This window comes from Meleagris gallopavo, chromosome 6 (assembly GCF_905368555.1).
Source record: "Meleagris gallopavo chromosome 6, MGAL_WU_HG_1.1, whole genome shotgun sequence".
Taxonomy (NCBI): Eukaryota; Metazoa; Chordata; class Aves; order Galliformes; family Phasianidae; genus Meleagris; species Meleagris gallopavo.
Window position 1 is genome coordinate 15718736 of NC_139409.1, and position 50678 is coordinate 15769413.

Here is a 50678-nt window from a genome sequence, read left to right on the forward strand (position 1 = left end):
TTTACTTGGGAACTCTTCATTCACCTTTTGAATTCCCCACAGGAAGAGAACTTCATCGCAATCCTCAACTTCTGCTTTCATCTTATTCCCTGCGTGAACTTCCAAGAGGGATTCCCAGTCTTCATACATAACATATCTGGAATCAGGATGCAAATATTTTCTGAGCTGCTCAGCTATCCCAAATTTGTCAGCAAACACCAGGACTCTAGGCACTGCTTCTACATGACCAATCATCTTTGACGGAGAAACTTCTGACCACTTGTTTTCAAACATGAACTCATTGTCTCTGGAAGACACTGGTTTCATGAAAGTGATGGCAACACGCTTGAGTTCAGCCAAAACGGACCCATGTTTGTCCATGAAGCATCCACAGACCTCAAAGCAGTTCCCAATGGATTTGCTTGTTCTCATATATATCATCATTTCTTCCTCCAGAGGTCGCAGCACCACCAGGCTGCCTATCCCTGAAGGAAAGCCTGCTCTGGACTGCCGCGTGCTCGAGATCATGACAGCAGTCATCTGCATAAAACAGTCCAGCAGCACCGGGTGGATACAGTAGCTGTACATCTCTCTGAGAGTCTCCTTGTTCACTTTGATGCTTGTTATAGCTTCCTTTAGTTCCTGGCAATAATGCACATCCCTGAGCTGCCTGAATATGGAGCCATACTGAAAGCCAATCTGAGACAGTGCTTCATAGACCTTCTCTGTGCTAATCACTGACGTGCATCTGTGATAGACCTCTTGGAAGGAGATGGTGCTTTCTTCCACAACAGCCTCAGGCACCTTTCTAACTTGGCCTGAAGCATAAACTGCGTTGGAGGAAGAGAGTATCTCAAAGGCTGTCGCTGCTTTTTGTGGACTCAGCTTGATATTCAAGACTTGGGAACTCTGTGCGAGAACACACGGCGCTGAAAAACTGATGCTCATCTGGCAAGCACTCAGAGGCATTTTAGGTCCTGAGCTGCTCATCACACAAGCCAGACCAAGCTCCACATAAAAAGCACCAGGAACTAAAGCCACACCATTATTCTTGTGCTCATATAAGTAGGATGTGGTGTCCTGGGAGAGCAGGCAGCCAAACTGCGTGTTGTCACTGTTGATGACATAAATCAAAGGATGACCAGAGCCAACGTCTCTTTGGTTTGCTTGTTGACGGGTATCCAGAGAGGCCACAGCTCTTTGACGATCAAATTGATACCGTGGAATGGTCACTGGAACACTTTGATATCCATCATAAAAGTGCTGCCAGTTGGGATTATAGCCCAATTCAAACAGATTTCCTACCAAACTAAAGAGTGCCTGATACTCTGCATCAGACTGCAAAGAAGGGAAAACCTTAGTGACTTTCCCTAGAGTCTCTTTTATATTTCGCTGCAATGCTCTATGAGGACTTATTTCAACAAACACCACATTTTCCCTGTCTCTAGCTGCAGTTTCTATGGCTTGAGTGAAAGCAACTGGCTCACGAGTATGCTGGGCCCAGAATTTGCCACGAGTGAAGTCATTTGCAGAAGCAGCTGCCCCGGTCAGTGTTGAAATTACTTCAACGTCACCCTTCTGTTTTTCTAAAGGCTCTATGCTCTGCTCCAACTCCCCAAGTATCACATCCATGCTAGGGCTGTGGTAGGCAGCTGGGACATTTAAAACATGAAGAAAGATGTTTCTGTGGCTGAAAGCTTCTGCTAAATCTTTCTGGACCAAGTCCACATCATCTGGATTTCCAGACAAGGTGCAGGAAACTGGGCTGTTGAAAGCTGCAATGCACACCCTTCCCGAGTAGCGATGCAGATGTTCAGCAATCTCTTGAACAGGGATGTTTCCAACCACCAGCATTCCGCCCCTGGCAGTCTTTGCCTGCAGCCTGCTCCGGTGATATATCACTTTGACCGCATCTGCCAGGGAAAGGTACCCAGCAAAATGTGCTGCAGCAATTTCCCCCACGGAATGGCCAACTGCAGCGACCGGCTTAATGCCCCAGTACTTCAGAAGAGAAGCTAAGGCAACCTGCAGGGCAAAAAGCATGGGCTGGGAGAGTTCTGGATTCAGCAACTCCTTTGAGCTGCGACCTCTTGCTGGCAGAAGGCTGATGGGAGCGTGTTTCTGAAAGAGCGCTTCTATTTCCTTACACTTGTCTCTGAACACCGGCTCTGAGCTCAGCAGTGCCTCACTGAACTCCTTCAGTGTTACGCCGTTGCCACAGAACACAAACACCAGCTGAGGCTCCACCTTTGACGTGGCAAAGTCAGTGCTAGCTGCTGACATAACTTCTTGCTGCAAGTGTTGGAGAGAGTTTGCCACAAATGCTTTTCGGTACCTGTGGTTTACATGGCTTCTTCTGCAGGCAGATGTATAGGCCAGGCTTGGGAGAGTTACACGGTTTCTTGTACTCAGATGTGCAGCTGTGTCTGCCATTGTCATCTGAAGGGACTTAGCTGATGCTGCGGACAGCAGGACTAATTCCAGCGGCCTCTTAAAGGCAGGAAGAGGCTCTGGCTGCTTAACCTGCCTGACTACAACATGGGCATTGGTTCCTCCAAATCCAAAGCAGTTGATGCCAGCTACTCTTCCATACTCACCGGAATCTTCCCAGGGTTCCACCACGGTGGGAATGGCAAGGTTTAGCTTCTCTGTATCGATGCTGCTCATCTCCTTTGAGTAATGCAAAGATGGAACAATCTTCCCATGATGCATCATCAGAAGCACTTTGATCAAACCTGCTGCTCCAGCAGCTGACTCAGTGTGGCCAATATTTCCTTTCACCGAACCAATTTTCAGAGCAGGAACTTGTGAAGGTCTGTTTCTACAAATGACATTACCGAGGCTCTCAGCTTCCGTGGGGTCTCCAGCAGCAGTTCCCGTCCCGTGGGCTTCAATGTACTGCACAACTGAGGGATCTACATGATCTTCATAAATGCTGCGCAGTAACTTCTCCTGCTCTATTTGAGACGGCCTTGTGATTGGCGTTATAGACCTACCATTCTGATTGACTGCACTGACGTTTATAACACCCCAGATTTTGCTGTGGTCTTCCATTGCCTGTTTCACAGAAAGAGAAAATCATCTTTAATTATCTCATGCTTCATCTATCTGTGAGAAAAAGAACCGACAGTACCCTTACATTTGTGATATCTTTCCCACTCTAGAAAAAAAGCATAAATGTTTTCTTAATGCTAATAATAAGCTTGAATTAGAAAGGCTTTTTGCTACAGTAATTATGAGAAATGGATATACAAAATTCAAGTAAGAAGCCAGGCTTATTTTAGGCTTCTTCACAAACAATCTTACCTTTTTCAGTGGTTTGAGGAAAACAACACCACAGCCTTCTCCCCTTCCGTAGCCATCTGCCTTTTTGGAAAAGGGTTTACTCATTCCATCTGGAGAGATCATTTTTGCTTTACTGAGAGACACAAAAGTACTGGGAACTATTATGCTGTTCACACCACCGCAAATAGCTGCCTCACAATCTCCTGGAGTAAAACAGAAACGTATTCCAGTTGCAATGTTCAAAGTCACAGAAAAAATACACTAACTATAACTTAGTTGATTGAAAAGACAGATATTACAGAAAGATACACTGATATAAAAGTTAGTTGTGATATTTTAATTGTTAATATTGGAAACGGTCACTGTGATTGTTTGTTGAAAAAGTACCGAATACAGTTATCTAAAATTACATCAGGCTATGTTAGAGAAAGTAACAGAATTCCTCACAGTAAAAGATTACTGCTTCTGCAGGTACAATGCACATTTCTGAGGCACTGGAATCCATTAAGGCAACTACTGGTGAACATGAACGTATAAATCACATATCAGAAAGAAAAAAAAAATGAAATATTATTGTAAGTTAGTTCTTCAAAATAACAATTACACATAACTTCAAAAGTTATGTGATACCAATCCCAGGAAAATATATATATACTTCTCAGCAATTTTATACAGCATTAATTCGAATCTCTTTGCCTACCATCTCTTCAGTCCCATTACCTGATTTAATTGCTCGCAAGGCGTAATGCAGGGCAAAAAGAAATGATGAACAAGCAGTGTCAATTGTCAGCGATGGTCCAGTCAGATTAAACGTGAAGGAGACCCTATTAGCAGCTATGCTCATTGCTGATCCTGTACCAGCATAATGATTTATTTCACTTACTGATTTGCTTCTTAGGATTTCAAAGTCTCGATTCATAAGGCCTGTAACAATACAAATATATGTCATGTTACCCTGAGTGAAGAAAAGGGATGTATAGCACTGAACTTGAAACCATGTTTATGTTCTTCGGTTTCACCATTAACCTACTTAGCAACACGACTTCTATGGTGAAGCTTTTTCTACTCAAGTCAGAAGACAGTCAATTATCGGCTCGTCCTGCTGGCTTAGCTCATTGTATGACACGATTAAGGCATACATAGCCTGTTTAGATCCCTGAATCTCAGCTTAGGAGTAGTTGGCTTGGCTTATCTATGATAATAGATACAAGCAGGTTAGAATGAGGACAGCTGGAATGGAGCATTACCTTCATTTCCTCAGATGCTCCAAGTTAAATATCACAGTGAAAGCCATATCAAGTGTTCTTCATGTATCTTTAGTTTGCTCACTGTGATCCAATCAGTTAAGAAAGAAGTAGAAAAGAACAGGACCTGTATCTGGGGTAGCATTTGAACCCCCTCCCTGGGAACACACATGCCTGCATTATAGGAGGATCCCAAGTCCAAAGGCACATGTGGAAAATGCAGTACATCTATATGGAGAGCAAGGAATAATTCCCTCAGTGTAACAAGAGCATATTCCAGACCAAAGAGCAATATAAATAGCTCATCCCTATCCTTCATCCGTCTAACTGACCTGGACAACTCTAGAAATAGACACACACTACAGCAACCAAAAACAGATTAACTTCTTGGGACAATCAACAGTTGGACAAGTGCACCATGGCAGCCTACTACTAACTACGAGATGATCTTAACTTCAGAAACACCTTAACCACTGGTACAGTGCTAAGTACCAAGGTGTCAGACTGCCTTGAGAGTATCAGTCTTGGAAAGGGCTTGGCAAGGTGAAGACTTTAACTGTTTTCTGTCAACACCAGTGCATGAAGATACTAACGGGGACATCTAAAAGTAGATGTGTTAATTACATAATAAATTTCTAGAGTGACCTAACAGTCTATCTTCACCAAAATTTTCCAGTAGTGTCATAATATAGTAGCCTTAAGGTTATGTATGCAGTTTACAAAGGGGTGTTCCGTTTTTACGAGGGTAAAAGGGACATTCTTCACCATGAAATTATGTCTTACCAACAAAAACACCTGTTTTGGTGCCACTGATGGCTTCTACAGGGACTCCTGCATCCTCTAGCGCTTTATATGTGCATTCTAAAAGTAATTTCTGTTGTGGATCCATGCTTTCAGCTTCCACATTATTAATTCCAAACAGGTGGTTGTCAAAAGCGTTAAATCTAAAATAAACAGAACAAATAAGAGCACAATATGAATAAAATGTTCATTTAAATCTGGACAGATTATTACCCAATATTTATACGTACATAATTCCCCAGCATGATGAAGGACTGACTCGAGTCAAAAGGGAGAATTTTTTATTTTATTTTATTTTTTAATTACATGACAGTACAAGCCCAGGGAAAAACAGGATTGATTATGATCCAGTTCTGGATTCTTATGATACTGGTCATAAGAACAGTGCACCTTCACAAGCAAATCGAGAGCATAAGATTCCCTTCTTGTCCATCTAGCAAATGCAGACTTTCTTACTTTGTATTAAAACTGTCACAGCTTCATTTTAATTAGAGCTACTTGCCCCAGCAAGCACAGGATTAGGGCCTGAGGTCCAGCAGATCTGATCAACCTTCAAACTGAAACTAGGCAAGACTCATAAGGCAGATCGTACCCGGAATCTGCCGCATTCTTCCACCGGCCATAAGTGGGCTTTACAAATCCCTTGGCAGGCTGTAGCCCACCTCAGATCTGAAATACACACCTTCATACGTAACGCATGTGCATGTGTGTATACTCAAAAAGTACACATCCATGGCACGACTGGTTGCATCCCAAGACATGACAAGTATGGTCGTACAAGTTGCATTATGCATTCAAAGATCATGGTCTGCAAAGAAATGTGCTCATAACTGTCATGTTACAGGAATTCCTGCAATTTGAAAACTACAAGTTCATTGTGTGAGATGAAAGAAAATCTGTTTCTACGTCCAATTTATAATACCTCCCTGCAGCTTGCTCTCTCTGAAAGGCTGGACACACCAGACTAGATACAGAAAAAATCTGTGGCACAGCACAGTAACACACTCACTCATTGAGAAGAGCAGCTCGTGTTGTATACATTTTTCCTGGCTTGTTACTGTCTGGATCGTACCACTCTTCGGTATTAAATCTCTCGGGGGGGATTTCTACTGTGCAGTTTTTGCCTTCCTCCAGCACTTTCCAGAAATTGTCAATTCCTTCACCTATTGTACAAATATTGCAAAGAAGATTAAATTATGCATTCCCTTTTGTCATGCTCATTCAGAAAAACACATTCTGTTACCTGAAACTCCTACATATAAATCTAGGTAGCTGAAATGTAATTGCTACTGATAAACAAACCATCATGTTTTGGTGACAGGAATATGGAAAGGAATGACTCACCTTTTCACTACACGCTTAAAAGCAAGTTACCCCACCAAATTAATTCCTTGAAAACTCTGAAGATTGTTTAAGAAAAATAACATACCAGATAGCCAAACAACATGGCATCAATGTTCCAGCACACATTTCATCTCCTCCCAGCTTCAGCTTTCTCCAGTATTCGTATGTCCTCATCTACACACACTCTGGAAGCAGTGCTAACCTGTTACATGACCAAGTACTCACCAGCTCAGCTCTATGTGATGCGGGGCGTCAGGGACTGGAACTGCAGGAATGGTTACTGCAGGACAGCAATCTCACCTGAGGCTAAACACCCCTCAGGACTCAGTCCACCTTCCCACTATCTAAATGTCTCCATCCATCTAATCTAAGAATACGAATGTTCCCCTGGATGGCATAGTCCTACACCTGTGCACGATCATCTGGCCAGTGCACAAGCAATAACCTCAAATCATCCCTGACACGTTTGGTTTGTCTGCGTGAGTTTCATGCATGCAGCTCAAAGCTCTGCCCACAGCGAACACTGCAGCTCTCGCTCTCTGTGGACAAATTCAAACTAACTCATTTTCACCACAATGAGATTGTTCAAAAAGATCCTACAAGTAGCAAAGCCATGAACTCTGCAAAATTAAGGGGGAAACATGCTATTTTACTCCACATCAATACTAACAAGTGACTGTGCTTTTCAATATTCAATCAGCATCCTGCTTTCTATTTACTCAAAACTTACCTCCGGGAAAGTTGCATGCTATTCCCACAATAGCAATTTCATCTCCTGTCTCCATCTTCATCACCTGGGCACCACAACACAGTTAGAAACAAAACTCAGATCAAACAACTTTACATCAACCGTAAGATAAATATTAGTTTAAAAGATGATCTTCACGTAAGTACACATATTTGCTCAAAGGTTGGCTTACTTTGAATGACCTGTTTTTGGCTGCAGTGAGAAAGGTGGCCAGACCTGAGGGGTATTTCTCATCCACTCTCTACATTTAGAGGAAAGTCCCTAACTAATTCCTCAGGCTTCCAAACCCACAGACACTCTTTTTATTGTTTAGCCTCAGATACACCCATCTCCTCCTCATCTGCTCTTCAGCGTAAAACACAGTTACCAAACAGGCTCTGCATGTTAGCAGTTAAAATCAGACCAGCTAAACAGTCAACAGACAATCAAATAAGGGAAGGAACAAAAGTTGCTTCATCCACACTCTGAAAAAGTGCTTGGAAAGAAAATCCTGTTCTGGGCATTGCTTTGATGGATCCCGTGGCTGCCTAGCTTTTCTCTAAATTGCCTTCCGCTGGTGAAGTTCCATAAGAGATCTCCCACAGACTATGCTCAAGGCTACCAACAGCTAGCTATGAGATCTCTGTATTCCTGACAGTGAGCAATCTCCAAATAGCACCACTACAGCCCCTGAATCACTTGCCTTGCATCCCATCTGTAGCTTCAAGGAGAAAGCTTTTGTTGAGGAGAAATTTGAAACAAAACCATGACATTTTTCAACTAACTTAATGGGAAAGAAAAAAATTGTATCAAATGAAATTTCTCGGAGGATTTTGTTTGTTTGTTTTGTTTGTTTAATTCTGGGAATTCAAATAGGGAGACAAAAATGAATTTAATCCAAAGAATGCCTGCCTCAGAGCCCTTGCTGGGCTTCTTTCAGCCTATAAAGCTGAGAATATTGACAGTGAAAGGGATTTTTTTTTTAATGCTTGACAATGATAAGATTATCATCTCAGTGATAGCACAGAAGGTCCCAATGAGCCCTTCAGAGTCACTGAGTGCAATGAAGGAGAAACAAATCTGATTCACTGCCCTACAGATCATATCTAGGAGGTTATCTTTGGAATGATTAATTAAAACAACTACTCATGCATACAGTGATATAGAAATTTAGGGCGCAAACTAGCAAATAAAACCAAGCCAGGATCTAGCTTTCTAGGATTAGATTCTATTTTAACAATCATAATAATTCTAAAATGCCTTAAAAAAAGTTTGCTTCTTGTTCTTTCCAAATCACCTCTGATTTTAGGACTGGAGATCCCTTCCAAAGAGTTGGAAATAAATATAATCATTAACATGTCTGTGATTTGGGATCTTTTCCCCCATGCTGAATTGAGATTCTAGTTTCTATTTCTATTAAGATCTTCAATAATTTATATTTTGAATTTCAGTTTCTATTCATTTCCAATTCATAATTTAGGCATTATTTAATTTCTAGTTAAATTTCCTTTTCATTTCTACTTTTGCTCTATTGATTTCCATGTTATTTCTATTGCATATTTTAATTTCACTGCCAACCTAAAGTTGCAAAGCCCAACACAGATACTCTTACCACAAAGATACTGGAAAGCACTGGTTTTAAGTTAGTACCTAAATAGCAGTTGATAGAAAAAGAAGGGATTTCCCCTTTTAACACTAAATATGACAGTTACAAAACTATCCAATGAGATATGTACCTCTTACCTTATGTGATTCCAGTAGGGGTTACTAACAGGCTGAGTCTTTGGAAGTCCTTTATATAGCATTCTGGGAGGTTTCTTATTCAAATGCATGCCGAAACGTGGCAAAAATGTGAACGCCTTTTAGAAGAAAAAAAGCAAATGAGTCATTACATTACGATTAGTCAGCTGCCCTCTCCACGACTAAAGTTCAAAACTCCCTCCTTGAATGTAGTAAATGCTTAACAAAATCAAGTGTTACATCAGGACAAAAATATAATGTGTCTTATCTAGCTCCCACTCTTATCTAAGATGCACAAGCAAACTCTGAAGGCATCGCATCCACCAGCCTCTGCAAGATGCCTTTTTAACTCTTCCCCAGCTGGTTTCATCCCAACCACCCAGACTCATCTTTCTCCTTCTCTTACTTGCCCATGGAAGCAAGTTATAGCAACAGAAATTATGCCAAGCACACAGCAGGGCCCTGCTATGCCTGCAGTTATACTAGTTCACAGGAAGGAAAACACCTCACCAAAAATGGTTATGTGTGACACCCCTGGTTATTGGTTTCCAATGCTGAGCACTGTGGACCTAGTCACGGGAAATAGAGGAATACCAGTCCAATAGTTTATGTGTCTTAAATTTTCATTTATTTCTTATTTTTAGCAGAAGTCTCAACTGTGATTGGAAAAGTAAGCCTTGTGTATGCTAGTAAGTGATGCAAAGATGTCAACCTGATTTTCCTGAGATCAGGTTGAGGGCCTGAAACAACAACAGAGCAAAAAAAATAAAACAAAAAAAATTGGTCCTTAACAACAGTTTAATGCAGAATGTTCAACTACCCATCAAATAGCAGTTTTTTCCTCTTTTTAGCCAAAGATTTGCCTTTCACTCCATAATCTGTGCATTTATTATTGTTCAGATTTCTGATTCTGTCTCCTTAGTCTGCTGGGGAGCTATAGTCACCTGTAGCTTCTGATTCTGGGTTAAAGTCTGTAAACAAGTTAGGAGAGAGTCCACCACCAGAATGTTCAACTGGATCTACCCATTAAATAGTAGTTTTTCAGTTTTTCCCTCTTTTTAGCCATAGTTGCGCTTACAAATCCACAGACCTCTTCAGCAAGCATTGCCAAAATGTGATGTGCTGTGCAAAAATTGCACTGCTCCTAAATGTACTAATTTGCCTTTGCGTTCTCCCAGAGAGTCATTGGCGACCTACCAACAGAATTTACGCAGATGTGTGGCAATGTGTGAAATTTTATGCTGTGCCGGAAATAATTAAAAAAAAAACAAAAAACATTAGTAAAGGGGGATAGCAATATGCCATGGTTCTAGAAAACTGCGTAATTCCCTTACTGATTCTACACACCAAACTAAGATGGCTGATGGTGCCTCTGAGTCACCTTTTTTTTTCCAGTGGAACTTGCCTGCACCGAAGTGGAAGGCAACATGGTTATGTTTCATGCCTCATACAAAGAGAAACTGTAGGCAAATAGGTAGAGGATGCTGATCGGGTACACTTACGGAGCAGGTCCTCCAAAAATTCTCTCAAGTTTGCTCAAGAGAGAACCCAAGTGCCCATCTCCCTCACACAAATTTTTAAGAAGAGACCAGTAGGAGTAAGTCCAACCATCACCTAACCATACTACCCTAACTAACAACCCTCCACTTATGATAGAAGACAGATAGATAAATAGAAAGTCTTGATGCTCAACATCTAAAACAGAGGCGTAGTTGCAACTGCTTCTGGGTAACAAATCTAAACCACAGCACTATACGGGCTGCTCTGGAAAAAGTTAACTCCATCCCAACCAAACCCAGTACACAGCCACATGCAGAGGAAACTAGCACAGAACAGAGGTCCGCCACACAGCGTAAAGACTTTTTGGACAGAAAAAAAGATGGGCAAGGAAATGCTCCATGCAGCCTCTGGGCATATAGTACAGGTGAAGATGTGGCTGCCTCACTGTTTGTATGGGTAGCTCAGCACTTGCTCTGTTCAAGGAGGTCTCAGGCAAAAGAAGCAGAAGTTCTGCTTTTGCTGCTGTTTTTCACTTTGAATCTTCTCAAGGTTCAGAGCTCAGCTTATAGCACGGTTTATCTGTGAAGTTACTGGATAAATGAAAAGGCCTAGGACTTTCTGCATTCTCCAAATTCACTGGCAATTTTTTCTCCCAGTCTAGGGAATGGTATTTGCTTGACCAAGGCACGGTTCTGCCTGTCACACAGGCTGGATTGAGGATTAAATTCTCTCTGCTGCATTCAGAAGACAATCAGACATCATACTATGCTGCTTTGAAAACCTAAGTCTGCCCTAAGCTAGAAGTCTGTCTTTGATGGTAAAATAATGTCATAAACATAAAATTACCCATGACTCTAATTGATACTGACATTACATGAAATAAATCTGCTTCCCGAAGAGGCAGTTGATTATATCATTACGCAGAAGTATCAAGCAAGTGTAAAGAACTTACGGTTTCTTTTAAAAGCTGTAAAAAAGGTTCAAAGTGTGAAGTGAAGCGGCATTCCTTGACTTTTTACAGCATAAAAAATTAACCTAGAAGGAAAGATATTCTAATATTCAGCACTGTAATATTAAAATGAACATGAATAATCTGGACAGCCTAACTAGTTTTACTCTCAGATCACTCCTTTACAAGAAATATTTCCTGTAAACAGACTTTATGGAAATGGCAGGCATGTGGATCATGAAGTGGGTGGCCAGCAGGGACACTGAGGTGATTGTCCCTCTGTACTCTGCCCTCGTGAGGTCCCATCTGGAGTGCTGCGTCCAGGTCTGGGGCCCCTATACAAGAAAGACAGAGAACTGTTGGAGAGGGTCCAGAGGAGAGCCACAAAGCCTATTAGAGGGACGGAGCACCTCCCCTACAAAGACAGGCTGAGAGACCAGGGCTTGTTCAGTCTGGAGAAGAGAAGGCTGTGGTGTGACCTCATTGCAGCCTTCCAATATCTAAAGGGAGCCTATAAACAGGAGGGGAGTCAAATCCTTGAAAGGATGGATAATGGCAGTACAAGGGAAATGGTTTTAAGTTAAGGGAGGGAAAACTTAGGTTGGATATCAGGGAGAAGTTCTTTATTATGAGAGTGGTGAGGTGCTGGAACATGCTGCCCAGAGAGGTTGTGGATGCCCCGTCCCTGGAGGTGTTCAAGTCCAGATTGGATGGGGCCCTGGGCAGCCTGGTCTAGTTTTAAATGGAGAGGTTGGCAGCCCTGCCTGTGACAGGGGTGTTGGAGATTCATAATCCTTGAGGTCTCTTCTAACCCAAGCCATTCTATGATTCTATGATTCTATGATTCTATGAAGTTGGGTTCAACTGCAGACTTAAATACTAAATGTTGCACACGTAAATTGAAGAGTATTAACATAGAATTGCCCACTGACCAATTGTCACTCTAGATAGTGACAGTATAGTCATCAGGAAGATGAGTGTCAAAGTGTCTTTTTCAGCCTGTGGACAGCCTGTCCACAAAATTAGAGGAGTTTTGCGGAGAGCTGGCCATTTGACCAATGCAGTTTCCAGCCTCCATTCACAACATCTAGACCTCCAAAAACAATGAGAACTTAGCTCATTCAGATAAAGTTAGCTACACTGCAGACATCTAAATGTAGGTGAAATGGATGTCATTAATCCCACTCCAAGAGTAGGCATTGAGCACTTGTGGAATGATCCAGAAAAATGGAGAGAAAGAACTCTCAGTAAGTGGACAATTTGTATCCAAGAAAGATAAATGAGAAGTAGCAGCAATGGGATCACATTTTGCTTTTAAAAAATAGTAGTCTTAGAAGATTCCTAGCCTAGCAAGAAAGATTTCTCTAAATAGTATTCCAGTAGGTGAACAGCAAGGAAAAAGAAAAGAGTGAAGTTACAAATTTTTTAAATCAGAGGATTATTGCTCAGAGAGGAAAATGAGTAATCAATTTAGATGTAATTTTATCCTCTGTGTATAAGGCACTGTCAGTTTCAATACTATGAAATCACAGAATCAAAGGGATTGGAAGACATGTCTAGAAATCATCTAATAGATGAGCATCCAACCTTTTAGCAGCCCCAGCCCTGGGCGCTGGGCACCACCATGGACACTGGGACAGGCTGGGGCCAGGGACAGGTCCAGGCTGAGGCTTGTGGTTGGGGTCTGGGCCCAGGCTGTGGGCCGTAGTCAGGCACAGGCAGTTTCCACAATCCAGGACTGCACCCTGGCTGCAGCCTTCCCACAGCACATCTGGGAGTCTCTGCCCACCTCCCAAAGACTGGGGCTGCTGTCAGCTGTGACTTTGCCCTGCGTGCCCAGGGCCCTGGCAGCCAAACCGTTGGGGCAATGCCCTCAGGATTGACACAGCCTCTTCCTTGTTGTCCCATCTCTCATTCAGAATTGTGTGAGGTCTAAGGCTTGAAATCTGAAGAGGTTTTGGGGAAGTCCCTGGCCTTGCTGTCCCTGAGACTGAATGTTTCAGGCAAGGTACAAATTGCCTGGTCAGCTCTTATTTTGTCATTCACGTGAATTCCAATTGCAATTGATGGTAGAGTAGGTTTCCATATTATGGCTGATTCTGGATGTCATCTTGTCTTTAGTTCTCACCATCAGTACATGTCAAAGTATAGGAACTTTGTCTCACAACAGGAACTTCAAGTAATTTGAAAGTACAAACAGTTTCACTCTTACAGTGCTTCTGTGAGACAGAACAGAAGCCCTATGGAACCTCCCCATTCTCAGTGTATCTTGGCTTTTCTATACACAAAACAAGGCTGTCATTCAGTGACAGTGATATTTCAGATATACCTAAGAAAGCACAAACAACATCAGATAGTAATCCTAGATCTAAAGCATACAACCATCTGTTGCTACTTAATTAATAGGATTTTAGGAGATGTACAACACAGACCATGGAGGGGAAAAGGGAGACAAAATGAAAAACAGACTGTAGTCCAAACAATGGCATTTGTGAAGCGACTTTGTACTAGATGTGGTCATTCTACCTGCTGAGGTACTGAAATAAGCTGAAAATCCTATGCTTGTGCACATCACCTACACATTGTAGCAAACAGCCAACAGCCAGTTAATATGAGAAATTGTGGCAGGAAGCTGAATTGTCCCACAATATTTCCAAGGTATAAATAAAACTGCACATAAACTGGGGCTAAAAAGGAGCTATGGTCACAAGACACCCAGGAAGATCTCATGTTTGAAATCAGATGTCAGCTAGAGATTTTCTTTCACCTAAGCATGAAAATAAATCCTCCAGTGAACAAAGAGAGGTTCAGCTCAGGAGCACTTTCAAGTGCTCTTCAAGTTTATGGGAACTCAACAAGCTCTTTACAAATTCCTAGTATACTGTAAGAAAAGCAGGTTATCCAAGTATGATATTTCTGCATTTACTCTATTTTCCTCCAATGGGTAGTTAAAAATACACAGACACAGATTCACACACATGTAGACTTCACGCACTCTGAATGTGCAACAGCAACAGCAGGATATGTTCCTCAGACAGTACACTGATAACAAAGAAATATATATGCCTGGATAACCTTGACTGATGTGAGAAGAAGGAGATAACTTTGTTAATGTTCTCTTGTTACAGGAAAAATGGCAGTCATTGATTAGCAGAAAGTTCCGATCCTTGTGAAGCATACTGTTATTTTCCTGTAAATGAAATGGGGACAGCTATGAAAGTTTATAGGTTATGCAGATAATATCATAAATGCTGAAGTTATCTCATTTGTTACCCTTATTTGACCCTACCGGGAATTTTACAAGGAAGCTTACAAACGTGCGATAAAACAACAGCCTGCAAAGATAACATCCCCGTCACTGATAAGATAATATTTAAAGAGGTTGACTTCTTACCCTTTCCACAGAAGTTCTGAAATAATTAATATTTATTGAGGAAAAAAAAATTCTATAAATCTTATATAGAGAGTAGAGATACAAAAGTTGATGAGGTTCTTCATTATCCTCAATTACACAGTACTCATGGCACTGCAGGGTTTTAAAAGTGTAATTCAGAGCAGTCTCTGTGATTCTGAAATCACAGTGCAGCCAGGAATTGTTATTTATGTCAGCTCTAAAAGAAATATCCCTGGAGCTTAAATAATATAATCAAACAGCCCACCTTGTCTTTCTGGTAATCAATATTAACAAGCTGAAATTCTGACCATCATTCTCATGTGCAGGGGCTGTTCTGAAAGTAATGGGAATGTTGGCCCAGGACATCAAAGGCAGATGTTGGTGGTATGGTAGGAGAGATGGATCCTTCCCACCAATATTCCTGGCAACATGTTTTTGCCATGTGAGAGATGGCAGCAGAGGGGTAGTCTGACAGAATGGTGTCTGGCATGGAAGTGCGTATGCAACAAAGTTGTGGAACTGAATTCCTCCATGCAGAATCTTGCATCTTATGTCATTCATTGATGCTTGCTGAATGTTTATGGAGACCGTTTTCATGGAAATAAATAGGAGGCATTACTTTTGGGCAACCTACATGCAATAAAAGCAGCTTATCACCTAGCATGGGCATGTCCAGCCTATGGCAAATAATGGCAAATTTTGATATTTTGCCTAAACACAGTCCTGCAAACAGTGGAAAATATGGAGTCTTGTTTTCTGTTTTGATAAAGGGATTTGAGAATAGATTTCAAGATTGCTGAAAAAATCACCAATTCTTGGTATATCTGTGTCTCCGTTTTCCATTGACATGAAAACTTTACCTAAAAGTTTTCAGATGGAACGTACACAGTTGCAATCAGATATTCAATTCAAAAATTTTATCACATCTCTTTACCAGAATTCCATAAGACCTCTTCTAATCAGAGAAAAATATCCCCACAATCACACTTTACTCATGTTGTTGTCCAAAAAGTGGATTTGTCATCACCGTGCAATGAGTCAGTCATCACAAACTGAGAGACACTGCTTATTTATTTCAGCATTGTGCAGGCCAAGGTGCTCAGTGGTTTCTCTCAGATCAAGCACAAAACAAAACTATCTGCACAATATTTATATACAAAAGTCAAAGAGGAAATAATTTTCCAGTCTGTTCTCCTCACAATGCTTTGTTGCTAATTTTCATACAATTATAAGGAGTCATGGACCTTGGGTTTTCTTGCTAAAAGAAGTCAGCAAGTCCCCAGCGTATCATGATTAATTTTCCCTTCAAGGTCTACTGGCTCTGGGAAGTCCCCTACTAAGTATTTATTCTTCTGATACCTAATACAGCCATAAATCAGTTTGCTGAGAATTAGTCTTCAACTATGTCCTCATTTATTGACATTATGTACATTTGTGAACAAATATTTCCAAGGATAAAGCACAGGAAGAGCAAAATTTCATCAAAAAATCTCTGATGAGCACCTTGAGAACTCACTAAGAATTGCAACCACTTCCATTAAATCATTAGTTGCATTAGTTTCACAAAAACAACGTCAAATATCCTACTAGTTTTGTTTTTCTTCCTCTCTTTTTTTTTTAATGTTTTTAAACATATATATATATGAAGACTTTTTTTACTTATAGACTTTAAATACGTTCTATATTTTATATGTGGCCCAAGATAAATTCCTTTTCACACAGTGTAGCCCAGACAAGCCAAAATGTTGGATACCCGTGATTTAATCAGTTAAAAATCTACATGCAACTTCATGCTTCCTAAAAATAAAAACCTCAACTAAACACAGAAATTCCTGAAAGGCCCCACAACATACCTAACACATATCAACAACTCTGACATATCACATAAGACAGTCATAGTTTTTCATACGATTTGACTGTCTGCATTGACACTGTCCCCTCTTGGATGGCCTAAGGTACGTAATCACAGCAAATACCACTCTCATCATTGATCAGAGGAGCAGCAGTCACTCACTCTGTCTCATCCTGATACTGCTTGGTGAATGGCAATTCCACAGAATCACTGTGTGTAACAAAAGCCAGGAAGAGCAGATCTTAAACCTGAGTAAATATCAGCTCGTTCCATGTCCTGGAGCCAGAGTAACTTCAAGGTTCTCTTCAGAATGGTTATTATCTAAGCAGATAAGCTTCACTGGAAGAAATCATGAATTCACTCACCACATAGCTGTGCTCATCACCAGGCTACATCCCCATCATTCCCATCATCTGCACATGTTTAAAGCCACGGATACAGACCGTTGCTGCCAAGCAAAGGAGGCAAAGATCTATCTTTGATGGCAGTCATGCATGCAAACAGAGACAGCAGATAGGCAACCAATAGAGCACATCCGCCCCAACCAGGCAGTCGGAAAGTCTGCATCAGGTGAGGAGGAAGCTTCCCTGTCATTGTGGGGTATAGTAGTGGGCACCGTAAAGAACACGTTAGTCAAATTTCCTTCAGAAATGGTGTGGGCATACCTGACATTGCCTTATGGCAGCAAGAGTAAGATGAAAAAATGTATCAATGTTCTGCTTGTAACTGCTCTTGTGCACACACATCGTGCCTGGGTTGTTTGTCAAGAGGCTCAGGACTCAATGTTTGTCTATAGACATCTGGCAAAGCACTTTCCACAGGTAGCCTGGATAAAGAAAAACACCCCCTCTGTCCAGCAGTTCCAAAGAGAGGCACAGAAATGAGCCTTTATGTCTACAGACAGGAGACATTCAGGCCCTGCTGTTGTACACAAGAGTTGTTACATTTCCAGACTATTCCTATAACCGTGAAAATCAAACCCCGACTTTTTTGCAGAGCTCAGTCATAGCAACCTGGACTCGCAGCCATGAGCTACACAGAAGCTCTGCAGAGCCAACTGCGCCAGCTTAATTTGCTGCTCTTCCCATGTCCTTCGCTCGTTATTCTTCCCCTGTGCATACCCTACACTCCTCAGTTTGTTCGGCTCCTCACACGCGCCGAAAGCCACACACTGCTTTTGGCTGGGAGAAGCGTTACGCTTCCTGCGCCATCGCCACGCGCTACCAGAGGGCACGGGCGGACAGCCGCCCCTCAGTCACGGCCGTGCCCGGCAGCGGGGCACCCGTCCGACATCCGACCCCGGGCGCGGAACGCGCAGCCCCGCGGTCCCACCTGCGTGCCGAAGGGTGCGGCGAAGGGAGCGGTGAGGGAGTGGGAAGGGCTGAGGGCGCGGCCGCCGGCCGGCAAGGGCCGGCAGCGGCGCGGCTGGGGAGTGCTCAGTGCCTGCGCTACGCGGCGGGAAACGGGAGGTGTTCTGCCCGCGGGGCGAAAGGCCGAGCTCTGGTGTGAGGTGCACCCGCGGGCAGGAGCCGCCGCCTCGGCCATGGGGCAGCCGCGGTCCCCCCGGGAGCGCTGCTCCTGCAGCAACACCAACTGCGTGGAGCGGCCCCTGACGCGGCTCTTCGAAGCGCTGGGGCGCGTCGTGGCCGCCTGCCCCTGGCCCTTCGTGCTGCTGCCGCCGCTGCTGTCGGCCGCGCTGGGCGCCGGCTTCGTCTTCCTGCCGGACCTGCAGACGAACGACATCGAGGGCCAGTTCACGCCGACGGGCGGGCCCGCCAAGGCCGAGCGCGACTTCGTGCGGCGGTACTTCCCCACCAACGATTCGGAGCGCTTCTCCGCCGAGCGGCTGCCCACGGAGGGCGCCTACGCGGCGCTCATCGCCGTGGCGGCGGGAGGCGCCTCGGTGCTCGACCGGCCGGCGCGGGACGAAGTGCCGCTGCTGGACGGCGCGGTGCTCGACCTCGGCTACGAGCGGTTCTGCGCCCGCAGCGGCGACGCCTGCGCCAGTGCCAACCCGCTGCTGCCGCTGCTGGCCAACGGCAGCGCCCTGCCCGAGCTGCCCTTCCCCGGCGGCGGCGGCGGCGGCGGCGGCGCCTTCCTGGGCACCGCGCTGGGCGGCGTGCAGACGGACGGCAGCGGGCGCGTGGAGCGGGCGCGGGCCGTGAAGCTGGTGTATTACCTGCGGGAGGACGGCGGCGCGGCGGGCGAGAGCCGGGCGTGGCTGGAGACGTTCCTGCGCGACTTCCCGGCGAAGCTGCGGGAGCTGAACCTCAAGGCCGTCGAGGTAGCGCCGGGGCGGGGGGCTGCGGCTGCGGCGGAGCGGGGCCGAGCGGCGTGTGGGGCGGAAACGCGCGCTCTGACCTCGCGCTGTTTTCGCTCCAGGTGACGTACTTCACTTCGTTGTCCAGACAAGAGGAGTTTGAGGGAAACACCAAGAGCGTGATCCCGCTCTTCTCCATCACGTACTTCCTGACGATCACCTTTTCGATTGTCTCTTGCCTGAGGTAAAGTACCTGTAAGCCCCGGGTCTGCGAGCTTTCGCTCCGGGTCCGGCGGGGTTTGGGCTCCTTCGGCTGCTGCTGAGCGAATTGGTTCTGAAGACGCTGCCCTCGTGAAATGTAATCATAGGCAAAACGCATTTCTTTGCTCCTTCTTTCCAACGTACACGTGCATCTTGTCTGCTATTGTGAAGTTCGTGCATGTTTACCTTCTGTAACTGGCCAGCAGTAGTAGTATATGTGGCACGTCCCGTATGAATTCATTTTGTCTTACTGCTGACACTTGGGAACAATCTGATGGGATATGATCCGTATCTCTGCAGAGAATTCAGTTGTCGTGCCAGATGCCTTGGTGAAATACTTGACATGTAACTAAGCTGTTCCTTAAAACATTTTCAGGCTGAGCTGTGTAAGAAATAACGTCTGGCTTGCATGCTGTGGAGTGCTTTCCTCTGGTTTAGCTGTATTAAGCAGCTTTGGATTGTTGATGTACTGTGGAGTGCCGTTTGTGGCAACCGTAGCAACTGCTCCATTTCTTATTCTTGGTAAGTAGAAAAAGTGTGTTGGGCTCTGGTATAAAGAGAAAAGCTGGAATTAAAACAACTCCGAAGTGTTACTCTCTTGTGGGTGTTGGTTCATAAGTAGCCTACTCCTGTGGAGATATAGCTTCCTCCAGCCTCCTACAGCACGGTGAGCTGGTCAGATTAGCATGTGGGTACACTAAAAGCAGCAGAAAGGCTGCTTTCAAAAAAACAGTGCCTGCCCTCATTCCGCTGTTCTGCACATTGACCACCTTTTCTTGCAGTACACTGAGAGCTGCCTATCTGGCTGCTTCACATCTGTTTCAAGGTAGCTCAGCAACAAGTACAATGGAACATATGCCCCATGTGCAACTTAGGCTAAATTAGCAGTGACTTAAGCCAGTACATGTATTATAAGCTGAATATTGGAAATAAGTTACCGTGAGCTTTTCTATAAGAGTGTAGTCTTTCGTCAAATGAATTTGAGCCTGAATAAATCAATATTGTCTGCTATTTTGAAGAAGTTCATCTTGTTTCAGTAAGATGTGAAATTTTGTATGCAATGTAATGACTATATTTTGGCCTCATTTTGATATAACATTGAAGCAGTGCTTTTTCTTAGAATCAGCACCCCCCAAGAGCACAAGGAAGTTACTGAATATCACTGTGTCACAGTTCCACAGACCGCTTGATAGCTGGAGCTTAGCTTTCAAAACATCTTCAGATAATGTTGCTGCAAATAAATTAGGGTTTGCTGCTCATCCTCTCCTCAGCTTCTGACTGATGCTCAGAGAGATGAGTGCCAATCCCAAACATTTAAAGGTCACAAGCTTGGTTAGAAATCATGAGACATTTAAAGAATAAAATCTGTGTGCTTTTTATTTTTCTGCTTTATGGGTTTGGATGTCTGCTTGTGTTTACAGTCTGTGGTTACATTTTCAGGCTTTCCTTTACAGTATGAAAGGTACAGGCACAAGTGGCAGGGTTGAGCACAGAAATTGCTCCTTAATCATTGTATGCTAGAAGCTGCTCTTTTAGGCAAACCATTCCACCAGAAGTTGGGGTGTAGGGGGAAGTTAGTGAGGGGGCACACTCAGTGCTGCTGCCAAATGTTTTGAGGAATTTACTGATAATTAAAATGAAAGCTGTTTGTAAAAGTTATCTCAAGAACTCTTGAGGTTTCCCTGATAGCAATAATCATTCCTTGTTCTTTCATATGCATCAGAGATAATTAATTTTTTTAACAGTCTCATTTAGAGGAGAGAAGATAAATGGAGAGTGAAGAGGGAATTTGGGAGTGACTTGCAAACTTCAGTGACTTCTCCTTGTCTACAGAAGACCGAGCAAGAAATAATTGGCCTAATTTGCTGCAGATTCCAGGGGTAACAGGAGTAATTCTAAAGATGAGAATAGAGAACTGTCAGAATAAGCAGTGTATTTGTATCTCTGTCACCTATATCAGTGGGTACTTGAACAGCAGACACAAAACACTCACCAGAGGTGGGTGAGGTGTGCTCAGTACTCCAGCAGAGCTGGGTGAAGGATCAATGATGTGACAGGTCACTGTGAGTTTTTGAAAGGTAGTAGAGCCAAGTGCATCCAAAGGACGTGTTTTCTTGTATCTTAAACTCACATCAGCACTAAAGCAAGTAGCCTCGCTTGCTTTTTGAAAATTCTGTGCAGCCTTAAATGCTGCTTATGTGGTACTTCTGCTGGGTGTCGGTGGAAGCTGCCTTGTGCCATGCAGAGTTAACTTTTTCTCCTCTTGCAGGAGTTGGTGTGGATGACATGTTTATCATGATCTCTTCCTGGGAACAAAGCTCAAGCAAGGCAGACAAATCAGACACTAAATCTCGGCTGGCCGAGACTTACAGAGAAGCAGCGCTTTCTGTGACAATCACCACTCTCACAGATGTCTTGGCCTTCTTCATTGGCACCTGGACTTCTTTTCCTTCTGTGAGGTCGTTCTGCCTCTATACCGGGACCGCCTTTGTCTTCTGCTATGTCTATGTCATTACCTTCTTTGGGGCAGTTATCGCGTTAAATCATAAAAGGGAGAAAGGAAACCAACACTGGTTAACTTGTGTGCAAGTGAAAGTAGGAAAGAAATCCTGCTTGTATAACGCGTGTTGTTTAGGCAGCTGTTCTAGTGAGCCGCCTGAGCCAGAAACCGGTGAGACAGAAAGCGAGCATCCCATGAGCATATTCTTCAAAAAGTATTACGGTCCTTTCTTGACAGGTAAATGGATCAAGCTTCTTGTGGTGTTGCTGTACGGAGCATATTTGGGTGGCAGTATTTATGGATGCACCCAGGTGAAGGAGGGCATAGATCTTCGAAATCTGGCTAGTGATGACTCTTATGTTATTGCATACTATGACGACGATGACAAATACTTTTCAGATTACGGACCCAGGGTCATGGTTGTCGTTACTGACAGCGTAAACTATTGGGATGAGTCTGTTCGTAATGACATTGAGGCTTGCGTACAGGATTTAGAGAACATTAACTATGTAGACAGGAACCTCTCGCTGTCATGGCTGAGAGTATACACAGAAATTGCTGGAAGTGGTTTAATAAACATAAACAGTAAGGATCTTTTCATTAATAACTTACCTGTACTATTCCAGTATTTTCCCAGTTTTGAGTGGGATATTAACAAGACTGCGGAAGGAATAGCAGCTTCTCGTTTCTTCATCCAGACAGTGAATGTCACCTCAGCCGTTGACGAGAAAAATCTGCTAAATCAGTTGAGAGACAGAGCCAAGCAGTGCGTAGTTCCACTCATGGTGTACCATCCAGCATTCATCTACTACGACCAGTACCTGGTAATAGTGCAGAACACCATTCAGAATGTTGTCATCGCTGCTGGGGCGATGCTCGTTGTCTCTCTTGTGCTTATTCCCAGCCCACTGTGTTGCTTGTGGGTGACTTTTGCTATAGCTTCTGTTATCGTTGGTGTTGCTGGTTTCATGACATTTTGGGACATCAGCCTCGACTCCATATCCATGATTAACCTGGTCATTTGCATTGGATTTTCTGTAGATTTTTCTGCGCATATTTCCTATGCCTTTGTTACGAGTGGAGAGTCATCAGCCAATGAAAAGGCAGTAGGAGCTCTGCACCAGCTTGGTTACCCAGTGTTACAAGGAGCAGTATCTACTGTGTTAGGAGTGGTTGTCCTGGCTGCAGCAAAAACCTACATCTTCAGAACGTTTTTTAAGATCATGTTTCTTGTTATATTGTTTGGGGCTCTTCATGGTCTTGTGTTTATTCCAGTATTTCTAACCTTTTTTGGATACTTGGGCAAATCACTCCCCATTACTGGAACTAAAACACCAGACCTTAAATTCTTTAGCAAATCTAGAATTCAGTACGTTAGATTCAGAAGTAATAAAGACTGCCCATAGTGTTAATACAAGATGTTACTTATTTATGCTGTGTAGATTAAACTGCAGTGACTTCCAAAGAATATAAGAAATGAAGGACTGGAAGGATGGAATAATAAATATGACAGAAAGGCAAAGACTTAAGAAAAGCCAGGCATTAAGTCACAAAAGAAGTGAGAGTGCACAGAATGGATTTACATTTTGTAACTTTTTGTGTGCTTGACTTTTTTAACTTTATTGGTGTTAAAATTTCTTTTGTAATTTAGTTACTGCAACACTCAAAGCCCTTAGAGAAGACAAATTGATGAACATTTTACATTCAGCTGCATCTTTTCAAGAGTAACCAACATGTAGCTTTAAGAAGATTAATGAGTTTCCAAAAGGATATGCTGTTGATAGTTGGCCTTATGTGGACCTCCTGAGTAACCATTGCCGTAGATAGTGTGCTATCAGGAAGGACAGCCCAGAACCATGTAGAAATTAAATTCTTGTCACACGGATTATGTGAATTCCAGGTCTGACAAAGTAATTTTCCATGAGATTGCTGTGCAGTTTTGCTGAGGGCAGCTCAGCAGAGTGTATTCACCAGTCCCAGCACTGCCAGGCCAGCCAAGCAGCCCATGCCATCTTCACTGCTGCTGGTTTCAGTAACACAGGGAAGCTGGTGTCCTGGAGAACAGCAAAAGCATCTGACATCTCCCAAAGGAATAAGGAAAGCATGATAGGTGGAAGGGAGATGTGCAAGGCTGAGCAGGTTATCTTATGCTCTTTTCATTTCCAGTGCAGAAAAGCAAGGCTTGTAATTTCAAGTCCTATGCCTTCTGTACATAGACTTCACTTGTGGTTCATTGCCACAGAAGTTCCTCTCTCTTAATTGACATGAAAGGAGCTCTTAAACCTGGTTTAGATTTGGATACCTGTGTTCTTAGTCAAAGGAACACACCAGGCCCAGGCAAAACTTATGGATGAGATCCAGGTTTAAGTCCATCATTTCAGCAGGTTTCACGTATGCTGGGATATATGCCTTGCCTTCTTACCAGGTGTTCAATCACTGTTTCAAGCCATGACTTAGCATTTCCACTACAACCTCCCAGGTTTCACATCCACATCTCCAGCTCCTGAAAGGTTCTCTGGAGTTGCTTTACATCACCACAGGGGGGCAAGGGAGCAAAGGGAAAGGAGAAGAGGAGAGGGCAGGCAGGCTTTGGTTCTGAAACATGTAATGTAATGAAAACCTAAGAGCTGCTGGCTCCAGTCACATCCTGGGCTAAGGTAGCCATCATGCAAAAATGCCTTTCCCAGTCTGCCATGTGGTAATTCTGAAGACTTTGGACTCCTTTTTCATTTGTGACCATGCACTGAACCTCCTTGCAATAAACCTGCATAAATAAATGTGTTTTGTTTTGTTTTGTTTAGTTTCTGAAGGGTTTGTGCCACATGCAGCTTGCTGCACAGTTGCTCGGCAAAGTGTCTGGGGATGGAGTGGACTTGGGGGTTCTCATGGGGCAGGGATGAAGATTTTGACAGCGCAAAGACTTTGAGAGTGCTTCCCACTGCAGCACTACACAACCCTCATAGGGTCTGCAGAAACGAAAATAGCCCAGACTTAAAGATAGTGTCAGATGGGCAGCAGGCCTCTTGCAGTGATCTACCCTGCACAGTTGCATAGTAAAAATCCATCAACATCCAGAAAGCACTCACATGCAGGAGGCACTGTTACTGAGAAACAGCTCTGGAAGGAGCCAAGAGGAATCAGGAATCTTACTGCTTTTAAAGTCCTTTCAGCCTTGCCCAAAAATGTCCCAAAGGGAATCATATAATTATGTTTGGAAAAACCACTAAGATCATCTAGTCCAACCATTAACCCAGTTCCACGATACTACTAAGCCATGTCACTTGGTGTGACATCTACCCTTTTGTTGAAAACCTGCAGGGACAGTGGCTCCACCACCTCTGTGTGCTCCACCTCCACTCGGGCAGCCCATTCCAGTATCTTAGCACTCTTTCTAAGAATTTTTTCCTAATATCCATCCTTAACCTCCTCTGGTGCAACTTGAAGCCATTCCCTCTCACCCTATTGCTGTTATCTGTGAGAAGAGGCTGACCCTCACTTTGCTACAACTTCATTTCATGTAGTTGCAGAGAACAAGGTCTTCCCTGAGCCTCCTCTTCTTCAGATTGAACAATTCCAGCTCCTTCAGCTGCTCCCCATAAGCCGTGTGCTGCAGGTCCCTCACAGCTTTTCTGCCCTTCTCTGGACACACTCTAGGGCCTCAGTGTCTTGTACAGAGGGGCCCAAAACACAGTACTCAAGGTGCAGGCAGCCTCACCAGTGCTGAGTATAGGAGGATGATCACCTCCCTGCTCCGGCTGGCCACATTGTTCCTGAAACAAGCCAGGATGCCGTTGGCCTGCTTGGCCACTTGGGCGCAGTGTTGGCTGGTGTTCAGCTGGCTGTCAACTAAGACACCCGGATCCTTTCCACTGTACAGCTTTCCAGCCACTCTGCTCCAGGCCTGTAGCACCGTGTGGGGTTATTGTGACCAAAGTGCAGCACTCTGCACTTCATCTTGTTGAAGCTCATACAATTGGCCTCAACCCACTGATCCAGCCTGTCCAGATCCTTCTGAAGGGCCTTGTTATCCTCAAGCAGATTGACAGTTCCTCCCAACTGAGTGTCATCTGCAGAGTTCCTGAGGGCATACTCAGTCCCCTCATCCAGATCATCAGTGAAGATATTAAGCAGGGATAGTTGCAATGCCAACCCTTGTGTGAACCAATTAGTTCCCTTCCCTGGAAGGGAACTTACAGCCCATACCCTCCTCATTCTGCTGACTGAAAGAGAAATGATGCTTTTTAGCTGCTTTCAGCTTTTCTTCCAAGCGCGGCTCTGTGCAATGCCTAGTTTTAAATTCAGTTTTCCAGTACTAGATGCAAGCAGTGGAACACAACTGGGACATGTAAAAATAAAAATAAAAAAGGTGTTGCCAATTATTTCCAAAAAGCATTCATAAAATTAACATTTCAATGGACAACCAACTTGGAAAGTCATGCAGTTGATTTCTGGCATTTCAGCTGCTCAGTTGTGCTTTCTCTTCTCAATTTGAGGTATTAACAGGAAGTGGAGGAATAATTCCATTGGTTTCCTAGTGGGACAGGCAGCCTGTATTTTCATACACTATCTGAGACATTGTTTCTCCTAAATCTAGCACAGCTTATGTTCATACTGTCCCAAACTCTCCAGCTACTTCTCGTTTACGGGGAGATGCTGAAGACAGGAGGATTCATTTCTTCTAATTCTGCAAAGAGGGTGTTTAAGGAATGCAAATATTGAACAGTTTCCTCAGTGATGCAACAGGACATCCCTGGAAACAAATTTAATTAAGCACAGTTGATTTTTAATCATCAGTCTTCAGAGTAAGCACTCATGTCGACCATTCAACCAAGGTATCATCAACTTGATAAATACAGCAGAATGAATTTTCTTGCTCGATACAGAGCTAAGTGCAGTGAGATTATGAACCAGCTGTTCTGTTTTACCTGACTGCTATTTATAGTATATAATATATAAAATACAGTCAATAAAAGTCTTTAAGAAAGGTGAGCTAGAATTATCCAAGCCATTCCTACCACAATCACTTTAACTGTTATCATCATTCTAGTGTTTCTATAGATTTCAATTATTTGTATGCATCTAAGAAGGTGCATTTCAAAATAACTCTCTTTCATCCTGAGTCTACTGCTGTTTGCTGTAATACAGCTTCAGGCAGCAAATTGTTCTCCAAATAACCTCTAAGGCAACTCAAGTCCTTCTTCATTCAAGTTAGTGGGAACTGACACAGCAACTATAGCACTGCTTCTTTTCCAAAAGAAAATACAAATGAAATGTGGATTTGAGCTATTTCCAAAGAAGCAGATTCATTCTGTTGAATCTAGTCTGTGTGGTTGTTGCGATCTAAGCTGGCAGCAGCTGAGCACCACACAGCCCTTCACTCACCCCCACCTTCCAGTGGGATGGGGAAGAGAATCGGAAAAGAAGTATAAGTTGTAGGTTGAGATAAAAACTATTTGCTAAGGCAGAAAAGGAAGAAAGAAATAAAAGTAATGATAATTATATATATACATATACACCAAAACAAGTGATACACAGCTCAATTGCTTATTACCTGCCAAATGGTGCCCAGCCAGTCCCAGAACAGCAGCTACCCCCGCCAATTCCAAATAGTTTTATAGTTTCTTCATATTGTCCTATGGTATGAAATATCCCATTGCCTAGTTCAGATCAGCTGTCCTTGTTCCATTCCCTCTCAGCTCCTTTGGCCCCCAGCTCTTCACTGGCAGGACAGCATGAGAAGCTGAGAAACTGAAATGTCCTTGGCTCCATTCAGCACTGCTCAGCAACAGCTAAAATATCAGTGTGCTATAAACATTGTTTTTTTCCTAAAGGCGAAACATAGCATCATACTGAACACTATGAAAAATAACTCTGTTCCAGCTGAAACTAGACAGTGGTCCTGGCTACAAAGGGAATCTGAATTGTCCCCTTAGCTCTGTCTAGCAGCATTGGCCACCAGAGTGGTGAAAACACAGGTATAGCTGTCTTGTGCCCATCTGCCCTTGTATCAGGTGTTGCATCCAATACCAGTTGAGAGGCATAAAAGAGTAACAACAGTAACAAAAACAGTAAAAACAAGATGAGGAAAATAAATTTTGCCTAGACAATTGTATGAGTGACATTCCTGTCATCATCACTATCTCTGAACTTTCCTGGTCTTAAAGCCAAGGAGAATAATCAGACAAAGCATAGGAGTAATTTCCTAAAAAATCTAAAGCACAAAGCTTACTGGGCAGACTTCTACAGCTCATTAAAGCCAATATTATTCACTTCCCAAAGAACAAGATTAATGTCTACATGTTAAAAATCCAATGCAAAGATTGAGATCACAAAAACAGGCAAATCAGGAAGCTGATTCACTTTGTTCTCTGAATGGTTCTTATCTCGATCATAATATTTTGATACTAACTCTTTCAATTAACACTTTCATAACATGAATTGTGTCTGCTTCCAGAAATGGTCAGTACTACTCCCTATTAGCTTAATTACTTAAAAAGTGGAACTAATTATTTTCTCCTTGCTTCACGTATTGAAATAAAAATGTAATATGTCACAAATCACAGAATGGTAGGAGCTGGAAGGGACCTCTGGGGATCATCAAGTCCAACTTCCTGCTAAGCAGGTTCCCTACAGCAGGTGACACAGGAAAGCTTCCAGGTGGGTCTTGAAGATTTCCAAAGAAGGAGAGTCCACAGCCTCTCTGGGCAGACAGTTTCACTGCTCTGTCACCCTCATTCTTTTTCATGTTCAGATGGAACTTACTGTGTTCCAGTTTGTATCCATTGCCTCTGCGCTTATCACTGAGCACCACCAAAGAGAGTCTGAACCCATCCATTTGATTCCTACCATTTAGATATTTACAAGCTTTAATGAGATGCTCTCTCTGTCTTCTCCAGGCTGAACAGCCACAGATCCCTCAGCCTTCCCTCATAAGGGAGATGCTTCAGACCCCTCATCTTCTTTGTGGCCCTCCGCTGGACCCTCTCCAGAATTTCCCTGCCTTTCTTGAACTGGGAAGCCCAGAACAGGACATAGCACTACAGATTTGGCCTCACCAGGACAGAGTATAAGGGGAGGATCACCTCCCTCAGACAGTTGGGCACACATTTTTTGATGTACCCCAGGGCACCACTGGCCTTCTTGGCCACAAGGGCCACTGCTGCCCATGGCCAACCTGTTCCACAAAACGACACCCAGATCCATCTCTGCAGAGCTCCACTCCAGCAGGTCAGCTCCCAAGCTGCATGTGTTTATTTCTCCCCAGGTGTAGGACTCTACTCTTGCCGTTTCTGAACCTCATCAAGTTCCTCTCCAACCAACTCCCCAGTCTGTCCAGGACATGTAGAATGGCATGACAGCCTTCCAGTGTGTCAGCCAGTGCCCTCCAGCTTTGTAACTAATTAAAGGGGGCTTATAAAGAAGACCAAGAGCAAGTTTTTCCATGGACAGACAGTGATAGGATGAGGGAGAAGAATGTTAAATAAGAAGGGGAGATTCATGTTAGATGTTAAAAAGAAATTAATTACTCAGAGGGTGGTGAGGCACTGGAACAGGTTGCCCTGAGATGATGTGGATGCCTGGAGGTATTCAAGACCAGGCTGGACCGAGCCCTTGACATACTGTAGAGAGTCCAATGAAAGGCAATACGGGAACTGGAGCATCTTTCCTATGAGGAAAGGCTGAGGGAGTTGGGACTGTTCAGCATAAAGGAAGAGGACTCAATGTCTACAAACACCTGAAATGAGGATGCAAAGAGAATGGATCCTCCCAGCTGATTCCTGAGCTTGTATCCCCAGCTCCTGAGGCTGTTATACACATTCAGCACTGTAGGCAGTGAAGCTGGGTTAAATGTACATGAAAATCTCACGTACACCTTCACATTGTGTAGTTGTAACTGAATCTGTTAATCAAAGCCTTGGTAAAGTCAGGTCTGGCCACGAGGCCAAAGCACCAACTCGGGCTGGCTGAATGCACTGCTGCTTTCTGGCTTTCTCTTACCCAAGCTGCCACTGCTGGGCCAGCAGTGCCCAGGCACGCACTGTGGGGAAAGCCAGGCTCTCATTACCTCCCAATGGCACTTGTGTTCTGAGGGGCTGCTAGGGCAGCTCCTGCCTTCCACGTCCTTGCTTTTGGTTGCTGCTCAGGATCTGCCATAAAGGGGCCAGAATATCTGAATAAAACCAAGACCATTCTAACCCACACACAGTAAGAACAATAAGAAAGCTGGTTTTGAAAAAGGCTCTGGAGATGTGCATTTCAGCTGCAGCTGGCGCAGGGAGCATTTGGCAGTCCTATAGCAGCGGGTCGCAGTGCAGGGGAGCACAGCAGTGGCAGGGTGCTGAGGGCCCTTTTGCTTCTGTCTGCCAAATGTGTAGGACAAACAAGCAGAAAGACAGAGTGGGAAATGCAAGCAGCTGACACAGTAGGTAGGAGATACGTTAGATGGCCTGAAACCTGCAAGCAGCTGGAAGGGAAGGAAAAGTTATCCAGAAGCAGCAGGATGGGCTGGGAGAAACACAGAAACAGCTTGCATTGCTCCAGGAGCAGTGACAGAGTCCTGCGTGCTCTTCTGTACTACCAAATATCATCGCCGGAGCGTGCAAACTGACCCTTGCTGATCTTGCTTGGACCCTTGAATTGGATTCAGTGCTCTTTGTCAGCTGCTGTCAAACATGAGCTAGAAGAAAGCTGCAGCTGCCCTTTCTGCCTGGAAAACAATGTTCTGTTCATATTCGGGATAATAACTGTAATTAGATAAATTACTTGTTCAAGAAGTCAGGATCTATGTTTCACAGAAAGCTTTTAGTGTTCGGTCATTGCAATTAACCTCAGGTAGCATTAACCACCTGGGGTGTGTTTTTAAAGGTTTTGTGCTCTCAGTCTCCAAACTCTCAGTCCTGTTATCAGAGGAAGGATCCCATTAGCAGGATGCATGTTCAGTCATTAGATAATCACATCCCTAGTGCAGTCTGTGGAAAAATACTAATTTTTCCACTCAGATCCTGAAATGATACGTGTAGGCAATCTGCAAAGATGCCTGCCTCCCTGATCTGAGTATACCCATGAGTGTAATGTAATTAGTCAGATATGTTCTCCACAGCAGTGGCATAAATTAATGAGAAGCGATAGAACTTTTATTTGGAAAATGTGCTCAGAGCTGCATGGTTTGCCTTCTGCCCCAGGCAATTAGTCAGAGCACCTCTTTGTTGTGTAAAAGGACATTTTGGACTGAATAAACCTCTGCCTTTTACTTGTATTGCCTGGATCATGTAATGCTTGATAATATGAACACAATTTCATGGGACCTGATGGGATGCATCCAGAGGGATTCCTGAGGTTGCAGAAGGAACTGGAGGATGAGTAGCTTAGGAAAATGGTCTAGTGTAGCATGGAGAAGTGAAGGCTTCAGCGGACTGATATTTTGTCCCTGAAAGTGATGTTCAGTTTTCTTTTAAAAAATGTCACTATTTTCATTTATATCCTCTTTCATAAAAGAAGGCTAACAAATAGAATTGTTTTACTGACAATTTTTAACATTTTTGTATAAGCAAAATACATATTCTAAATTGTTGGAAACCTCTTAAAAACACAACATCTAGTAAAGACATTCAAAAGATGTCCAATTTATACACCTTTAATAAGAATCAGAAAATTACTGTACACTAAAAAAAGTAATAATGACAAACAATTGGGTTAATGCAGTGTTGCTTTACGTAGACATTCATCATTTAAAACAGTGAACTTATTATTTTCAATCAGGACTTTAGTATGGTTCAAAAAATACATAATGTGACTTTAACATACAAACTCATTAAATGAAATTCTGTATTCTATTTACAGTTTAAAATATTGAAAATGAAGGTAAAAGAGATTGGAAGTATAACATCATACCACTATCTACAAGTAACAAAATTAGAGCAATGGCAGGAGAAATTGGTGTGAGTTTTTCTAGGACAACACAGATTACATTCAGCATATATGCATATTCAAACTTGCCTTTGCCATGACAATTCTGAGATCCTGCAAAGGGTCTACTTATCTTGAAAGCTACACGGTTATTGAAAGAAATGATTCACAAGAAATGATTCCTACAGCCAGCTCCCATGTTCTCCACTTGCAACTGCAGACATTTTTTTCTCTATAATTCCATCTGCATTGTTTGTTTCTCCTAAAACTACTACTAAACTTGATAGAGTGGTGTGAGGATCAAGTAGTTTCAGAAGAGGTATGTCCACATTTCTTTCTTGAAAGATGCGGTTCTGAATTGTCATAGCTAACATTGAGTCTATGCCCAATGATGAAAGTGGAGTATTCATGGTCAGTTCATCTGGGTTCAGTCCTGTGAGGTCAGCCATCAGTGAGGTAATATAGTCTTCAGACTTGACTGAAGCAGTATCCTGGTCTTGAGATTTCTCAGAGGTTTCAAGCTTGCTTCTAAATTCTTCTAACATGAGTGATGTAAACCGATTTTTGAGTGAAATAATCCGAATAAAAACATGATTAAATAAAGCATTAACATTTAATTTGACAACAGCTTGCTGAGGGTTATTTGAAAGTAAGCTCTTCTTGAGATACTCATGAATCTCATGCACTTGCAGAATATCTATGCCCTTGGATTCCAGAATGTTCTGAATCTGGTTTTGATTGAGCAATACACCGAGGTTCAAAGCACCCCAGTTAATGGATTGGCCCGAAAGACCACAGTTCCTCCTGTAGAGGCAGAAGACGTCCAGGAAAGAGTTTGCAGCTGCGTAGTTTGCCTGTGTGGAGTTTCCGAGAAAGGAAGTAACAGAGGAGTAGCACACAAAGTAGTCAAGCTGTTGGCCTCTTGTAGCTCGATGAAGATTTAGGGTCCCTGCCACTTTGGGGCTTAGCACTCTCTGAAAGTCAGCAAACTTCAGAACTTCAAGACGACCATCGTGTAAAACAACAGCACTCTGAAAGACACCTTTGATTGGACACCCTTCAAATAATTTTACAATGATCTGGAAAGCTTCCTCAACATCGCTGGTCAAAGTAATGTCACACTGCACAGACACTATTTTGCTGCCTTCATACTTCAGCTGCAAATCCTTCATCTCTTCTTGTTTCTCCTTGCTCGGAATTTTCCTGGAGAGTATTGCAATACATCCTCCTCCATTCGCTGCTATAAATTTCACAGTTTCAAAGCCAAGGCCAGTGAGCCCCCCAGCTACTACGTAAACAGCATTCGGCTTAAATATCTTCTTCTCAGTTTCATACAGTGGGATATCTGAAAGAACAGGGATGTCCTTCTGCTTTCTCAGTACAGCAAGTGGGACAGATCTGCAGGTAAAAGAGCACATCACAGACTGCAGCCTTTCAAAGTTCTCAGTTTGCTGGAAGACAGAGCCTGGAAGATGTCTAAACCGTTTCATATCTAAAGAACCAATCCACACTTGCACAGCCTTTTGGAGTTCCTTCAGAGATGCCTTCTGGAAGATACTGCTAAGGATGAGGATATGAAAGCTGATATTTTCATGATCAAGTCCACTGATGTTCTGAATACATTCCGATTGCTGATGGCCACATACTATCACCACATCTTTCAGACAGTACATGTGTGCCAGATCTTCCTGGGATAGTCTGCCTACTGGAGGAAGAACAACAAGGGCATTGCATGCATTTATATGCTGCAACATATCAGGAGTGGGCCTTGCAAGTACTGTTTTCCAGCCCACCTCTTCTGCTGCCACAGAAAGAACACGGCATAAGACCGATGATGGTTCTGTAGAAATAATACCCAAAGTTCTGCCGTGCTTCCCCTTGGGTAACCTCTGATTTAAGATCTCCCATGCAATGATGAAGTAGGACACACAAGGGACGCTCTGAAAGCACGGAAATTTCTTTACATTTAAACAAACTGTTCCCGGGACCTGAATTCTGGATGATGCAGCTGCCGGATAACACGAAACCACGTGATCACCCACTTTAACCTTTTTCACAGCTGTGCCTATTGCTGTGACTGTGCCACTGAAATCAAGAGCTAAAAGTCTGTGTTTGTCTGCTGCTTGGGAATTCCAGTAGAGTGTATTACCAAAGTTACGACTAGAAACACTAATGGGAAAATAATCTTCAGAGTGGATACATATCTTGTCCACTTGAATCTCAACACTTTGATTTTCCAGCGGAGTAGCAGTGCTGGTGGATAGTTCAGCGGACAAGTCTTTTGCTGAGTACGGATCGGCAGTGTACAAAGTGAATGTTTCTGAATTCTGGAGAGACCTTACATGCTGGCTGTAATCTTCATCTACAAAAGGAGTGCGTTTGATTTCAGATGCATAAATTCTTCCTTGGCTGATGTAGACTTCCGGATAATCCTTACCTCTGTATTTGACAAGGACATCTGATAATGCTGAGATGTCCAGGGAGCTGGAAGAGCTGAGGTCAATTATCTGAAACGTGATTTCTGGAACTTCAACAACACAAGTTCTGGTCATGCCCTGCAATGCAAACCCACAGTTAATGTGGTCTACATTTCTTTCTGTTGTTCTGTAGCTGATCACTCGGACTGAACAGTGAGAACTTTTCTCTCTTAACGCCACGATAACTTGGCGATAGGCTTCACAACACTTGGAGAGCTGGTCGACAACTTTACTTGGGAACTCTTCATTCACCTTTTGAATTCCCCACAGGAAGAGAACATCATCGTAATCCTCAACTTCTGCTTTCATCTTATTCCCTGCATGGACTTCCAAGAGGGATTCCCAGTCTTCATACATAACATATCTGGAATCAGGATGCAAATATTTTCTGAGCTGCTCAGCTATCCCAAATTTGTCAGCAAACACCAGGACTCTAGGCACTGCTTCTACATGACCAATCATCTTTGACGGAGAAACTTCTGACCACTTGTTTTCAAACATGAACTCATTGTCTCTGGAAGACACTGGTTTCATGAAAGTGATGGCAACACGCTTGAGTTCAGCCAAAACGGACCCATGTTTGTCCATGAAGCATCCACAGACCTCAAAGCAGTTCCCAATGGATTTGCTTGTTCTCATATATATCATCATTTCTTCCTCCAGAGGTCGCAGCACCACCAGGCTGCCTATCCCTGAAGGAAAGCCTGCTCTGGACTGCCGCGTGCTCGAGATCATGACAGCAGTCATCTGCATAAAACAGTCCAGCAGCACCGGGTGGATACAGTAGCTGTACATCTCTCTGAGAGTCTCCTTGTTCACTTTGATGCTTGTTATAGCTTCCTTTAGTTCCTGGCAATAATGCACATCCCTGAGCTGCCTGAATATGGAGCCATACTGAAAGCCAATCTGAGACAGTGCTTCATAGACCTTCTCTGTGCTAATCACTGACGTGCATCTGTGATAGACCTCTTGGAAGGAGATGGTGCTTTCTTCCACAACAGCCTCAGGCACCTTTCTAACTTGGCCTGAAGCATAAACTGCGTTGGAGGAAGAGAGTATCTCAAAGGCTGTCGCTGCTTTTTGTGGACTCAGCTTGATATTCAAGACTTGGGAACTCTGTGCGAGAACACACGGCGCTGAAAAACTGATGCTCATCTGGCAAGCACTCAGAGGCATTTTAGGTCCTGAGCTGCTCATCACACAAGCCAGACCAAGCTCCACATAAAAAGCACCAGGAACTAAAGCCACACCATTATTCTTGTGCTCATATAAGTAGGATGTGGTGTCCTGGGAGAGCAGGCAGCCAAACTGCGTGTTGTCACTGTTGATGACATAAATCAAAGGATGACCAGAGCCAACGTCTCTTTGGTTTGCTTGTTGACGGGTATCCAGAGAGGCCACAGCTCTTTGACGATCAAATTGATACCGTGGAATGGTCATTGGAACACTTTGATATCCATCATAAAAGTGCTGCCAGTTGGGATTATAGCCCAATTCAAACAGATTTCCTACCAAACTAAAGAGTGCCTGATACTCTGCATCAGACTGCAAAGAAGGGAAAACCTTAGTGACTTTCCCTAGAGTCTCTTTTATATTTCGCTGCAATGTTCTATGAGGACTTATTTCAACAAACACCACATTTTCCCTGTCTCTAGCTGCAGTTTCTATGGCTTGAGTGAAAGCAACTGGCTCATGAGTATGCTGGGCCCAGAATTTGCCACGAGTGAAGTCATTTGCAGAAGCAGCTGCCCCGGTCAGTGTTGAAATTACTTCAACGTCACCCTTCTGTTTTTCTAAAGGCTCTATGCTCTGCTCCAACTCCCCAAGTATCACATCCATGCTAGGGCTGTGGTAGGCAGCTGGGACATTTAAAACATGAAGAAAGATGTTTCTGTGGCTGAAAGCTTCTGCTAAATCTTTCTGGACCAAGTCCACATCATCTGGATTTCCAGACAAGGTGCAGGAAACTGGGCTGTTGAAAGCTGCAATGCACACCCTTCCCGAGTAGCGATGCAGATGTTCAGCAATCTCTTGAACAGGGATGTTTCCAACCACCAGCATTCCGCCCCTGGCAGTCTTTGCCTGCAGCCTGCTCCGGTGATATATCACTTTGACCGCATCTGCCAGGGAAAGGTACCCAGCAAAATGTGCTGCAGCAATTTCCCCCACGGAATGGCCAACTGCAGCGACCGGCTTAATGCCCCAGTACTTCAGAAGAGAAGCTAAGGCAACCTGCAGGGCAAAAAGCATGGGCTGGGAGAGTTCTGGATTCAGCAACTCCTTTGAGCTGCGACCTCTTGCTGGCAGAAGGCTGATGGGAGCGTGTTTCTGAAAGAGCGCTTCTATTTCCTTACACTTGTCTCTGAACACCGGCTCTGAGCTCAGCAGTGCCTCACTGAACTCCTTCAGTGTTACGCCGTTGCCACAGAACACAAACACCAGCTGAGGCTCCACCTTTGACGTGGTAAAGTCAGTGCTAGCTGCTGACATAACTTCTTGCTGCAAGTGTTGGAGAGAGTTTGCCACAAATGCTTTTCGGTACCTGTGGTTTACATGGCTTCTTCTGCAGGCAGATGTATAGGCCAGGCTTGGGAGAGTTACACGGTTTCTTGTACTCAGATGCGCAGCTGTGTCTGCCATTGTCATCTGAAGGGACTTAGCTGATGCTGCGGACAGCAGGACTAATTCCAGCGGCCTCTTAAAGGCAGGAAGAGGCTCTGGCTGCTTAACCTGCCTGACTACAACATGGGCATTGGTTCCTCCAAATCCAAAGCAGTTGATGCCAGCTACTCTTCCATACTCACCGGAATCTTCCCAGGGTTCCACCACGGTGGGAATGGCAAGGTTTAGCTTCTCTGTATCGATGCTGCTCATCTCCTTTGAGTAATGCAAAGATGGAACAATCTTCCCATGATGCATCATCAGAAGCACTTTGATCAAACCTGCTGCTCCAGCAGCTGACTCAGTGTGGCCAATATTTCCTTTCACCGAACCAATTTTCAGAGCAGGAACTTGTGAAGGTCTGTTTCTACAAATGACATTACCGAGGCTCTCAGCTTCCGTGGGGTCTCCAGCAGCAGTTCCTGTCCCGTGGGCTTCAATGTACTGCACAACTGAGGGATCTACATGATCTTCATAAACGCTGCGCAGTAACTTCTCCTGCTCTATTTGAGACGGCCTTGTGATTGGCGTTATAGACCTACCATTCTGATTGACTGCACTGACATTTATAACACCCCAGATTTTGCTGTGGTCTTCCATCGCCTGTTTCACAGAAAGAGAAAATCATCTTTAATTATCTCATGCTTCATCTATCTGTGAGAAAAAGAACCGACAGTACCCTTACATTTGTGATATCTTTCCCACGCTAGAAAAAAAGCATAAATGTTTTCTTAATGCTAATAATAAGCTTGAATTAGAAAGGCTTTTTGCTACAGTAATTATGAGAAATGGATATACAAAATTCAAGTAAGAAGCCAGGCTTATTTTAGGCTTCTTCACAAACAATCTTACCTTTTTCAGTGGTTTGAGGAAAACAACACCACAGCCTTCTCCCCTTCCGTAGCCATCTGCCTTTTTGGAAAAGGGTTTACTCATTCCATCTGGAGAGATCATTTTTGCTTTACTGAGGGACACAAAGGTGAGGGGATCTATTATGCTGTTCACACCACCGCAAATAGCTGCCTCACAATCTCCTGGAGTAAAACAGAAATGTATTCCAGTGGAGATGTTCAAGGACACAGAAAGAATTGTGATCTATAACTTAGTTGATTGAAAAGACAGATATTACAGAAAGACTTCACTGATACTAAAAGTTGGTTGTGATATTTTAATTGTTAATATTGGAATCGGTCATTGTGATTGTTTGTTGAAAAAGTAACCTATACAGTTATCTAAAATTACATCAGGCTATGTTAGAGAAAGTAACAGAATTCCTCACAGTAAAAGATTACTGCTTCTGCAGGTACAGTGCAGAAGTGAGGTACTGGAATCCATTAAGGCAACTACTGGTGATCATGAAGGTATTAATCAAATCTCAGGAAGAATAAAAATATGAAATATTTATATCTCAGCAATTTCATACAGCATTAATTCGAATCTCTTTGCCTACCATCTCTTCAGTCCCATTACCTGATTTAATTGCTCGCAAGGCGTAATGCAGGGCAAAAAGAAATGATGAACAAGCAGTGTCAATTGTCAGCGATGGTCCAGTCAGATTAAACGTGAAGGAGATCCTATTAGCAGCTATGCTCATTGCTGATCCTGTACCAGCATAATGATTTATTTCACTTACTGATTTGCTTCTTAGGATTTGAAAGTCTCGATTCATAAGGCCTGTAACAATACAAATATATGTCATGTTACCCTGAGTGAAGAAAAGGGATGTATAGCACTGAACTTGAAACCATGTTTATGTTCTTCGGTTTCACCATTAACCTACTTAGCAACACGACTTCTATGGTGAAGCTTTTTCTACTCAAGTCAGAAGACAGTCAATTATCGGCTCGTCCTGCTGGCTTAGCTCATTGTATGACACGATTAAGGCATACATAGCCTGTTTAGATCCCTGAATCTCAGCTTAGGAGTAGTTGGCTTGGCTTATCTATGATAATAGATACAAGCAGGTTAGAATGAGGACAGCTGGAATGGAGCATTACCTTCATTTCCTCAGATGCTCCAAGTTAAATATCACAGTGAAAGCCATATCAAGTGTTCTTCATGTATCTTTAGTTTGCTCACTGTGATCCAATCAGTTAAGAAAGAAGTAGAAAAGAACAGGACCTGTATCTGGGGTAGCATTTGAACCCCCTCCCTGGGAACACACATGCCTGCATTATAGGAGGATCCCAAGTCCAAAGGCACATGTGGAAAATGCAGTACATCTATATGGAGAGCAAGGAATAATTCCCTCAGTGTAACAAGAGCATATTCCAGACCAAAGAGCAATATAAATAGCTCATCCCTATCCTTCATCCGTCTAACTGACCTGGACAACTCTAGAAATAGACACACACTACAGCAACCAAAAACAGATTAACTTCTTGGGACAATCAACAGTTGGACAAGTGCACCACGGCAGCCTACTACTAACTACGAGATGATCTTAACTTCAGAAACACCTTAACCACTGGTACAGTGCTAAGTACCAAGGTGTCAGACTGCCTTGGGAGTATCAGTCTTGGAAAGGGCTTGGCAAGGTGAAGACTTTAACTGTTTTCTGTCAACACCAGTGCATGAAGATACTAACGGGGACATCTAAAAGTAGATGTGTTAATTACATAATAAATTTCTAGAGTGACCTAACAGTCTATCTTCACCAAAATTTTCCAGTAGTGTCATAATATAGTAGCCTTAAGGTTATGTATGCAGTTTACAAAGGGGTGTTCCATTTTTACGAGGGTAAAAGGGACATTCTTCACCATGAAATTATGTCTTACCAACAAAAACACCTGTTTTGGTGCCACTGATGGCTTCTACAGGGACTCCTGCATCCTCTAGCGCTTTATATGTGCATTCTAAAAGTAATTTCTGTTGTGGATCCATGCTTTCAGCTTCCACATTATTAATTCCAAACAGGTGGTTGTCAAAAGCGTTAAATCTAAAATAAACGGAACAAATAAGAGCACAATATGAATAAAATGTTCATTTAAATCTGGACAGATTATTACCCAATATTTATACGTACATAATTCCCCAGCATGATGAAGGACTGACTCAAATCAAAAGGGAGAATTTTTTATTTTATTTTATTTTTTAATTACATGACAGTACAAGCCCAGGGAAAAACAGGATTGATTATGATCCAGTTCTGGATTCTTATGATACTGGTCATAAGAACAGTGCACCTTCACAAGCAAATCGAGAGCATAAGATTCCCTTCTTGTCCATCTAGCAAATGCAGACTTTCTTACTTTGTATTAAAACTGTCACAGCTTCATTTTAATTAGAGCTACTTGCCCCAGCAAGCACAGGATTAGGGCCTGAGGTCCAGCAGATCTGATCAACCTTCAAACTGAAACTAGGCAAGACTCATAAGGCAGATCGTACCCGGAATCTGCCGCAGTCTTCCACCGGCCATAAGTGGGCTTTACAAATCCCTTGGCAGGCTGTAGCCCACCTCAGATCTGAAATACACACCTTCATACGTAACGCATGTGCATGTGTGTATACTCAAAAAGTACACATCCATGGCACGACTGGTTGCATCCCAAGACATGACAAGTATGGTCATACAAGTTGCATTATGCATTCAAAGATCATGGTCTGCAAAGAAATGTGCTCATAACTGTCATGTTACAGGAATTCCTGCAATTTGAAAACTACAAGTTCATTGTGTGAGATGAAAGAAAATCTGTTTCTACGTCCAATTTATAATACCTCCCTGCAGCTTGCTCTCTCTGAAAGGCTGGACACACCAGACTAGATACAGAAAAAATCTGTGGCACAGCACAGTAACACACTCACTCATTGAGAAGAGCAGCTCGTGTTGTATACATTTTTCCTGGCTTGTTACTGTCTGGATCGTACCACTCTTCGGTATTAAATCTCTCGGGGGGGATTTCTACTGTGCAGTTTTTGCCTTCCTCCAGCACTTTCCAGAAATTGTCAATTCCTTCACCTATTGTACAAATATTGCAAAGAAGATTAAATTATGCATTCCCTTTTGTCATGCTCATTCAGAAAAACACATTCTGTTACCTGAAACTCCTACATATAAATCTAGGTAGCTGAAATGTAATTGCTACTGATAAACAAACCATCATGTTTTGGTGACAGGAATATGGAAAGGAATGACTCACCTTTTCACTACACGCTTAAAAGCAAGTTACCCCACCAAATTAATTCCTTGAAAACTCTGAAGATTGTTTAAGAAAAATAACATACCAGATAGCCAAACAACATGGCATCAATGTTCCAGCACACATTTCATCTCCTCCCAGCTTCAGCTTTCTCCAGTATTCGTATGTCCTCATCTACACACACTCTGGAAGCAGTGCTAACCTGTTACATGACCAAGTACTCACCAGCTCAGCTCTATGTGATGCGGGGCGTCAGGGACTGGAACTGCAGGAATGGTTACTGCAGGACAGCAATCTCACCTGAGGCTAAACACCCCTCAGGGCTCAGTCCACCCTCCCACTATCTAAATGTCTCCATCCATCTAATCTAAGAATACGAATGTTCCCCTGGATGGCATAGTCCTACACCTGTGCACGATCATCTGGCCAGTGCACAAGCAATAACCTCAAATCATCCCTGACACGTTTGGTTTGTCTGCGTGAGTTTCATGCATGCAGCTCAAAGCCCTGCCCACAGCGAACACTGCAGCTCTCGCTCTCTGTGGACAAATTCAAACTAACTCATTTTCACCACAATGAGATTGTTCAAAAAGATCCTACAAGTAGCAAAGCCATGAACTCTGCAAAATTAAGGGGGAAACATGCTATTTTACTCCACATCAATACTAACAAGTGACTGTGCTTTTCAATATTCAATCAGCATCCTGCTTTCTATTTACTCAAAACTTACCTCCAGGAAAGTTGCATGCTATTCCCACAATAGCAATTTCATCTCCTGTCTCCATCTTCATCACCTGGGCACCACAACACAGTTAGAAACAAAACTCAGATCAAACAACTTTACATCAACCGTAAGATAAATATTAGTTTAAAAGATTATCTTCACGTAAGTACACATATTTGCTCAAAGGTTGGCTTACTTTGAATGACCTGTTTTTGGCTGCAATGAGAAAGGTGGCCAGACCTGAGTGGTATTTCTCATCCACTCTCTATTTAGAGGAAAGTCCCTAACTAATTCCTCAGGCTTCCAAACCCACAGACACTCTTTTTATTGTTTAGCCTCAGATACACCCATCTCCTCCTCATCTGCTCTTCAGCGTAAAACACAGTTACCAAACAGGCTCTGCATGTTAGCAGTTAAAATCAGACCAGCTAAACAGTCAACAGACAATCAAATAAGGGAAGGAACAAAAGTTGCTTCATCCACACTCTGAAAAAGTGCTTGGAAAGAAAATCCTGTTCTGGACATTGCTTTGATGGATCCCGTGGCTGCCTAGCTTTTCTCTAAATTGCCTTCCGCTGGTGAAGTTCCATAAGAGATCTCCCACAGACTATGCTCAAGGCTACCAACAGCTAGCTATGAGATCTCTGTATTCCTGACAGTGAGCAATCTCCAAATAGCACCACTACAGCCCCTGAATCACTTGCCTTGCATCCCATCTGTAGCTTCAAGGAGAAAGCTTTTGTTGAGGAGAAATTTAAAACAAAACCATGACATTTTTCAACTAACTTAATGGGAAGGAAAAAAATTGTATCAAATGAAATTTCTCAGAATAGATTTCAAAGATTTTGTTTGTTTGTTTTGTTTGCTTAATTCTGGGAATTCAAATAGGGACACAAAAATGAATTCAATCCAAAGAATGCCTGCCTTGAGAAATTAAAACCACTGCACTGATTTGTAGCGTAAAAACTTTACTTCACGGTGCTATTAAGGGAGATAAAGAGAGCAACTAAGCAAATATAAGATCTGGCTTTCCAGGATTAAATTCTATTTTAACAATCACAATAATTTTTAAATGCCATACAAAAAAAACTCTTTTATTTATTTCCAAATGACAAATGTTTATAATACTGGAAATCCCTTCCAAATAGTCATTAGTAATTATGATCATAACGAGATCTAAACATATTAGTGTCTAGGGACCATTCTCTACACCCTAGTCTTGGATATTAGTTTCTATTTCTATTAATCTCTTCATTAATATATATTTTGAATTTCAGTTTCTATTTATTTCCATTTCACAGTTTATTTAATTGTAGTTAAATTTCCTTTTCATCTCTACATCCATTCTATTGATTTTCATATAACTCATACATTGTATTTATATTATATCCCTATTTTAATTTCACAGCCAACCTAAAGTTGGCAAACACAGCCCAACACAGATACAAACAAAGCCGAACAGCCAAACAAAGCTCTACTATCTTACCTCGAAGATACAGGAAAGCACTGGTTTTAAGTTAGTACCTAAATAGCAGTTGATAGAAAAAGAAGGGATTTCCCCTTTTAACACTAAATATGACAGTTACAAAACTATCCAATGAGATATGTACCTCTTACCTTATGTGATTCCAGTAGGGGTTACTAACAGGCTGAGTCTTTGGAAGTCCTTTATATAGCATTCTGGGAGGTTTCTTATTCAAATGCATGCCAAAACGTGGCAAAAACGCCTTTTAGAAGAAAAAAAGCAAATGAGTCATTACATTACGATTAGTCAGCTGCCCTCTCCACGACTAAAGTTCAAAACTCCCTCCTTGAATGTAGTAAATGCTTAACAAAATCAAGTGTTACATCAGGACAAAAATATAATGTGTCTTATCTAGCTCCCACTCTTATCTAAGATGCACAAGCAAATTCTGAAGGCATCGCATCCACCAGCCTCTGCTAGATGCCTTTTTAACTCTTCCCCAGCTGGTTTCATCCCAACCACCCAGACTCATCTTTCTCCTTCTCTTACTTGCCAATGGAAGCACAGTCTTTGAGGAGCCAGAAGAGTCCACATGTCAGCGTCTTCCCTGATATTAGTGCCTTTCCTGGCTGTGGAACAAACCTCTTTCCAAAAAAGAAAGAAGAAATCACTGTCCTGAGTAAAAGAAAACAATGTATACTGCCACTAAATAGCTTTGAAACCTGCTCTGAAAAGCCCAGATTCTGCTCTCACTTTCATAGCTGTAAATCACTTGTTTGAATTCTGGCATTACTGAGATTATTTATGCCATTTCTTCAAGTAAATTAACCCATGGGCACTGCCCACAGCATCATCACGAGGCTGATTCACAAGGTGGCTACTCCAAAGATAACTTGACTCTCCCTGTATTTTGCATGTGTCTAAAGAGCAACCTTGTCAGTGGTGATACCACTGACATCCCCAACAGGACAGGACGCAGGTCATCAGATGAACCAGCTGTACTTACACAGAGCCTATGACTTTTCAGCTAATTGTGCTGCCCTGTCAGCAAGGAGCCTGGGGAGCACAAAAAGCTGAGAGAGGACAGGGCCAGCAAACTGACCCAGGATGGTCAAAGCGATATCCCATGCCATGTGGTGTAGGGCTGAGCAGTCACACAGGCAGATTTGGCTGAGAAGCTGCAGCTGATCAAGGACTGGCAAGGCATTGCTCAGCTGGTAGCTAGCAACTGTATTATGGACCATGAGTTTTGTTTACTATTATTGTTGGTTCTTTTTTTTCCTATTTTATTGTTCTTATTCTTTTTTCTTTCCTTCTTTCTTTCCTTCTTTCTTTCTTCTCTTCTTTCCTTCTTTCCTTCTTTCTTTCCTTCTTTCTTTCCTTCTTTCTTTCCTTCTTTCTTTCTTTCCTTCTTTCTTTCTTTCCTTCTTTCTTTCCTTCTTTCTTCCTTTCTTTCCTTCTTTCCTTCTTTCCTTCTTTCTTTCTTTCCTTCTTTCTTTCTTTCCTTCTTTCTTTCTTTCCTTCTTTCTTTCTTTCCTTCTTTCTTTCCTTCTTTCTTTCTTTCCTTCTTTCTTTCTTTCCTTCTTTCTTTCTTTCCTTCTTTCTTTCCTTCCTTCTTTCTTTCTTTCCTTCTTTCTTTCCTTCTTTCTTTCCTTCTTTCTTTCCTTCTTTCTTTCCTTCTTTCTTTCCTTCTTTCTTTCCTTCTTTCTTTCCTTCTTTCTTTCCTTCTTTCTTTCCTTCTTTCTTTCCTTCTTTCTTTCTTTCCTTCCTTTCTTCTTTCTTTCTTTCTTTCTTTCTTTCCTTCTTTCCTTCTTACTTACTAAAATGTCCCTACCTCAACCCATGAGATCTTGTACTCTAATTTTAATTTTTTTTTTCACTTTCTCACTTCTTCAAAGGAAGGCCACTTCACTAGGAGGGCCAACTGGGAGACTTGAAGATGATCAGCTCAGTGCAGGTGTGTTCCACAAGGGGTTGTGGCATATGGGGGGGTGGGGGGAGATTCCTAAAAGGCACCTCAGGGAGCAGTACAGGCAGTCAGGCCTTGGCACGGCTCCTGGCACAGAGGGCTCCGTCACTCTGCTGCTTCCAATGGCCGTTGCCACCACGCACAAGGAGCTCCAGTCATGGCATCCACTTGGCAGAAAGCTGCGTCCTCTGCATCCCCTTTGTCTCTCCAGCAAACAGGAACCAGTGCAGCTGCCAAAACGGACCTCCAAAGGGAACGTGCAGCAATGCAGGTCTCAAGGTTTCTGTCAGGGTCTGATGGCAGCAGTGAATGCACCTGGGGGTAGAAGGACTGCTAGTCTGGTGACAGAGCTTTGCTAGGAGCCAAGCAGGCTGAGGGGCATCAGGGAATCAGAGAAGAAAATCGACTGCTGCAATCATACCTTGCTATCCTCACGATAGAATTTCTGCCTCCTCAAAAAGTTCACATCCACGCATAGATAAAAAAAATGTAGAGATACAGATAGATAGAAGCGAGTGGACATCATGTGTTTTTATGTGTTACCACTCCAATAGACAAGGACACCTACCACCAAAAAGACATGCCAGCAGAGCCTGGACAGACAAGATGGGAACGATACTGCTTCTCTAACACCCTGCTGGCACAAGAGCAAAGGTTCACAATGTCAGTGATTACTCTGTATATAGCAGACATCCTTTTTCTCCAGGAAGTAAGAAATTCTGGTATCAGAGGATGATTGTTCAGAGAATGAAAGGAGGAAGACATGTAATAAATTGAATGATGTGATTTCATCTTGTGTATATAAGAAACACTCAATGTCATTGCTGTGAAATGACTGTTGGGCATTTCTGCGTTCCAAAGAGAAGTCCCAATGAAGGACAGTTAGGGCATGTTATGCATGGGTAAATATTCACCACACCACATTTCTTTGTGTTTCCTGATACTAAGGAAATGGTGGCAAGCAAGGCAGGCTTACAGCTGCCATGCCAGTGCCCTTCAGATTTGTGCAGCATCTTCCTGCCTTTTAGCAGGATCTCTGGAGATACAGAAACACAATCAATTTGTATCTAATACGGCTTCATCTCTGGATGGATGCACCTAGCATATACTCACTGTCAGCTTCAGGCCCATAGAGAGCAACCAGGGCTGATTTCAGAAAGCAACCCAAACAAAAACACAGGGCCCTTCAGGTGGCTGTGTTGCTGCCCATGCCACAGCACCTGCAGTCAGACCACTTGCCCAGAGGGCAGGAGAGCTGCATTCAACTCCACCCTCAGCCCACTGACCAGCACTGGCACACTGGCATCTGGTAGGCAGCAAGGAGAAAGAATGCAGCAAATTCAGTCCAGATCTCCCTCAGCCATAGCCCAAGAAGGCTCACAGAGCAGGGTGCACAGCCCTGCCTATGAAGTAGATGGCTGGCTCTGGTGGCAGAACGTTTAGAAACACAACAACCAAAATCACTCTTTACAGAGAGAACAGATCATTGCTGACAACTGTGGAAAAAGAAAGGAGAAAGCTCCACGTTCCTTTTGCAAGTTGAAAATATTATGTGAAATGGCATTTCACTTCAGGTTGTCTTGTGGAAGGGTATTAAAAAAAGGAAGATCTTTGTGAAAGCCCTTGTCTCCGTAAGAGTTAATGCACATAAGAGTCAATGCACACATGAAGTAGGAAAAGAAATGTATGAGCTAATGAATGTCACCAAAATAAAGCAGAGATATACGTCCATTTCCCAGAATTACATTTCTGCATGTCCTGGCTTTGGCTACAGCACTGCAAGTCAGTGACTGTCCCCTGCCATCACAATTCTTAAGAAACAAGGGATGATTACTTGTGCATAATTCTACAAGCAAGCTAAGAGACAAGAGACCTCTTTTTTTTCTTAAGGATGTTTGTTCACTGAGTGTGCCCACCAGAATCCAAGGTTGATCAGCTCCCTCTCCAGCTCCCACCTAAATTCCCTCCAAGTACAACAATGAGGCAAAGAATGTACCCACAGACACCAGAGGCCAAATCCATCCTGAATCTCGGCAAACCCCCAGTATCTGGCGGGCGGCAATACTGCACCAACTAAGACTCCCTGATTCCCACCCGTAGGCTGTTTGGATCAGCTCATCCTCTAATAGTCCCATATGGAGAGTGTGAAAATGCAATGGACATAAACAGTGGGCTATTGTGGCCTGAATTAAGTCACATCACCACTGAGTGCTGCCATGCTGGACGTGCCAGAATTGCGAATAGGAATTGGAGTCCAAGGCAGACAATTGATCTCATCAATGTGTTTTCCTCCATCCCTCTTTGAGATTGGGAAGAAAATTATCTGCACTCTTGTAATGGTTGGTTTTGCCACCAAAAAAAAAAAAAAAAAGAACAAAGAAAAAAATAAATAAAGTGATCCAGATTAAGTTAAATCTGGCTGCAGTTGTACATCAGTATGGTTCACATAAAATATAAACACCCAAAACATATTCTGTTTCCCCAGGCCATCAACATAATTACACACAGCCAGATGCAAAACAAGTTGGGAGTGCCATAATCAAGTAAAGATCCCATTAAGTGTGGATGCTCAAAACTCCGGCTCCCAACCTCCTGCTGAGCCTCCAACACCTGGAAGTGAAACCTGACAGCAATCTTTGCAGATCGTTTCCAGCATTTACAGAGAATAGGGGGAGAGTGAACAACATTCAGATTGAATAAAAGACTACAGGTTATGATTTTAGTTTTAGGATGGATGTAACAAGAGTTATTTTTGTCTAAAACGTCAAACTTCCCATTCTGAAACATGAAATTTCTCTGAAAGTTCCCTTTGAATCGTTCACTACTTTTCCAAGCCTATAAATAGTGATTATGATGGGAACCACTTCCCATTTTTCCATAGTTCTCTATTTTTTTTCTGTACATTTTTGCAATTCAGTCAAGAAGGCTATTTTCCCGTAAGTATATAAGTTTTGTTGCATAATTACAGGGAAACAGATGTGTATTCTGAAAATATATCTGTACACAAACATCACAAGTCACAGCCTCTCTTCTAACCTTCACAACGTGTTTTGAACTTAAGTGCTCATTTTGGCCATCTCCATGGTACTCAGCACTGCTGAAAGTGAAGGGTTTCTGTGTACACAAAAAAATAACATCACACAGCATATTGGCTTTGCCAGTATTAGAGAATTCAATTCTGAGGAACTTCACAAGCAATATCCTTACATAACCAACTGCAGGAACTGGGGCCTGGCCTCTGTCCCAGATACACGTCATCAAAAATGCAGCTACTCCCTTTCATAGAATCATAGAATGGTTTGGGTTGAAAGGGACCTTTAAGACCATCTAGTTCCAGCCCCCCTGCTATAGACAGGGACACATCACCCTAGACAAGGTTGCTCACAGTCCCATCCAGCCTGGCCTTGAACACCTCCAGGTAGATGGAACCCACAATCTGACTGGGCAACCTGTTTCAGTGTCTCACGATCCTCACAGTGAAGAATTTCTTCCCAATATCTAGTCTAGATCTACCCTCTTCCAGTTTAAAACCATTTCCCCTTGTCCTGTTGCTACATGCACTCATAAGTAGGCCCTTCTCTTCCTGGTTTATTTATTTAGTCTGATTATTTTTTTTTTACATTTATTGGATACTATGGATTTCATAATTTTGACAGACAATAAAGGGAGAAGAACCTGCTGTAAGAAGTTGAGCTGCCCAAATAGCTTGAACTGAGTGAGTTAATATCTCAAACACTTGGCAGAAGAAAAGAGATGTTACGACAGGAGCACCTGTAAGAGACTGAAATATTGTGGTTACCTTACTCAGGCTGGATAGCACCTTTCTGAGACTAACTTAAAGTGAAGGAGAGGGAAGAGCACAGGGTAGCCTGCTCAAGTCCCCTTCTGGAAGGTCCTGGAACCACACACTGAGCATGTGTGTCTAGAAGACACATTCCTACGGACCCATGTGTGTATGCACTGTCTGGAGAAACCAGACCCAATACGTTGCTTGAACCTGGGGTGGTAGTTTGGACATTTCATTTATCTCTATTCTTCTATCTTCATTTTTTTCTTCCTCTCTCATATGTTAAGTGCATTACAGATAACAAGGTTGAAATAGTTTCTGCCAAGATAGCTTCTGCCAAAATAACTGCTGCCATCAATAAAACTTTTAACTGATCATTTGGTGTTATATCGCCTTAATTTAGCCTAAGGGTATCTCAAATTTTGGTTGCTTCTAAGTGAGAAAGGTACTGAGCACTGTAAGCTGGAGGGAGACACAGCAATTTGGTTATGTCTTAAGTGCTCAATCAGGTTTCAGGAGAGGATTAGCTGTGTTTGTTGTGTCAACCAACATGCTATCTATAGCCATATCACTAGCCTCTGGCTTTTTTTTCTTTTTTTTTTTGACCTTTGGTACATCACAAACAATGCTAATGATTTTCCAGTGGTGAGAGCTTCTTTGTTCCCTCTGAAGAGGCAAACCAAAGTGATAGTCAGGTCCAGAAAACTTCAGGATAAGCTCAGGAATACCTGTTCAAGAATTGAGCGGACTGGAAAATGGAATACATGGAATACGCATATGAGGTGTTTTTTAAGACTCCTCTGGCCATAAACAGAGAACCAAAGGCCTTTACAAAGCTGGAAGATGATAGAAATTTTAGAACAGAAACAGAGATATTTTACTTCCTAGATGCTTTGTCCAATTCATTTTCGCCAGCAAGATGACAAGGCAATAGCCCTCGAGGCAGAGCTGGGAAACAGAACATTTTGTATATGTGATAGCATATTATTTTCTGATAAATGCATATTTTCCCAAGATGCCTTCTCATCTCAGGCTCTTTTATTAGAGTTCATACAATTATTTCTCATTTACAGATTTAGTACCCTCAGGAGTATTTGTGCATTTCATTATTTTCCAACCAGTAGTTCAGGTTAGGTGGGCAAGGCAAACTGGAAAACAGAACCTTTCTGAGTGCCAGACATCTCTTAGCCAACAGCTCTTGACACTCTCCTCACTCTGCCCAGAAGGGTCTGGGGCTCGCTGGGTCAGGAGAAGGCCTGGTAGCCAGGGCCTGTCCTACAGCCTGAGTCAGGGAGCAGAACAAGTCTGGGACAGGAGAGGAAGCCCCAGCCCTGGGCGCTGGGCACCACCATGGACACTGGGACAGGCTGGGGCCAGGGACAGGTCCAGGCCGAGGCTTGTGGTTGGGGTCTGGGCCCAGGCTGTGGGCCGTAGTCAGGCACAGGCAGTTTCCACAATCCAGGACTGCACCCTGGCTGCAGCCTTCCCACAGCACATCTGGGAGCCTCTGCCCACCTCCCAAAGACTGGGCTGCTGTCAGCTGTGACTTTGCCCTGCGTGCCCAGGGCCCTGCAGCCAAACCGTTGGGGCGATGCCCTCAGGATTGACACAGCCTCTTCCTTGTTGTCCCATCTCTCACTCAGATTTGTGTGAGGTCTAAGGCTTGAAATCTGAAGAGGTTTTGGGGAAGTCCCTGGCCTTGCTGTCCCTGAGA

At 43.1% G+C, this 50678-nt stretch overlaps 3 protein-coding genes across 5 annotated transcripts in view; 1 reads left to right on the forward strand and 2 right to left on the reverse strand.

Annotated features, from left to right (window-relative positions):
* LOC104915588 (uncharacterized) overlaps positions 1 to 11573 on the reverse strand; it is a 14303-nt gene extending 2730 nt beyond the window's left edge. The window contains exons 1-7 of one of the 2 annotated variants that reach the window (XM_085227198.1): positions 9124 to 11573; positions 7384 to 7447; positions 6319 to 6472; positions 5292 to 5452; positions 3985 to 4188; positions 3286 to 3467; positions 1 to 3036 (exon numbers count right to left, since the gene is read on the reverse strand). The exon at positions 1 to 3036 is cut by the window's left edge and continues 2730 nt beyond it. In XM_085227198.1, coding sequence (XP_085083324.1) covers positions 1 to 3036; positions 3286 to 3467; positions 3985 to 4188; positions 5292 to 5452; positions 6319 to 6472; positions 7384 to 7444 — 3798 coding nt within the window. In that variant the 5' untranslated portion in view covers positions 7445 to 7447; positions 9124 to 11573. Of the gene's footprint in view, positions 3037 to 3285; positions 3468 to 3984; positions 4189 to 5291; positions 5453 to 6318; positions 6473 to 7383; positions 7448 to 7573; positions 7592 to 9123 lie in introns of those variants that run through there. The other variant, XM_085227200.1, reaches the window with a different exon arrangement.
* Positions 11574 to 18165: 6592 nt separating this feature from the next.
* LOC104916558 (patched domain-containing protein 3-like) lies at positions 18166 to 24613 on the forward strand. Its single transcript, XM_010727590.4, has 4 exons — positions 18166 to 19099; positions 19198 to 19319; positions 19713 to 19858; positions 21606 to 24613. The coding sequence occupies exons 1-4, from the start codon at positions 18359 to 18361 to the stop codon at positions 23240 to 23242; spliced, it is 2646 nt and encodes an 881-aa protein (XP_010725892.2). The 5' UTR covers positions 18166 to 18358; the 3' UTR covers positions 23243 to 24613.
* A 6892-nt stretch (positions 24614 to 31505) lies between these two features.
* LOC100540945 (uncharacterized) lies at positions 31506 to 43420 on the reverse strand. Of its 2 annotated transcripts, XM_085227201.1 has the most exons (7): positions 43361 to 43420; positions 41750 to 41813; positions 40685 to 40838; positions 39658 to 39818; positions 38351 to 38554; positions 37733 to 37914; positions 31506 to 37483 (listed from the first exon to the last, which is right to left on the reverse strand). In XM_085227201.1, exons 2-7 carry the CDS (start codon positions 41808 to 41810, stop codon positions 31925 to 31927), a joined length of 6321 nt encoding a protein of 2106 aa, XP_085083327.1. In that variant the 5' UTR covers positions 41811 to 41813; positions 43361 to 43420; the 3' UTR covers positions 31506 to 31924. The 2 variants fall into 2 exon arrangements, with proteins under 2 accessions (XP_085083327.1, XP_085083328.1); XM_085227202.1 differs by lacking the exons at positions 41750 to 41813; positions 43361 to 43420 and adding an exon at positions 41245 to 41404 and having other exon boundaries at positions 31507 to 37483.
* Between the last annotated feature and the right edge of the window lie 7258 nt (positions 43421 to 50678).

Excerpts from the sequence above, each read along its gene's own strand:
- LOC100540945 (XM_085227201.1), bottom strand. The coding sequence starts at position 41,810 with ATGAAGATGGAGACAGGAGATGAAATTGCTATTGTGGGAATAGCATGC. Across the intron at positions 39,819-40,684 it reads CGAGCTGCTCTTCTCAATGA|ATTTAACGCTTTTGACAACC; the intron begins GTGAGTGTGTTA and ends CGTTTATTTTAG. Across the intron at positions 38,555-39,657 it reads CAAAACAGGTGTTTTTGTTG|GCCTTATGAATCGAGACTTT; the intron begins GTAAGACATAAT and ends GTATTGTTACAG.
- LOC104916558 (XM_010727590.4), top strand. The coding sequence starts at position 18,359 with ATGGGGCAGCCGCGGTCCCCCCGGGAGCGCTGCTCCTGCAGCAACACC. Across the intron at positions 19,100-19,197 it reads TGAACCTCAAGGCCGTCGAG|GTGACGTACTTCACTTCGTT; the intron begins GTAGCGCCGGGG and ends TTTTCGCTCCAG. Across the intron at positions 19,320-19,712 it reads TCGATTGTCTCTTGCCTGAG|GCTGAGCTGTGTAAGAAATA; the intron begins GTAAAGTACCTG and ends AAACATTTTCAG.